The following is a 72,089-nucleotide window of genomic DNA, read 5'->3' on the forward strand; positions in this document are numbered from 1 at the left end:
GGTTCTCCGGCATGTTTGGCACCGAAGCGAGCCACGGACGTTTTCGCTGCCTCTTGATCTCGCGAGTCATATTACTGTCCTTCAATCGGAGAGGGGCGCTGAGCGGCGGGCTTGCGATCCGTTGATGAGAAGATCGTGCCGCGAGATGGGATTCAGCTTTGAATTATTCGCGCGCATTGTGCGACGGTCAGGTCCTGTTGCTGGTGTCACGCTTGGCATCGAACGAAGGCTGTGCGCCTTGATTCGTTACTCGATTCGTGCGTTCCGCATTCTACCGTGAAATAAGCTGCGCCGCACTCGTACCTACTTCTTTCACCTAACGGGGCGTTTGAACGACGTGACTTAGTGGTATGGCTGAGCCAGAGTGAGTGAGGTGAAGTAACGAATGTGTCACTGTCAAGAGTGACTAAATGAAGGGCTGGGGGGCGGGGCGTCACCTCGATTAAACCCACTGCAGCGGTAGCATTTTTCGAATTCGACATCGCCGAACGCCGAGCTGCCCCGTTTCCGCTGCTTCAGCATCCTTCCCCCTCCGATTTCTTCTGGCGCCTGAACTCTCCCTAATACCTCCGCTGTCAGTGTGCCGCGAGGTGCCTGGTTGCAAATACTAGGCGACTGAGGCGCGGGGAAAACTGTTGCTCGGCGCGCTTTCAACGCCTGACGAAAAGATGATTGTGTTATTCGGCGCGCGCGCACAGCGCTTGAAAGGCCGCCCGCTTCGCATTGGAAGCAGCGATTCTGCAGCCAACGCCTGCAGGAGGCACAACGCGTTCGCGCGCCGAGCGCCGGGTTTTTCGTCAGCCGCAGGGGTTGGGCCGGGGGACCCCGCGCGCACTCGAGCAATTACCGTTAGCCCGCTGCAGTGTATATATACCTGCGACGGCGCGAGGCCGAAAAATTTTAATTAAGTCGCTAATGAAGCCTTCCTCTCTCTCTCCCTGGCGTTTCATTTAGCCACTGAACGTTCAGGTGTGCGCAGTCTGTCGCACGCAGTGTTCGGAGCCTTCGCGCGCCTAACCGCCGTTTTTGGGGAAGCTCTCTCTCTCTCTCTCTCTCTCTCTCTCTCTCATGCTCCCAGCCTTTCCCTCGTCAAAAGTGTGCCATTCCCTCTGTACTATGCGCGATGCTGCCCGTATTGCTAATTGCTTCGAGACGCCTCCTGGGAATCGGCAGTTCGGGTGCCAGGAGCTTGCTCGCGCGCGGAACTTTAGCTCCGCAGTTGCAGTAGTAGTCCTCCGGGGACTCCCCGTACACCGCACGCGCCTACGTATGCAACTGTCGCGCGTGAAACGCGCGGGAGGACGCGCTTCAAAAGTTTGGCGCTATACCGCTGGTATAGAAGGCCTAAAATGTACGAGGCATTGGAGCTGACGTGAACGGGGACGGCTAATGACTGTTGCGTCGTTAAAATGCGGGGAAAGCACGTCATTCGCGGACACTCGAATCTTCCTTCCTTCCTTTTTTTTTTTTCTTTTAACCTTCACTTGGCAGGCTGATTTCCCGACAGTTAGGTTTATAAGGCTAAGTTACGCCATGCCGAATCGCTAAGTGTACTAGTTTTTCAGTTATGGTTGTGGAAATACCTCGCAATTAGATCATTTTCGCGATAGTAATGTAATCTTCACTTCGCATCAACTGTCTATAAGCTTGCTTATGTAAATGTTATGCAGATCGAACGCACACGTTGGAGTCTATGTGAAGCGATGCTTTCGAGAAGCGGTTAATTAAATGCTATACCAGTGAAATGCAATTGATACAATTGTCTTCATTTACATCCTCTCCAACTTGTAATATTTGCGTGTTTATGCACCGTACAGGTCGCTGCTTTATTATCGCGCTCAGTGTGAGCTACAACGCGCGGCCGTGTTGACATGTGCTTTTGTGTTGTAGCTCATAGTGTGCACTGCTACTAAGTAGCAGCTATATCGTGTTGTACATCATACGTATTAACATAGATATCGTATCTTTTTTATTGGAAGGGGGGTGGGGGGTGTTCGTCACCACGTTCCTATGCAGCTGAAGAAGCAACGGAGACACATACGTCGGCACAGCTAGTTCCAACCGACGCTTCACAGGTGCCATACGGCAAAGTTTCACATCAGGCTCGATTCAACGGCTGCGCAAATTTCACTCCTCGCCCCATTCCACGTTCAAGGGCCCCGAGTTCACGGATGATGGCGGAACGTGTACGTATTTCAGCGTGCGATCTTCGTTTACGGAATGAAAGTTATCGGACAGTCACGCGAGAGAACGCACTCATTCGATCTTGCACGAAGAACAGAAAGCGGTTGTGCGACGCGCTTGCAGGGTTACATGGGCGGGACGAAATACGCACTCGAGCTTCTGCGAAACGATGCAAACTCGGTTACAGCTAGGCCGGCCTCCCAAATTAAGTACGGCGTCCAAACAACGCACGCTCCCGAAAAAAAAAAAAAAAGAAAGAACGAAAAATGAAAAAAAGAGGAAGAAATGTGTAAAAATTTGGGGCAAACTCGGAGAATTGGGTTGGGTACGAGATTCTGTGGGGAAGCGGGGTGTACGAAGCGGGGAAGTGTTGTTACTCGCTAAGGAGGACGAGGAGGGGGTGAAGGGGGAGGGAGGGAAGCGCGAGCGCTCAATTAAATTACCGCATGCGGAGTGAACAATATTGCGGCCAGAGCTGACTCAGAAGATATATAAAAAAAGGAAAATCCGCAAACGCGCTGCAGAGGAACCGGAACGGTTCACACAGCGAGGAAGAGAGAGAGAGAGAGAGAGGGAGGGAAGGGGGTCGAGGGTGGTCCGCATTTCCAAAACGAACGACGACACTCATTTGTTTATACCAGTTGCTAGCAGCTGCGTGGCGTCCCTGCCACTATATACAGGACCAGCCTGCAGATAACCGCTCGCGCTTACCGCTCTTTCTCTCCTCAAATTGGGTGGTGCGCGCCGTCCCTTTAAGCTTCCTTCGTTTGCTTCGAACTCGCTGATTTGGTGTTTTCGCTGTTGTTGTTTTGCAAGTGGCGTCGCTTCTGCGCCGGCAGGACGCGTAAACAAGTTGCTTCTGCGCGGATGCGGCTGCTATTGCTGCCCCTGTTTGTTTTTCGTCCGCTTGCTTTTCGGCTGCTAACCTCGCTGTTCGTTTTCGCCGTTTCACTCTTCGTTCATTACGCGGGTTAACCGAGGATGAAATTAAAATGTCTGGTTTGGAAGGAGTTCCCTTATTAAATGACCTCCTTCGCCCTCGTAACCGCAACCGTCGCTTTTGTTGCTCACGATTTCTCTCTCTCTTGCAACCCTCACCCGGGATCTCTCTTGCATCTCCGTTGCTTGGACCGTACGTGTTTTTGCGCATTTCGCGCTCACCCTCGCAAGCAGAGCGTGCGGATACTTCGTGCATGCGCAAACACTGGAGAATCGTGTCGTGTGTTCTCGATATTAGACACAAGAAACAAAAAACAAAAAGCAGAATCAAGAGTTCTTGCTCCGTTTCGGAAATTACATTGAGTACCGAATCGTAAAGGGGGCTAGACAAGAAGGAAAAAAAGTTTTCTGTCGCAATTTTCACGGCGCACTTAATTTCCCATGCGTTACATGAAGCTGCGCCCTTTCGGATGAATCATGCCTTCGTTTGAGCCCAGAAATGTCCTCGTTCTGTTATAGTTACGTGCGTTGCAGCAACAGACGCAGGCGCTATCATAACTCGACTCGTATGCGCGCACTCGGATCGTTGCGGAAGCGCCTATATGAGAACTTTATTATTAGGTTATGTGGACACCTCAGGTAAATTTTCGTTGCCGTCGCCGTAATGTTTCACGTAAAGTCGAAGCGCAAAAAGTTGCTATGGCGCGCCGTGTACTGCGGATGCTATCAAGCGCGCGCAAGCAGGAGAGAGGGCGGGTTGGGAAGGGGGGGGGGCAAGTGAGCGGAGGTCTCATCATCTAGTCTGGCCCTGGCTGTGTATGGCTGTCCGCGAGGCTGAGCACGCACGCGGCCTATCTTTGGGCGAATCTGCGGCGGGTGCAAAGATTGGGCGAGCCGAGATGGCTACTGGCGTCTTGTGCGCTGTCTTCCCGCTTGCCCAGTGTTGGAGGTCGCGTAATCTCAAGTTTCGGAGACGCGCCGAATCGAAAGGCGGCACGAAGCACTCGCTCCCCGCCGCCAGCGCTCTTGGCAGTGAGCGTTCTCACTCATCGAGTGAGAGCTGTTCACGTTTGCCTATGTGCATGGCACCTTGCTTGTTAGTCTTATTAGTAAGCTACATGTAAAAGGCTTGCTGCACTTTGTTCAGCTTATAAAACTGTATTTCGTGTAGCATCGTCTAATACCTTCATATCGTTTTCAATTATTCGCCTTTCGGGCGAGGGTGCGACTTCTTTTTTTAACTGAAATTAAATTTGCTTTTCCACTCGTACATCGATCTTTGAGGCTAAAAGCTGTAGTAGAGATTCTATTTGTCTATTTTTTTTACTCCTTAGACATTTGCACAACGTCTTGTCGACTTCCTCAAGACATCAGCATTAGATTGTTCTGGCTTGTCCTAAGCTACTTACCATTTACGGATTACCGAGTTACTAGTGCAACGGATGACAGTATCAGCGCTGGTAGCGACATCTTGCGATGGCATATCCAACTGCAATGCGCTCGAAAGTTTTTCTTTCTTTTTTTTTTTTGTCGCGTGAGTGGCTCATAAAAAAAATTGCACTTTAACGATTATATCGCGGCCGACATTTTAAGCCACTAGTTAAGAAGAATATGCGGTGGGTCACTGTAGTATCAGCTTTGTCTGCTCTCTGGCTAATATCTACATCCCAATTTGTCGCTGTCTCCAGTACTTCTACTAACCTGGTATTCCCCAAACGCTGATACGTTTACGGGCTAACGTAGACTCTTCAGGTAAAATTTTTTAATAAAGTTTTATCCTGTCGCTATACGTCTTGCAGTCTTGGGAACAGTGGAACACCGGCGACGTAGATGGTAGCAGAAGGGCTGGTAGCGGCATCGTGTGCTAATTTGTTAAACCAGAAATCGTTAGAATCCTTTTTCTAATTAATAATTTTTTTCTCTTATTGCTGTTCTTCAATGAAAAGAAAATTTTGAGAAGCCCTTATACATTGATCATTAAGTTGTTGCCAGCGTTTTCACGTCAGCAGCTAAGTAGCACCCAGCCCGTTATTGCAATAATAATTTTGTACGCTTTGGGTGAAGCCAACGTCGCCGCATATCGTCACCGTTTCTGCTGCCCACGTCTACGTCCCCGATATTCCAATGTTCCCCGTATAGGAATAGCTTTGTCGAGAAACCATAAATCTCTGTATTGTCGACTATACAGCACACCAGCAGCTCATCATGCTGTCATCAACACTTCTGCATTTAAACGCGCTGAACCGCCGTGGTGTCTATGACAATAATGTGCCGAGCAGGAAGGTGCGGTTTCGATTGCCTCTCGCGGTGACCCACGTGGTCAAAGTTATTCTGAAACGCTCCACAGCAGCCTCTCTCTGCGTCTGTTGACTTTGGATCATTATATCAATCAACCAGCCAGCCGACAGGCTGCCCGAAATCAGTGGATGAAACACCCTGGATGTTGTCCGATTCCGCCGTACTGTGGAATGCGGCATGCAGATTGTCAGCTCTGATTGGCCCAGAGGGCTACTGTGGCCCCTCTGATTGGCTTATAAATTGCTACTATTCTAAAATTTTGCTATATGGCAGAATTTGACAGCGCCCAGAATACCACCAAGGGTGTACTAAGTGGCGACTAGGCCGGCGGATCAGCCGCTTATGATTTCACTGGAGTACAACCCTGACTCAGTGCATGTGCTGCAAGGGTGACGAAGTCACATTAAGCCAAGACATATGAATACTATATTTTTAGTATTCACGCAAATCTTCTGGGCTTTCGTGGTGGCTTCGGTGTTTCGCTGCCGAACGTAAGAATGCGGGCTCTATGTGCGTGCTTTGTGGCTGCATCGCGACAGGGGGCGCAACGTAAAGTACCCGTGCATTTAGATTTCGGCCTGGCTTTGGGAATTCCAGGTGAGAAAAATTGTTCGGCGACCATTTACTACTGCGCTCTCTCGTAGCTCATGTCTGGCCGTGCGGTTCAAAGCTCACCATTCAATAAGCAATGCGCGCGCAAAACTGCGCGAATAGGAAACCCGGCTCTTTCGTACATCGTCCGATCATTATCACATTGTCGCAAAATGGCCATAGCTGATGGCGAAGACATTGGGGAGCCGTTGCAGGAATTAACACCGTTGAAGATCGGCGAGGCGAGGAGCCGGAGCGGCAGACCCGATGCATTATGGGCTGCAATGACGTCGACGCGCACGACCGCTCTTCAGTTGCGTGAGTGCTGTTGTGGCATTAAAACAAACAAAGAAACAAACAAACAAACTGAATGTGAACGCTTATATGTCACTACATCGGCGCTTTCCAAAAGCACTTGATCAGAATACAGAATGTAACTGCATTTTCAGCTCTCTATTCGTTCTGGGTAAAGCTTGCGCCGTAAGATGGCGCGAGTTACGCGTCAACTCATGCAAACCTATCGGATAACACGGTATTCCGTAAAACACGTTTAGCAAACTAGCCAAAGTTATTGTCTCTCGTAACGGCGGCAGTCATCGGGAACGTTACACGCAGTACACGTCGGCTGGGCTGTGCACCGAATTTTGCAGCTTAGCTAATCGACAGTGCAATGACTCGGGCAAAGAAAACAAGAGATCAGGCTCCTCGCAGTGTGTGAAACTATATCGTCGAATACTCTAGTCGAATCTTTGTTCGACCTGGTTTTGTTTCATCTTTGAGAAAGCGCGCTATAGTTTTGACCTTGCTGCGTTCGAAGCATGCTTCGCGCAAACGTCGTGGCCCGGGAAGCTCCCGCACCGTGTTTACCTCGTCGTGCATTTTACCCGGAGAGTCAGCGTAAGTAGCGGCATCGGCATCATACGGCGCCCGCGTCAAATATGCATATTCATAGCCGCCGGCGACGTCACTGTAATTTACGAACTTCGTGGGCTGCTGTGCACGCTCGCGCGCTGCGCAAATTACGCGCTCCAGCGGTGCTTTCGCATTTTGTGGTGCGCCCCCTGTTGAGCACGCTGACATTTATTCACACTTTTTTTACATTGCGTGCATGCTTTTGTGCGTTTTGGGAATAATTTCTCGTTTCGCGTCCTGGCCGGCCTGCTTTAACAAGCGACTCGCTAACCTCGTTTTCGCGGAGCTTCCAACTTCGTTGCCTCTGCATCCGCCGGCTAATTAATTCAGATCGAAAGTGCTCAAGGTTGGGGAAGCATTCCGTCTGATTGAACGCGTTAGTTCGCTGTTTCCTAGAAGTTGCTGAACTTTCACTCGATTGTTTAGGCATAAAGTGTAGTTGGCAGCCCAATGGTACGGTCTAATGCAAATGTAATCTCAGCCCTTGGGTTGCAGCCCTGCTTCTGCTCATTTTAGTTATGTTAAAATAAACATAAACAGTGACGTATAATACTATTAAAAGGAGGCAAGAAGGCGCTCTATATGAGGCCCGAAACACTATATGCGTTATTTGTGACGCATAAAGGCTGTTTCAAATGGCGCGATTGACCGCTATTTTCGCTGGCAGCTTTCACACGCGTCTGCGGCAGCGCGATTTCCGTCGCAGCGATACGCAAGGTTGCCCCCTGCTCACGAAGTATTCATGCCTGCATCGTTAAATAAAAACAACATGGAAACTAGTCAAATATTCGAATTTTTCTATTATTATTCGATAATAGAATAAGTACACCATTTTTCAACGTTTAAAAGAGTTGAGACTTATCGACAGCTTACAGATGCGGTGGGTGAGACGCTGCTCAACACCGCAAGTCTGAGCGTGCGGCTTGTGCGGCGTCGGTGGGGTGGTTCCGTTTAGTATACTCCAGTTTCGTTGTTACTGTGGGAGCCACAACTTTTCTCCTGGATGAGTATTTGCTTTTGCAGTGTGCATGTATAAGCAGCTGGCACAGTGTGATGTGTAGCGATGAAGAGGCTGACGACGGGGGCGATCAATCAAGTGGGTGCGTGCCTTATGTTGAAGCGGCGTCCTTCTCCCGACCTGGATAGCGTGCAGCTTCTCGTTTTAAACGAATTGTGTAAGCGGAAGAAAAAAAAAAAACAGTGTTTAAGAAGCTCCTAAGCCGCAGGCGCTGGTGGGTACGCCCTATTCAAACATAACTAAACTGGCGCTCGACATTGCTCCGCAGAGCTACCAACGCGCGGTTGAACAGGAAAGCGCCTATTTTGACGGTGCTTTGTTTCCTTGCCCCTCCCACATCGCGCCGATCGCTGCGACTCAGCGACGGGGCGGTTAACTTGCTGGAATCGGGACTCGGAGAGCCCACGACGTCGCGGCGGTCGCTGAGCGACGAAATTTGCTGTGTCGCTGGCTGCGAATCGCGCCATGTGAAGTAGCCTTAAGCCGGGCGATCGTTGCGATAACGAGCAATGTAGGAACTGCGCCTACTAGTCCGCATAGTGGTATCTGCAAAAATTTTTAAATTCCATTCAGCTGAAGCTGTGTCGATTCCAGCGCTTTGGATGTGGCTAGTCTTCTCCATTTCCTTCGACATTTCCGAGCCTCGCATGCTCCGGCTGCAGGTTAGGTTTCAGATTATCGTCATCTATATTGTAATAGATGCTTTTTACTCTTCCTTAATTTCCCTATAACTTGTGCGCATCTGTCCTGTTTCTTCGCCATCTGCTGTTGTATCTTTATTCGCATCCTGTATTTCCGGTTTCACCTTGTCAGTCCATTTTGTCGCTCTAGGAAGGCGACTCCTTACTTTTATTTGTGACGGTCCAGAGTCTACCCTTTCTTTATTTAGAGGCAGGAACATTTCCATACCGGACAACGGACTTTCCCTATTTTTTTCCCAATAGGCGCACACAGCGCCCCACGTGCCGGCGTTGGGCTTTATACTTCGACATTAGAGGGCGCTCCTGTCGGTTTCGTTGAACCCACGCGGACCTGCTGTTTGGCAGTCGTGGTTTGCCCGCAAGAGCCAGGATCGGTCTGTGCTGCCCCCTGAATGCAACTTGAGAAACCAAGGGGGCAGGCACTCTTGTACACAGGTTTCGTCATTGTCTTTTTTTTTTTTTACTTTCCCGACGTCCTCTCAACGACCCGGCCTGCAGATGAACCCCAAGCCTCCCGCGTTGTTTATTTCCTTCCCCCACATCCTTTCTTCTTTTTTTTTCGGGATGTAAATAAAAACCAGGCGCGTACATAACGGGCTAGGGGTAACGGGGACCGTACACAGCCCGAGGTGAACGGGGAAAAAACAGGAAGCAAGGGAGGAGAAAGTGCGTATAAAAGGCGGCGCTGTTTGGGCTCTCGGACCATAAAGAACGCTCAAAAACGGGTCGGCCTATAGAAGGCGGGCCACCCTTATGCGCGCAGTGGCCGCCGGCTGGAGAGGGTGACCGGTGCGCGGAAATGAACAAAAATGGCCGATCTACCCCATCTGCACCCTGGCTTCCGTTCAGGCCGCCACCTTTCACTTTTTTTTTTCTTTCCATGCCCTTCGTTTGCTTTGCCCTATTTATTTACTACGTGCTCGCTGCTTTCGGTTTGGCTTTGCGCGCCTTGTTATCTAAGCTTCCTTACCTTACCCGTACACTCTTTCGCGTTGGCTTTGTATTTTTGTTTTTTCGCAACCTTCTGCTCCCCTTATTCCTTTCTCGTGCTTTTCAGATTCGTCGGGCGGCCTGCTGTCTCGGTCGCTTCGGTTCGTTCTCCTTTCTGGCGACCGCTGTATAGATTGCATAGACGTATCCGGGAGAGTGGAGTAAAAGCGAAGGACAAATAAAGCACGCCCTCGGCAGAAGACGCGAGGGGAGAGGGGGCTGCTCATAAGAAAGGGTGAAAAGGAATGAAGAAAGGAAAACGGGAACGGTGTATAGAAAGAAAATCCGAGAAAACAGGAAAAGACAAGCACGAATAGAGAACGAAGAGTGCGCGCGAAACGAGAGTTCTTACATATAGCTGCGTGTTTACTCCGCCAGGAGGCTTCGGAGGTGCGGAGCGGAGAGTGAGGGCGTTCTTACACAGCTATAGGCTCTCACTTCTTGCTGAAATAAGTAAGGACGGAACGAAACGGGAGAGAACGGGAACCCACCTAGTGAACGAAAAGGCTCAAAGATGGCGGCGGCAGCGGCGAATTTCTTTTTCCTTTCCCCCTCTCTCTCGGTTGGCTTGTTTGCCTCCTTTCAGAGCGCCACCACATTACCCTTCGTACTCCCTTGCTGCGTCCTCCCTCCTGTCTGTATATATACTCTCATCCGGTTTTTGCTGACGGCCGCCGGCGGCGCACTCGAAGAGATATATAAACGCGTATGGATAGATCCTTCCACGCGCCGCCGCGCGACGTCGTCTAGTTGGATATATCCGCGTATATCTCTTGCGCACGCAGTTCGCCTTCCCCTTTATTCTCCATTGCTGCCGCCTCGTCCCTCCGTCTTTCCCTTTCGTCCCTTTTTACTCCCCTTTTCGTTCCTTCTCTATGACTCCGATTCGTTCTCTCACTCCCCCTGCTCTTGTTTCTGGGATCCACCACCTCCCTTCTTGTTCCTTCGCTTTTCGTGTTTCCTTGTCATCTCCATCTTGCCTCTTATTGGCCTCCGCCGTAGCGGCTTCCTTTTTTGTGTTATCCCTTTTCTCCAGGGAGCGATTTCTTCGTATTTTGCTTCCCCCGTCTCCTCCCCACCTCTTTTTTTTTCTTTGCGGGAAGTTCCCGTCTTCGAACTCCGTCCCTCTCACCGTTCACCTCTCTATCGTTTACTTTGTTCATTTTACTTTATTTCTCTTTTCCGCGCTGGCGCTGAAGAAGCGGATCAATACGAGCGAGGCCACCCCTTTCGGAAAATTGATATGATGTATTACTGGACCTGCGGAGCGGGAGGAATGCTTCGGTTGCAGCTACGGGAAGAAGGGTTGGGGCTTACAGCGAATTGGGGAGGACGTCCGAAGGTGCTCGGATGGTCAGACACTCTTTCGTTTGAGCGGCCGAATAGGCGGTATTATTAATAATAAGGGATGCTATTTCCCCCGTGCTACCTTCTGGCCTGTGAGGAACGCCATATATAGCTTGCTGGCGTCTTGGTTGACTTTTGTCCTCCTGGTGCTCTTCAGGCACCGGTGTTTTGCCGTTTTGTTTGCTTACGTCGGGCCTTGTGATGCAGCGCTCGGTGCGTTCAGTTGGAGTTGGCCCTAAAATGTAGTTGGCACGACATTGGCTATACAGTGAAGAAAAGTGGTACCGCCATAGGAGAGAACATGAAAGGGGAAAAAAAGATGTTAAGCTAAAGTTTTTTTTTGTGTGTGAATTGCGGACTTTTGGTAGCATGGAACGCCGCAATACCTGACAGGTATTATTTTAGCCGTGTATACTCGTTATTCTTGTTCAATTCATTATGTGCATGAATGTTTAAGGCCTTAACTTGCTCCGAATTTCGGCACTGGGAACTGGCGTTCCATCAGCGGTGGCTGCTATAGACATTTTCCATTTCGGAGTCACGTTGCCGCGATACTTCACACCCTATAGTGATCGTCGCTATGTAGCCATTCAAGCGATGAAATGAAATAATTATACAGTAATGATGTCTTTCTGACGCCTTTTACGCCATTACTTAAGTGGGATTTCGCTGGTCTCCGCAATGTTACCTTTCGGTGTTCTGGCTGTAGTCAAACTCAGAAAATGACGTCACTGGTTCCACTTCTCACGTCTGCGTCACCGTGGTTAGGGAAAAGCGCTAATTACGCTTCGGCCATTTCATATTCGAGGACCGGTACATGAACATCTTAAATTTTTTACAAAATTCCACGCCACAGACCTGCAAGTTGGTCAAGTTCTTGCTAGTAGTTTGAAAAATGCTGGGTGGCAGTAGCGTGAAGTGCAAAAGCATCGTCATAGTCTCAGTGTAAAGAACGTCCGCCCCACTTGGGACAAGTGATATACACAGAAGGAGCGTCGAGTATGGTAAATGCACCTTTCTCACAGCGGGTGGTGTAGGAATGGAGCAGGAACCTTACAATTTGGGTGGCATCTGTCGAAGTTGTTCCTCATCCGTGTCAAGCACGTCGAGTTGTGACGCCAGAGCACTGACAGTGCTGATCCTCGTATTGCTACCGTGCAACAGTTTGCCCTGTTGCCACAGAATCGAAACGACTGACTTTTCGCAATGGGCCAGTTGATCCGATTTTTTTGTTCTGCGGGAATATTTGTCCGAATACGTGAACCGTAAGATCCACACCCTTCAAAATAAGTAAACGTGTAAATGTGTCTCTAACTCACAACCGCGGCGTCCACTATTTGCGCACGTCGGTGCGTGGGTGTCTCGGGGGCCACGGAGCGCCGCGCCCGGTTCCTTGCAATACCACCAGCTGGCGCTCGCCTCCGCCGCATCGCGGCCCACGCAAGAAGCCGTGTTTGTGCCACAAAGCCCGCCTTCGTGCATAGCGTTCGCGGCCAGCGTTTCCTGGTAAACGTTACCGTTACGTACGCTCCAGTTGCGGGGAAGCGTGAGAAGCAGTCAGGGATCTTTAAATGCTATCGGGCGTTCCACTCTTAAAGGCGAAGCTTAAGCGTCCTCCAATTTTTTTCGTCTGTGCACCCCGAACTGTTAACCAGTAACGGTTAGCCAAGATAGCGTGCGATGCACTCTGGTCTAGCGGCTACGGCATGGGATGATATGACATGTTCTGTTCGTCGCGGCGGCCCCGTCGAAGCACGCCGTGTGCCGTATGACACGCTGACGGCGCTGTATGGCTATAGACTGCATACCTGCCAACTTTTACGATTTCATTGTAAAATACCCGGAGGTAGAGGTTGCTATCGATTGTCATATTGACGCCAAGTAAGTTCACGGCCTTTCATTCGCGTCTTATTAGGCGCGAAACTAAACTGATCCTAACAGAAAACAAATATACTGACTAGGAAGCTTCAGAGGCTGACCTGTAAAACCAGCTCGGTTCTTTAGACCTATTGCCAGCAGTGCACACATAAAACGGCAGGTGACATTCTAGCCGCTTTTGCATATGAATAATTTACGAATAAATATGAGCATTTCTGTGATGAAGGTTCCTTTTGCGGCGAATATGGAGCAGCGTGCCTTTTCACACCGTCCGTGCAGAACAAAGTCGAGCGTTTCCTGTTTTTTTTTTTTTTCATGACAAGTGTACGTCCTGCACAAAAAACAATTTTCATTGTATCTCGCCTAATTGTAGTATTTTATTTTTTGTCTTTAGTGGTATCGCCGGCGTATCGTAAATGAGTCGCACATCACACCCATTGCGCGGACTGTATCGGTGCCTTTTTCTGTAGGTTTCACAACGTTGAGCCAAACACGGCTACGACGCACGACTTTGCCACGGCGACTGCGATCCGCAAACAGAACCGTTTCCCATGTCGCGGTTTCTCACGCGCGTCGTCGTGGCTGTTGTTGCAAATCTGCCGTCGCCCGTTTCATAGGTACGATATTTCGACGTTTTGAAGATTGAATTTTGGAGTAAAAAACATCGAAATGCTCTGATGTTCGGAAGTGCCGAAATCCCCTTTAGAGTCACGATTTCCCTACAGATCGACAGAGAGCTAAAAGTTCACTGATACCAAATGCGGAGAGATTGACGTGAAGCACATTCCTTTAGGCAGCTACTCCGCGCTGAGGGAATGGTAAGAGGAAAAGGAAGAGTGACATGGTGGATGACGATTACGACAGGAGGAGGATGCAAAGCATGTAACAAGCAATTAGGTCTACTCAAAACCTACAGTCAAGACCTGAATTCTATAAATCCAGACTGAGCATTGCCGTGGACATAGGGTTTTACACTACATGTGCTGTGCGACTGCACGGGGGGCGTGGAAAGGCGACGAAACTTGACTGGTGGTCTTGCTTCCTTCGGCAGCCCACCGTGGTCGGAGGATGCTACTTTAAGCCATTGGCGTGACGTTAAAGCTAGTGTTCAGGTTATCCAGGTCTGTCCCTTCTAGTTTCTTAAAAAAAAAAAAAAACGAATTGTAACGCCGATGGTAAGACACGTCAATGTGGGTAGCCTGGTTATATTTTTTATCATAAATGGGCTCGAAGCAATAACAATATACGCTAAAATATTGTTTTGTTTCCTTTGTTTTCAGCAGAAGCGACCTGATTAAGGTTACTCGAACAACAGTTCACTGTTGCACTAGGTGCTAGCAAATGCGAAAATGCGCTATTCGTGAATACCAAACGAAAGACGTAGATTTTGCATGAGTGGCTATCGCAGCTCAGTAAAACCGCATTGCAAAACGGCCTTGTGTGATACAGGTAATGCATACAGTAAACTGCTAAAAATGAAATGGAATGCATAAGCCAGCTTCCGGCAAAATAGGCGGCATCGCGGGATCATCAGAAGGCTGGCTTCGGCAGTCTTCAAAATGGCGCCGTTACCGTTAAAGCCCGGCAGGCGCTCAGCGGCGTCTACGACGCCGCGCCGCCGCGCTATGTAGGGAAGAGAGAGAGACGCCGAAGGGAGGAGAGGGAAGGAAAGGAGGCGACGACGACGGCCGCGACTCCTCGGGGAGGAAAATTGGGAGAGAGAGAGAGAGAGAAAATGGAGGGGGTGAAAACGCTCCCTAAACGGGAGAGAGGCGCGGAAAGGAACTCCCGGCAGAAACGGCAGCGCCTAGGGAGAGGTCTGCCAGACTACCGCGCATGGCGTAGGGAGGGCGAAAGCAATCGATTTAAAGAAGGAGAAACGGAGGAGAGTTCGAAAAATGAGGATGGGCCCGAGGAAAAATGGGGAGGACAGGCAAAAACGGAGGGGAGGATTTCTCTCTCTTTTTATTTCTTTCCTCCCGACGCGGCTCCACCATCCCGTGTTGCTGGCACTGCGGCTGCTGCTGCCTCGCAGGGAGACGCCTGTTTTATTGCGATCGCTGCTTATTCTTGTGTGTCTTTTTCGATATGGCGTACACCTCGCCCGCTTCCCCCGTTGGTAGGCTGTCCCTATATTTGTACCTAGCTCTTGTTTAGTTCTTCGTCTTCGCTGCGACTGCTTCCTTTGGTCGTTCTTGGAGAAATATCGAAGAAAAAACAAACGAGGTAGGAAAAATGGCGCGCGCGTAGGCTTTGGGGGTAAATGCTAAAACAAAAGAAAAAAGAGCGAAATATTGTCGCGACAAAAAATGACGCAGTAGAGACTGAGCGCACGCAACAACCTTTTGCCGTGTTGTTTTCCGTTTACTCCCTGCTCCGTCATCATTTTTGTGTGATCTGATACGGTCCTCTTTTTTTGTTGTCGTTTCGTCCTGTTCTTGCGTGTTCAGTACATCGCGCCCCTTTTCCTCTCACGTCTACAGCCTTCTGTTTTGCTTGCGTTTGTTTGGAAATTGCTTTCGGTCGATAAAGTTCACTCGCCGTCACTGCGTCTTGTTTATCGTTTTTTAGCTTCGCTAACTTGAACTTTACATTGGCCTTTTTCAAATCGACCTCAGCGTATGTGGAGCACGAAGTGCAAGGCCGTCCGAAGGACTTCTCTCTCTCTCTCTTTTTAATGTCTGTTAAGTTCAATTGTTTACTTTTATTTGACTTATGTCTGGAGAGTTCTTTTTTCTTTTTCGAAATGGGTTTGGGGCGTATCCCTGCTGCTCTGTGCCTTCGTTTTGTTTGTCGTGTCTCGTTGCTTGGAAATGATGTAAAGAAAGAAGCCGTAGAAGGGACTCGCGGTTGGTGGTGGAGGTCGCGAGGAACGCAGTTTGAGGTCTTATTCGGCATGAAAAAAAAAAAAAAAAAGGCTTTTCGAGCCAGCGTTTTCAATTTATATGGCCGGTGTTCTATGGACTTCATTCTTTTCGTTTTTTGAGACCGAAGTAGCAGTGTTCTCGCCGAGTTTCTTTTCACCCTCCGTGAGGCTTTTCCTTGTTTTTGAAAATGCTTCTTTTCGCCATCCTCTTGCCTTTTTGATGCTCCTTCTCGCGTCACGCGTCTTTATTTATTCTTTTACGTGTTCAGAGCCCCGTGTATTTTCACTTGCTACTTTGTTTTTACCGTTCACCTGGTTTCACGGGGATAAGAGTCGAAAGGAGTGTACTTCAAGGCCGTGCTGTCAATTCCAGCTTTGAGGGGATCAGCATTAACAGGTATAAAGGCCCAAAAGAAAACACGTAAAGGTAGGATGGCAGAGGTGAATGAACCTTGCTTTCCAATCCGTGCATGGAAATACATCTTACTGCTAAAGAAAAAAAAGGAAAACGACGTCAGTGGAAGTTAAGCGAAGCCGGAGCACAGGGACAGGTTCGTAAAGTAAAACGATATGAGCAGTGAAACGGAAGAACTCTGAAGGTTTTAAAATCAAAGATTCAGACACGAAGAAACACCCGCCAACAACAGAAAGAAGAGGTAAAAACTGAATTAAAAGCGAACGTGTTAGAAGACGGAAGCGCAGGCTGAGAGGGGTGGGGAAAAAGGGGAGGATCGGGGAGAGGGGTTTCCCGAGAGGGCTGTATCGATCGCTCGGAGAAAGGGCGCGTTTACTGAAAAATCGCGGCAGCGCCCGCGTCGCAGCAGGGCGCGCCGCCGTTTTGCGCAGAGTTCACATAAAGTGAAATTTTTTTACAAAAGCGTTTCGGGCGGCCTTCACGAGAGGGGGGGGGGGGGGAGAAAGCGGTGTCTGGGAATGCGGAAGCCGGGAAATCCCTCCCATCTGCTCCGCCAGACGGCGTCGTTGTCGCGGACATCTCCAGCAGTCTCGTGGGTGGCGGCTACTGTTGTGTGGATTTCTAGTTTTACGGCCTTTTTTTCCCGCGTGAACTGAAAAACGACGCATGCGGGTGCCAGACGCCTTCCCGCGCATTTGAAGAAAGGGGAGCTGGGGGGAAAGCGGAAAGGCCTTACCGTAACTGTTAGTGGGAAAGAAAGGGGACTGGGGAAATCCCCGTTTGATATTTTAGGGATGGTGTTTCCCCCGGTACCGTGCCGCTCAGGGCGCCGCGTATTGATTTTTTTTTGTATTGTAAACAGGTTTCTTTAAATTGGGGATTTTTTTCTCCCACTTTGATTTCTCTCTCTCTCTCTCTCCTGGTCGTCGTCTCGGCGGCGTCTTCCGGCTCGTCTGACGGCGGAAGTGGAAGGAAGGTCGAGGTCGTTTTAAATTTAGGTGAAGGCACTTTGTGACGTCACTTTTGAAAGGGAGGAGTGGGGCGCGCTATAGATTTGAGGGGCGGGGCGTTACGCGGCCCGGCGCCTTTTAAAGAAAAGGCTTTTCAGTGGCGGTGGCTCGCGTGCGGCGGTGTCGGTGGCTTCGACGACGTTTGAGCGGAGAGTTCTGGCGGGTGTAGAGAGGGTATTGTTGGCGCGCCCTGAGAGAGAAGCGCTGGCGCTCGCGTGCGCTACTTCGTGCTTATCGATGTGTGAGCTCGCGCAACGTAGGTGACGGTGGCCCGACGCAATTTGGAGTTCGAAGACGCGCCTCCCGTCTCCGCGTCGCGGTGTCAACGTTGATGCTTCCGCGTGTTTTTAGGAGTTTGAATTTTTATCTATGTGTATATATAATATATGTACTGAGGATGTGTGTGTGTCGGGAATGTTTGAATGGTTTGTAATTCCGCCAACTGCACTCATGATGATGTTAGTATTGATCCTAATTGACACAGTGACGATAATTACCTTTAATGAGGTGTTTACGATTAAGAGTGGCGCTGATTGTAGATGTCCCAATTCGACGAGTACAAGCTTTGTTTGGAACGCAAGGTTCTTTTTCATGAGTTTTGCAGGTTCTAAGTATTTATGACGCCAGAATAGCATATTTGGCATATTGGCTGCTGCCGCACGGTACAACCGGAATTTTCAGTCACTAATTAGCATTGACTGGCAGCACATTTGCTCGTATTTTTCATCAATTACTGATTCTATCCCACGCGGAAGGCGTACTTGTTGACTCAAGCTGACATTTTTAATTCACTCACGGTACGGTTTACCACTATTGCACTTGCGATCGATCACTAGGACAGGCAAAAATGAACTGACTTGTAATACTGTGATAACGGTCCCGTGGCTGCACTCGGCTAGCCGTCACGAATAAAGATAGCGTCAGCCATGCATTTGTCAGTTGTTTAAGATTGTCAGTGGGTTTCGTGCTCTTTTGCTTTGGCCCGTTCTACGTCAACGTGCAGGCGCTGAGAGGAGACAAACTGCTACATTGAGAAATCTCGCGGCATCCGCGTGCTCAGGCTTAACGAGCGGGCTTTCATCTTTTTCGGTCGTCCTGTATTGGTGGTGACAGCATAACGAGTCGGAAATGCTTAGTTTGCGATCACCGACGTCGCGTAACGACGATTACCCCGCACCTCTCTCGTCCGGCGTCAACGGTCTCCTCCTGCTCCTTCATGTCTACCATCGCGACTGCTGCTCCAAAACCGTGACCCACAGCACGTTCCTCCACCATGCGGCGCTGTGAGACACGCCAAAGCGGGGGCCTTTGCCGCGCGAAGAACGAACTGAACCGTTGTCGTCGTCTCAGTAATAACAAGCTGCGCGCGCGAGCGTACTGTCGGCCTTCGGCGGGACACACGCAGAAAGCGTGCGGCCGCCGTGGTGTCTCTGTCTGTCTAGTTGTTTCCTGCTTCCGCGCGATATGGCTTCCTGATTGGCGAGCACTGACGCTCGTGGAGACATCTCCTTCTGAAAGGAAAGAAATGATGAAAAGAAGAAAACAAGAAACACCGAAAACGTGAGTGAGGAGAAAATAGAGTACAGACAAGAAAGGGGGCACCCCGAATGTAAAAGAAAGCCAAAAAACAAAGAAACAAGCGAGAAGACAGACGTTCAGTCGAGACAGACGAACAACGAAGAGCAGACGCAGCCAGCGTGGAAGGAAGGAATATAACGAAAAGTGAGAGATAGTCCGTGCTCGAGATGAGAGATGTCCTCCTCTATTTTTGTTTTCCCTTCTTCTTTCCTTCTCTCGTTATCAAAGAGGGTAGAAACGGTGCAAAACCTAACGGGAGAATTGGGGGGGGCGAGGGTGTACTAGGGAGAATAGGGGAGAGAAAGGCGGCAGAAATGAAAAGGGAGCGGCGAACCGAGGCTTCTTCGGCATCGAAGAAGGTGGGGGGAGTAGGGGAAACGCGTCCAATCAAAAAGCTCGGGAGCGCCACCGGCGAAACGCGAGGAAAATACAGATGCAGAGGGCCGGCGCGATACGTCGAGACCTTTAGCGGACCAGACTCGGGAGCTGCAGGAAGAACATGCCAGGGAAAAAAGGACTGGGCTTTGGGGTACGAGTCGAGGAGTGGTGTATACCGCTAGTTGGAACAGGTTCTTCAGATCTGTTAGTTTCCTTTTTTTTTCTTTTTTTGCTCTGCCATGACTGCTTTTGACCGTCCGAGGATCCACGCATAACAATTTCACCGGGCACGTTATTTCGCAGGGATGACCTCGCCAGCTCGCAGTGCTTCGAATGAACGCTACCCCGGGCGTTCGCAAGCTAACGCCCCCAACGTTCGTGAACGCTGCTCGTGCTGTATATGATTCTCGGATTGGCTTTGCCGTCCAGTATTATAGAGGAGGGAGGCTTTCTTGTTGCTCCCTTTTGACTGCTTTTTTCCCTATCCACCCTGTTTCCCGTTTACCGCGCTATTTTTCTTTTGTGCCTGAACGCGTGCGCGGGGCACCGGTTCTCTGCGTTCTTTCATTTCTGCTTCGGCTCGGGCAGGACGGAGGCCGTTCTTCATTTCGTCGCTGCTTGGGTTTCTGGCCTTTGGCTTCGGATACGGCACACGCTGCTTTGATTTGGCTTGAGGCTGCGGCACTTTTCTTCTGCGTGCCTCCTTCCCGTGGAGCTGCTCCGGTTCGCGTCGTTGCTGGCTTTCCTCTACGTTTCCTTTTTTTCCCCCTTATTTTTTTCCTTCAAGCGCTGTCTGGTGCCGCTTGTTTCGCGTCAGCAGCAAGAGACTGCCGCTTGCTTCGTTGTTTTGTGCTAGCTGCTATGAACAGCCGACTTCTCATACGACTGGGTTTCCTGGGCTACCCGCTTTTGGGCGCTATCTCACGGGCAGCATCTGATTGCTTCATTGGTGGCGGACGTTTGTTTCAAGACCAGCCCAACCGAACTAACACGAGCAAAAGAAATAAGGAAATGCGACAAGATGGAATATGCTTTCTTTTTTCTTGGCCTTTCAGAGTGATATCTTGGAGAAGTTGTTGCTGCGCCTTGCTTTCGCGAGTGCTGCTTTTTCTCTCCCAGTTCTGTCCTCGTCGCCTACTTAGCGAGCAGGATCGGCTTTCTTCAATCACACTCTCTGAAAACGAGGTTCACCGGATCCGCCAGGGTTCATCAGTGAGATGAATACCAACCCCTCCAACCTTCCCGCTTTCCTGTCACTCGTCAGATTGAGATGGAAGCTGTGTCCTTTTGCATCGTGTTTCCTCGCTTCCCAATTTTTCTTTGAGTGCGACTTCCCTAAACTGTCTTTATTTTTTTGTCGTCGCGCCCATACGTGTTGGCTCGGCGTCTCTTTGCATCCCCTGTCGTGCTCATTTATTCGGGGGAACTTCTCTTTTCGTCACTCTGGTGAGGCTTTTCGAAGTGTATATCGGAAGTCTATTATATATCTTACAATCCCGGTCAACCCCGTCGTCTCATATTCACGTCATGGTGGCTGAATAAATGCGCGTGCCCACTGTAGTATAGACACCACGGAAAAAAAAAAGTTCAAATGCGACGCAGGTTGCATGCCTGCAGATTCAACTTAAACGTTTAAAATCAAGTTCATTTCCGGGAAACACTCTGGAAAGAAATGTGGACTGAGAGCTTAATCAACAGATTGGCCACTCCTATAAACCCCTATAATGGAGTAGCGCACAAACAGGAAAGAAGGCTTCGTGTGAAAAGCACGTCAACGACTTCTTATTTACTTGAGTCACGATTGCTGTAGTCGACGGCCTAAATTGAGTGCAATCAGGCAACACTATCCGTATTAAGTAAGTTTAAAGACATCGAAAAGGCAACAGTCGCCAAGTACACCATATCATCTCCAAAAGTACGCAGAAATGCTCAGCTGGGTTAGCAATAATAGGGTACATAATAAATAATAATCCAATCGAGATGACTGTGTCACAGGAAGGTGCAGTCTTGAAGTGTCCGATCGAGGGAAGCCTCAGCATGGAGCCCACATTTCCACGAGAGGATTGACATCACGTGCAAGAGACCAACCTCAAATAACCGCGTTCCTGAAATACAGGTCCTTTCACCGCGTGACTTATCGCGATGGTGCTTAAACTTTTGCAAGTCTGTCAGTCTAATGTCATCTCTTTCGCCGACTGCGCTTTGGTTTGTTTAATTTGGTGAAATGGCCTTAATTTATTTCCTCTTCTCTTTAAAATAAAAAAAAGTGGCTGCAGCAAACTGTTTTGTTTTCCAATGAACTACCGTAGTTAATATCCATTTGGGATTGCTTTTTGCATTACCTTCATCGTGAACAATTCCGTATCTAAAGTCGAGATATATTTTGTAAGTCTGACCAACTATGTATGTATGTGTGTATGTATGTATGTATGTATGTATGTATGTGCATACGCACTGACTGGCGGAAGTAGGGGCCGTTAAGAGAAGGAGCCATGAACTTTTTTTTGTCTGTATACCTGCACGGTCGTGGGCGTGTGTACGTCCTCTCTTTTCGGAACAGTTGTTCACCCTGGCTCTTTTATTCCTTCTTTATTCTTTCTTTCGCTCGAGTGCCCGTTATCCAACGACTGGCCCTGGACGCCTGTTCAACGCGCTGCCTTTTCCGAGCCGACTGACACACGACGCATGACAGGGAGCAACGGCCGTTGAGGAAAAAAAAATCATGCTTGTGTACGTTTGTCAACCAGGAAGCGGAAGTGCTTTGACCGCTCGGCCACGCTCTCCCTAATCGGGATTCGAGTGAGGGAGGAAAAAAAACTAAATATATACATAGGATGAGTATAGGGAAGAGTTGTGTAAACGCAAACGTCACCGAATGTAACGAAAGCTCTGCCAGCACCAGCTCGCCCTCTTTATTTTCTTTCTTTTTTTATGTGCACGTTACTGCAAACGCGCACGCGCACAAGGGCGTCTTTATATTTGCTTATGCTACTCGCACAGCGGCAGAATGGTGAAAGAGGTTGGTCGGGCGATAGGAACGCGTTTCCATGTCAAACGGGTTTCCTCGAAACGACGTCAGTGAGCGAAACGTCGTACGTCATGCCTCCTGCCAGGAGAGCCCGCTGGCGTTGGTATTAATTCATCACGCTGGATGGGGAGGTATGCAACGAAGCTAAAGCGACGTCGCTGTGGGGTTTCCCTGTGAGGGAAGCCACTGCACAAAGCGAGGTACATGTTTTGAAAGGTTGCTTGATGATACAAAGAACGGGGCATCGACGAATGTCTGTCGGGCTACAACAACAACAACAAAATGGAACCTGCATGATGGTTGTGCACAGTAGCGGTAAAAGGGAGACGAAATTAGGGAAAATGAGAGACCCCGCTAGAGCTTTCGGCGGGACCACTACGCTGGCGATGCTGTGTGTGTTGAGGAAACAGTGAAATAGAAGAAAAAGACCAAGAACCAAAGCGTACGGGAAGATTATTTTTAATATTTACGGAATTTAGAAAAAACAACAATGGTATGTTGCACGTGACATAATCATTGTGCTTAAGCTAGATTAATCAGAGAGGCGGACATTACTTGCACAAGAAATAATAATATATATTCAGCCAATTAATTAAAAAATGTTTAACTTTTTAATAATTAATTGAAGGCACGCTTTGCAATTCACGAATTGTAGCCGGTGAGATTGCAAGGCGGGTTCAATTGGCATGAATTCCCACAACTATAGCAGTTTGGTGATATGCGCCATCAAACTCACCGTAAAAATGCGCTGTTTCACTTACTTTTTCCACAAAAGGCTCGTTTAAGCATTGAAGCCCGAAAGTAACTGCAACGCCCATGTATTTCGTCCCACGCTTTGGGAAATACCTCGTAACTGGTGTCATTCTGGAAATTCATTTCAAGTAGATGCGACTTGCAAACTTACTGGGTGCAGTTCATAAATTGCGATATGCGCCGTAAATAATATAAGTTCAGTAACTGATTTTTGTTAATTAGTTGAATATGTGTTTCGATGTTTCATACTAGTAACGTCCTCCTCTTCGAATGAACCAGCTGATGGACAAGAAATACGAAATCTGCCACAGCTGATCTTCAAAAATTCCGTAAGACTTAAAAATGATCATCCCGTATAGGAGTACTAAGGTGGATAACATGAAAGCCATCAGCAGTGTCATGGTAAAGTAATCTTGCAATCCAGGCTAATATCCCCTAGTCGGCTTCGTCTTCTCTTGGCGAACCTTGAAGTAGAAAGTAGTAGGACGCGATGGGGGGGGGGGACGTCATTCCAGAACTCTCGTCTGGTGTAGATCGGACCATTTTCATGAAGGAGCTTTATTAGCGGTTATATTCATTCCCAAAAGGAACGCAACAGTAGTCACCAGGATTTGGCCCCATTTCCGCTAATCTCGAGCCAGGGCTCACAAGCTCAAGTGCGTGTATCAGTAAGAGTTGGTTGATTCACTCACTATCTATCAGTCAATCAATCGGGAAATTTGATCTCGCTACCACTCACATTCGTTCTACCACTCACTCCGTGAATCGCTCGCTCCCCTTAATTACCGTCAGGAGTGGGCAGTACCGCCGTAACTTCGTGACGTCATGCCCTGCAGCTGGTATACTGGTAGCGCTCAATAAAGCGGAGGTGGGATCACCAAGCCATAGCTCTATCGCTAGAGTACCGCATGCAATTTAAGTAGATTGTCCGCGTTGATACTGTTGTATTCCCTATTTCGTTATGATTTATTCATCGTGAAGGCTAAGAAAAACAGCATGGCGCCTTGTGCAGCGACAACCTTCCCTAACTGTAACGCTAGATACAGTTCGGAAAGCAGATGGAAGCTTATATTTAGCGCTGCCCTTCTGTTATTATTTTGTTGCGTGGAAGACGTACGTGGCTCTCGTGACCAAACCGCGTACTGCAGCCAATCGCAAGGCATCCGGGGTTAGCACTTCGTATTTATTTCAACACCGTTCTGGAGCCAATCTGCAAAGTGGTTTAGCGTACTTGCGAATTTGGGAAAAAAGGAAAAAAAAAAGATCTTCTATCACCGAGTTCTTTATTTGCATTAGACGACTCTTGGCGTTTCTTCACTAATACAAGCCCCTCGTTGCAGCCGATCATCTCGCTGACCTTTCGGTAAGCAGGTAGAGTAAGACGCTATGCTTGAGCGAAGTTTCCTTAACCACGGGCATTTTAGAAGTTGTCACCGCAGTCCGCGTTCTCGGAAATGACGTCACGGCCGACGCTGGCGTCCTCAGTGGTTCCGGTGCACCTCAGCAAGACGGAACGACACTCCGAGTGTATAGGGTGTCCCGACTACCTTACACTAAGATTTAAAAATATCCTAATGCCACGTAGTTGGACAGAGCCAAGGTAATCCTGTTTGCCGTCACTTGGATATACTCAGATTTTCTTTTTTTTTGCATTCTGCCCAAGTGAATCATTAGACCTAGATGATTAATGAACTTTTCAAATACTATAATTAGATGAAAAGTGTCAATTAGAACATTGTAGAGGGACATGACAAATTCCCGATACAGCTGTGTGTTTTTCAACACGTGCTACATAAAAGTGTTTTTCACAGCGTGAAAGAAGCCCGCGAATACGCGCAAAGTTCCTCGAGCGCGTACTCGCGTTATGCGCGTACTCGCGGGCTTTTTCCAATCTCGGAAAGACACTTTTATGTAGCACGTATTGAGCAGCATAAAGCTGTAACGGGAGTTTTTCATGTCACTCTACAATTTTCTCATTGACACTTTTCATCTAATTATACCATTAGAGAAGTTGATTAAATAATACTAATTATATAATTAGGTAGAAGGAAAGAAATATTCTGAGTATCTCCAAGCGACCGCAAACAACACTACCTTGGTTCTGTCCAGCTGTACGTGTCAGTCGCGTATATATTTTTTGAAAATCTTGGCGCGTGGTATAGTCGGGACAGCCCTGTATGCCGTAAGGTTGGGGTGCGTCCATGCGAGACTAATCGCAGGTACGACGGCGTTGTCGCGCGTGAGGATTGAAACGTCGCAGCAGACGCTCTCGCACACGACACTGCGTGCCTCCGGGACCAGCGCCGAGAAGAGCCCGAAGGCTCCTTTAATGCGACCCACTCCGTCATCATCGCGTGCATCTGGCATTCGTCTTTCGACCCGCGCCGGCTTTTGCCGTTTCCCTCTGCCGTACCGACCGCCAGACATTCGCAGCAGGCTTTTTCTTTTGCTTTGTTTTATTTTTCAGCAGGCCTCCCTTCTTATTTGTCCTCGCAGTTCTCGTTGCTCTCGCGAATTTACGTCTTCTTCGCCTCCTCCTTTTTTTCTTCTTTTTAGAGTGTGTAATAGAAGTGGTCTGGGCAATTTAACTTTTCAACCGCACCCACGTCTTGCCGTGCCCTCTTTAGCCTTTTCCGGTGATGAGAAGGAAGAAGGGAACAGGGGTAAAACAATAAAAAGAAAGGAAGAAAACAGAGGAACGTTGAATGAAGGAAAGTGGCAAGTTCGTGCACAGAAGTCTTTATCTGCTTCGGAATGTCAGAGCTTTTTAATGCGAAGCGTTTGGAGATTGTTCCCTGGAGTATATTTTTCTCTTTTTTTTTTTGGTATGTGGGTCCGGGAAGTTAGTCACTCTGCCTTATATATGGCGTGGTATTTTGATACGCAACATAGTTCCAGTGAGCGAAACCTTGGTTCTGCGTCGTGAAGCAACAAATCGCAACATAGTAGCCTACACGTATAATGCAGCTTCGTGGGTAGTACACAGATATCTGTATGAAACAGCGCGTGACATTCAACAGCATTTTTCTTACCTTTTTTTCATTAATTTTATATATGTTTGACCACTGGGTGTGTTTCACGTGGTATGTGTTCATTCACGCTCAATGCCCAGAATCGGTGTGTTCCACGGCGATTGTCCGTTTCTCCTTGTCTATACGCGCCGCCGATCTTGGAAGCCATTATTTGAATTCCCACAAAACTCGCTTTGAAAATAACGCACGCACGCACGCACGCACGCACGCACGCGCACACACACACACACACGCGCACACACACACACACGCGCACACACACACACACGCACACACACACGCACACGCACACGCACACGCACACACGCACACGCACACACACACCCCCGCGCGCGCGCGCGCACACGCACACAGCATAGAATTTAAATTTACTACGCGCGAGCGCTGCAATCCATAAACATTGTATGCCATTAGGCGTTGCATAGGATGAAAAAATGAAGAGAATTATACACGGGGCATTTACGTGTATATGATTTAGCTAGGCGCTTCGCAGAAGCTTTACGTCGCGTAGATTCCGCAATGCGCGTCTGATCTGCATAAGAACAAGAAGCGTGGCTTCACGAAACGTGAATGACGGGAGGAGCTCGACAGGTAAAACATGATATAATATGGTGTGGTCTGCCCCGTCTGCGACTGCGCAATCCGCCGCCATTTTAACCACGTCCATGTCAATCTTCCTGACACCGCTATGATTAGATTCAAAAATTTGTAATCTTGTTTTCAATTGCGTAATCAGTGGCGTAGAGCGCTCAAAACGACCAATCGGCGAAGTTGTCTAGCACGGTAATGACTAGCCCGCCGTCATGCTGCACCTGAGCGACTGTGATGCGGTAGCATGATCAGGATGCTCCTGACTCCTGAATCTTCGAGATTCTTGAAAGTCACAGAAACGAATTGAGAACGATAATACATCAGAATCCTTCTTCGACCTTCATTGAAAGACATCTGGGGAAAAAAAGAATTTCCCTGCAGTCTATGAAGCAATGTTGTGTCGTCTCTTCACGTGGAGATAACCTACTATTTGTTGACCATGGGACATAGAAACCTCTCGCCTGCCACCATGTTCTAACTGGGCAGGTTGCTTTGTGCAGATTGAAGAGAAAGGATTTAACGCCTGGTGGTCTTTGTAACACTGGTCTTTGCAACAGCTTAGAGGAAAGGGGAAGAAAGATAAGAAGCAGGCAGGAAACCATGATGTGTTAGGACTGCCCACACTCCTAACTTCCTACGATGTCGCTAACTGCGTTCCAAGCGCTGAATACCTCGTATAGTAGCTTATCTTGAAAAGGACATGGGAAACAACGCCAAGTTACGTCCCCTAAGCAAGCAATATCTCGCGGAATAATGAAAAGCGTAACTCGTAAGAACGAAGGTTCGGGCCCATTGTCATTCCATGACACGAATTGTGATGCTTCGTCCTTAGTATATTTGCGCTATAACACCTCGAATCTTGCGGTGACTGGCTTCCTCTAATATGTGACACTACGATATCCGAGAAAGGAAAAAAAAAAAAAAAGAAACTAGCTTGTCACTGTCGAGTACTGCGCCTTCGAAAAGCGGTAGCTTTGGGCTCTCTCTGGACTCCGTTCAAAAGTCCCAAAACGTGGCCATACCTATTAAATGCTCCTTTCGATTCGAACACTGAAATAATCGAAGCTGTTCTGCACCTCGCACGCCTCGACCATATCAACGGAAGTCGAATGTGTCGTCCAACGTACGTCTGTCTGATCTGCGGTCGGGTGGCGTAGACCGACAGGCTGACAGATGTCAGTGTCACCGTCTTTCACGGCGTCTTTCTTCGTTCTTTTTGCTCCGTGCTTTTTTTTTCTTTCGCGTAAGGCCGTATCCTTTCATGGCACGAAGTCGCATCAGCTCCGCACTCGAGTGGTTCAAGCCAGCGGCATGCCCTCAATGCTCGGCCATTATGCCTGACGCGAGCCACGCGAACGAGCAACTAACGTGTCTTCTTGCGCGGGTGGAACGCTGTGAATGGTTCACTTTATTTTGATTGAATCCACTGGCGGAGCACTTAGGGACACTGTGTAGCGTAAATCTGAAGCCTTGTACTGGCGCTCGCTCGTATTGCGCATGCCTGGTTCCGGCTCGACCATTTCTGCGAAGATTTGTTTTCTATTCGCGAGTGTAAGGTTGGGCAGACGATAGGCTGTAGTCGAGAAAGAATGATTCCAACTTCGAAGCAGTTTTAAATCTCAGAAGAAGGTGTCCTTGCTCCGGGGGTGGGGGGTGATGAAAATGACAATGAGACTCATATCGACGTACGGAGTAACTACTTCACTAAACGTGAACAAGTACGTATACGTTGTTAAAAGGAATCCACTTTAGGCTAACGTTAGTGAATATCTCTCACTAGAAAGTCTGGAAATGCACAGCTTTGCGGCAGATGAAATGCGGAAGATGGTTCTTCTCTCTGCAAACCTGCATAGTGCATTGACAGCAGTTGCTCATGCATCATTAACTACGGCAGCCTCAAGAATAGAGCCAAGAATACGTGTAGCTGTCTTCATGCCCCCTCTAAAAATTTACCTAACTGCACACGGCTCTCTTAGGAATGGCGCACCTAAAGGACGCTCTACATTGGTGTACAACGCCCTCTATGACACGCTTGGCATGTGTTGTGAAACATGGAGAGAAAAGCACATGTGGGCGGTCTTCTTGCTTTCATCGAGGATCAGTGGTTACTCTGCGACTGCGTCGTAAATAACACGCGTTGGATAATGGCAATCTTTAACACACAGCCCTGCAGAAGCCATGCCCCTGGGGTGATGAAGTGTTAATGACGAGTGAGGCGCACGGTTTCCATAAAATACACCGGCACAAGCCTACTGCGCGTATATGTGCGGCGGGATACTCTCGGGAAAAGGGTGTAGTTCTTACTTTAAAAAAAAAAAATCTGAAAAGAAAAATGCAGCTTTGAAACGTCTTACGAGTTGCGTCGGCGAAGTCATTCTGTACGTATTTTGCCGTAAACCTTGATGGTGACCTTTACGCTGCGAAGTCTTCCCCCCCTGAGTCTGTCGTTTGCTTTAAAGTTTGTCGGTTGTCACGGGAGTCGAACGTGCGACCTTGATGTCGACGGTAGGACAGCGACGCGGACTTACGGCGACATCGCACTTTGAGTTCGCGGCCACGACTGCGGTGACGGAAGGAGAGAGGCAGAAGAAAGGAAGCCGAGGCAAAAAAAAGGAAAAGACGCGCGCAGGAAACATCGCGCTGCGTGGCTGCGCAGTGTCACTTAGTTGGAGGAAGCGACAGCCAAGGAAGACGGATGGCCTCTTCGAAACGCCGCGCGCGGTGGAATATGACGAGAACCAAACGCGAGTGTAAAGGAGCGGGCCAAAGTGAAAGAAAGTAAGAAAGAATTCCGTCGCCGATGTTACTTAAAGTCGACCGCACTGTGTTCCTCGTAACCTTGCGCTCGAGTGGCGTGCGTTATGTTCTCGCTATCTGCGCTCTTTGGATGATCGCAGTCTGTCGAGAGACGGGTGGTATACCAGAGTGCGTATAGCATGCGCGCCGTGAGATTCTTGTTTTGAAAGTTTCGACCCCCTCGTCCTTAATGGAGGGGACGACGAGATCGTATGGGCGTACCGGCGTGGAGGAGGGTGGGGAAATGCGGGAAAGGGAACAGTGAAACAAAAGGAGCAGTTCCGCTTAAAAAAAAGAAAGCGAGCGCGCAAGAACGCTCGCTTCTGGATGCCATGCGCGACGTCCATTTTTGAGACATGAGTACAGTGACCCGCGCTTCGTGACAGAGTGGTGGTTCCTTGGGCAGGCTTTCTTTCGTCTGCCGTTTGTTTCCTTGGTCTTCTTCCGTATGCAGGTTCTGCAGTTCTTTACCGGATGAAGTAAGGAGGCAACGCGATAGTCGCGATCGGTGACTGTGTGCTGCTGTACGGTGCAGGCTGCGCCATTTTATTTCGCGGTCTTTTTTCTCCTCGAGTTGTTTCACCATTATCCTCGTTATCTCAGAAATAAACGAAAAGACAAAGAACGGTGTGCTTGACTTCCAAACCGCTTTATAGACACAATTAATTATCATCACCATTTATTTTAATGCTGTCGTATCTTCGTGTTCCTGTCATTCGTACGGCAGTAACTATTGTAATAAGTTTTCTTGAACTGCAGGCGTGCCTATATACGATTCCTCGGGCAGTTGGTTGCTCAGCAGCAGTGGGAAAGTGCCAGACGTCCAAGTCCTGAGGCGTAAGTAATTTTTTAGTATTCTTTTCTATACGTTCCTCGAATTGTGTTTACGGAGGGGAAGGCTCTTCGCTGAACCTAGAACCCAAAATGTATATCCTGAAATTCGCCAGTGCCAGAGTCTGTTTCACGCGCACTCCAAAGGGCACTGACAGTGCCGCCTTTTGTCCGAGCTAATATGGTAACGTGTTCATCAGAGCGGCAAAACGACCGTGACCTTGTTGCTATCGAAACAATGAAGCGTACGATCTTTCCGCGATGGGCTCCCGAACGTACGCCCGAACACGTGTCGACAACGCTAAATCACACCGCTGCCAGCCGCGCAAGCAGCGTTCAGTTCTATAAGTTCCCAAGCTCCTCGCTGGGCGCGAACTGTTCCTTGGCTGATAAACGGGCTCCAACGGCGTAGCCGCTAAAGAAAACGAGAAACAAAGAAACGTCGTAGTGCAGCGTAGGGGAAAGCGTGGGAGCAAGCTTCCCTCATATCGGCGCGCCTTTAATTCCAGACACAGCGATTAAGGTCGAAGGGAGAAGAGGAACATGGTCGTGAGAGACCTCTGGCGCTGAGCCCCTCTCGTAACGCGTCAGTGTATCTGTGCTGTGCTCGAATGAGCACCGTCGTGTGAGTGGTCCGCACACGCAGTCACTAGACTTTAGCAGCGTGCAGTTTACGGACGCATGCGGTCTTGAGCGTACATATCGCTGCAGCGCCACCACGCGACAGCGGACGTCATAAGGGTGCCCCCCCCTCACCCTTATACAGGGTGCATATAATACAGAGTGCACTAGCAAACCAGCGCGTTGTGTGCTTACCACCGCTCCGGCACAAACGAAAGGTGTACGGGAAGAGAAAGAAAAAGGAAGGGGGATGAATGGGCGGGGGGGTGGGGGGTGGAACTGGACTAGTGGGAGGTGGTCGGTACTCTACGGGCGGACTCGCCCGTTGAATAATGACTGACCGTTCGCGGAGGCGATATTTCAAACCACTTTCGCGGCGCCCACTCTCTCTCCGTTCGCATCCGGACGTCATACGCGCTCGCGCGCGCGCGTTATCTTTTGTGCCACTGGCTACTACTGCTCCCTAATACTCCGGGCACTTTTTTATCATCACGCTATGTGCCGTTCCCTTTTATTTTATCTTTATCTTTCTTTCCGTTCTTTTCCCCCTGTAGATTTCGGGAGCCGTGTTGGTGCGGTAAGCAAACTGCTACAGAGCTGAGGGTACGCTAGAAGGTGCAGTCGAGGGGAGTGGGGAAGCGTAGAGAGGGAGAGCGCTAGCTGGATGCTCTTTGGACGCTGTCTGTACCTAGCGCAGCGCAGTTGTAGAGCAGAACGCCGGTTACCACTGCTGCTGCTGCTGTTCCTTACTGAACAGGGACAGCAGCGCAACTTCTGGCGCGCTCCAACAGCCTTTCCTCCCCACCGAAGTCCCGGTCGCAGGAGAAGCAATAATTTGGCCGCTTAGCGCCATAAATTTCCCGCCGTCGACTTCCTCCCCATCACCTCCTCTTCCCTTCTTTTCCCGGTCGCTCTTTCTTTTTCGAGCTTTTCGTGTGTAGTTCTGGTTTCTCCGCGAGTTTCTTTTGGCTTGCTTGCGGTGTTTGCGTCTTTATTTTTTACGCCTCCCCGCTCGGTCTCCATCGTTCACTCCTTTATGGTCGCTTACGTGTTCTTCCGTTGAGAGATAGCCGAGCCTCGTCGCGCCGAGTTGCGTCGTTGGTCATTGCCTTCTTCTTCGGCGCTTGTGAGCGGGACGAGTGTCCAGGCGTGCTGCTGCTGACGCCGCTGCTTCTCCGCCTCTTCGTCGCTGATTTGTAGCGCTTGTTTTGTAACGAACTCGTGCTTTGTTCGGGCGCGCCTCTTTTGCCGGTAAGACAGTGCGAATTAGTGGTATTGGAAACGCTCAAGAGGTTTAACGTATTATTTCTGAGAATCCGCAAAAGCCATACTTCAGGTGGCGTCCTTGTTTTCCTCAAAATTTGTATTTTTTCGCTCTTAACGCCGCATTCACAAACGAGGGAACCAAGGAAGAGCTTCGAGTGTAGCTGACGACGGCGGTTATTTCTAATGACATTCTCTTTAAGACAGGGCGGGAACAAATATTCATCTAGCCTTCTTGACCTAGTCAGGTTTTACGAAATCTATTGAAGTGCAGTTTTTTGCCCGCCTCTCCTTTATATGCTGTCTCTTCGTTCACAGCTCTATCGGTATTGTGCACGACCCCTGATCCTTGTCTCCCCTGCTACTTTCTTCTTTTTTTTCCAAATGGAGCGCAGCGCTACCCGTCGGTGGAAGGAGACATCTCGCTTCAACGCTTCTCAGCGTTTGTTCAAACGGCGAGGAGTTGCTTGAGAAACAAAGCTTCATTTGCAGTGCACTCGCGCGGGCGTCGAATCGCCTGGTCACAAAATACTTGCTCAGCCGTATCGACGTTGAAATGTCACTGAAACGCAGCGACTACAAAATTAAGAGGGCTGCCGTCCACTTTCCTTCGATTTCGAAGGGGCTCTGCTTTTCTTCCAGAGCCATGTATACTGAGAGTCTAGCAAGTTGGCGTGGTCAGGAGCCGGCGGCGTGGCGGTGAGGTGAGGAATCCTTCCTCGCTTCGACGCCGACTGCCATGTTTACGCCCCCCCCTCCCCCCCGTGCGGTGTGCGAACAGATAGGTGAGCGTATAAGCACGTGCGAACTCAAGCATCGCGCTTTGAAGGCGAAATAGCGGAGGAAGACGGTCAAACAAATAAAGTGAACGAGGTGCACGCGTTCGATAATAAACGCATGATAGGAAAATGATATCGTTTAAAGGCATACATAGGGTGCCCCACGTAACTTGAGGTAAACTTCGAAAATATGCAAATTCCACGTAGCTCGACAGAACCAACGTAATATTGTTTGCCGTCGCTTCGAGATACTCAGGTTATATTTGGAGTTCCGCCGAATTAAATAATTAGTATTCATTAATTAATCAACTTCTCAAATGTTATAGTTTGATGAAAAGTGTCAATGAGAAAATTGTGGAGCAACATGAAGAACTCCCAAAATAGCTTTCTGTTGTTCAATACGGGCTATAAAAAAGTGTTTGTCCAAGCATGAGAAAAGGCCAGGAATACAGGCACAATTGCTCCGCGACTGTCGGCTCGAGGCAGTTTGAAAAAAAATTGCCCTTTTAGCTGTAACTTAAGTAGAATGAGGTTAGGAGTGTGTAGGATAGTGTATACACGCAAGGCGATGCGAATGTACCGTGACAAAATAAGCGGTATCAAAACGGAGAAATAGGAGAGAAGCACTGCAGCGCTTAGCCGAAAGGGAAGCACGCGGCGCTGCGAGCTCTTTCCCTTCGAATCAGGGGAAAAGCGTTTCTCGGCTATGATGGGGGACAGACGGGAAGGAGAAAATGCCTCCACGTCGGTGCTGATGAGTGCTCCGGCGCCCCGCGCGAAAGGGTTTGTCCAGCGGTGGCGGCTGCTGCCGCATGCTACTCGCACGAACGGGGCCGGTCGGCAGCGGCTCATCCTTTATACAGGAAGCACGGACATTTGCTCGTTTGGCTCTAATAATGCTGTAGCGCGCTCTCGCCCTAGGCGCGGCCGTGAGCGCGACTGGTCGCTTTGACGCGATCTCCGAGCGCCACGCAACATAAAAGCGCACACAACACGCACACGTACGCGAGCAAGCACGTTTCCAAAGCGGACCCATCCTTTCCTTCCCGACCGTCCGCACCCCAATTTTCCCCATTTCCCCTCGATACGTTCGTGCTATACTTTTCGACCGTCTCCCCCTTTCCCGCTTTCTTTTCGTCTTCCTGTTTAGCCTTTCCCAGTTTTTCGTGACAACGGCTGCGACACAACACGCTCGCACTTTGCTATTTCTCCTCGAGTCCACGGTGTTCCCCGTTTCCCCCACCGTGGCACAGTCGCTAGTATTCCCCCAATGTTCTCTCTTTCTCACTTTTCACCAAGCTGTTGTTTCCATCTGCAACAGTGTGCGCACACAACCCCATCTCTGGTGTCTGTGTACCCTCTATTCTCTCAATTTCTCTCTCACACCCCTTCTCTCTCTGTCTCGTAGACTAATGCCCTTTCCCTTTAACCTTTATTTCTCTTTCCCTACTCCGCGTACAACTAGGCTTAGCTTGACTATCGCGTGACGCTCTTGCTTCCCGTGTTGTACCGCCTTCGCTTCCCTATTTTTCCTTTTACATCTTTCGCTCTCCCGACGCGTGGCTTTCCCCATTTTCTCTGCACCCCTCCCTTCCTCGCGCTCGCTAGCGCTGCCTCCTGACGCCTCTGCCCATTTGAGTCTTATAGCTCATGTAAGCGCGCCCGTGTCTGCCGGCTGTGGACCCCATTAGGACACGCTTTCCTGGCTGCGACTTCTTTGCTTCGATTTTTGCTCTTCCGTTTACTTTCTTTCCCCTCTTTCCTTATACATTTTCCCTACCCGCACCACTGCGCGTCCGGCGCGCTTCTCCTCGTTTATCTTCCTTCCAGCAGTCCTCCCTCTCCTCCCCACTTCCCACTTTCTCCTTCCCGATGCGAAGGAAAATCGTTCTCCTTGTCCTCGTATAATGAACACACGGTCTCGCTTAGAATATTGCCCTTCCTCGTTTTCTTCTTGGCGCAGCGGCTCCTCTTCGCTCTGTTCGCCTGTGCGCGCTTGTCGAATTGACGCGGACGTGGTAAGGGGCAATGCAACGGCGTCCTTGGGGAGCTGGAGTCAGTCCTGAGTCAGTCCTACCGTGATTGTTCCTTAAGGAGACACTGAAGAGCGGAATAGCTTGAACTGTATCAGCGAATTAGGCTTCTGAAATACCCAAAACGGACCACGCTTACCGTGAAAGTAGGCTCGATGATCCTGTCAAGACGCTGGAACGAAAGACGTATGACGTATTGGCGCCTTGAAGTGCGCGTATGCGTCATCCTGTGGTGGCGTCGCATTTCATGCCTCGCGCTTCGGCCTGGGCAATTATTGTTGGTGAAGGTGGGGTAGTTTTTATTCTAAAGGAACGAGAAAGTGAAGCCAGACAGTGTAGAAAGCTTTTGCGGCACCACAACGCGGCCAAAATACAAGAAGCTCTAATTTTGTAAGTACGGGCGCACAATTTCACTTCTTTGAAATATGTAACATTGTTGTCTGAGTTTCTGTTGCGTAACTTTACCGAACACTTGATGTATTCGCAGTTTTGCTTATTTTCAAGTGTTTTTGCCGTCGCTCTAAATTGGAACAAGATACGTAGACTATAGGTACACCGAAAAGGCTTCTTATACTGCTCTTATACATACATATCGCTCTCTGTCTTATTTACCCATGGTCAAGATCACTCGAAAACGATAACTATAACAAGGTAGCCTAGGCTGAGACAATTGCCATGTCAGTGTGCACTTGGGGGTCATCGCCACGAGACGGGCGGCGAATAGCGCGCAGGTGAAATCGGACCCAGCCACGTGCCTCAGGCGGCGTTAATCCATGGATTAGCCGTCATTAAACGTCCCGCGTTGCTCCGCCTGACTTGGCCAGAAAACACGTGGCCTGCTGGATAAGTACTTCGAACGCGCACATGCCCTGAAATAAAAGAAAAAGAAAGATTACGAACGAACCAATGTTCTTCTGCTCATTCTCTATAGTTTCCTCCAACTTATGACCTCCTTTCTTGTGCACTTCCTTTTCCTAGCTGTTGTTTCCCTCCGCTTCACAGTAGACTCCGCACCGCCAGGGGGCGCGCGCGGATGAACCGAGGCGACATCTGGTGCACGTCGTGCAAACTAATGCCGGCCCGCTTTTGAGAGTCATCCTGCCTCGTAAGAAAGGTATATAAAGAAAACGAGGCAAGCAGCAGTGGCAAAGCTCCGAGTCTACAGCCCTATATATATATATATATATATATATATATATATATATATATATATATATATATATTGGCCGCAGAGAAGAACGAGGGGCGGAGGTGGTCCAGAAGGCGGCGCATTTCCTGATGACCGGGCGGACTCAATTAGGTCTCGTTAGACTTAAGCCCAGGACCAGACGCGCGCGCGTACGTGTACACTGTCCATTCTCTAAGCTCGCTTTTGTTTTTGTGCGCGTATGCGGCGCCGTACGGGGGTGGGTTCTATGAGCATGGCATTCGCGTTCCCTCGGAACGCCCGTTTCGATTGTTGTCGTGGCGCGTTTCGTTGCTCGCAAGGTGGCCGCTGAAGTACAGCACACAAAAGGAACAAACCGCGCATCGCTTCAAAGCGGAAGCCGCGGGCCCCCTAAGTGTTGCCGCTGGCCGTGTGTGTAGTGTAGGAAGAAGGGCTGGCATAGGGGCTGTGTAACGTGCGGCGAGGCGTGCGGTAGCCCACGCTATTTTAATTGCAAACTACGCGCATGCTCTCCGAGGCCAAGATGGATCGCGCGTCAAAGGCGGAATACGCAAGAGGAGAGAAACGAATGGGTGGAAGGAACAGAGACGTTAAGGGCGTGGCTAGAACGATAGAGACGCTTCTTTGGGACGAGAGGACGGCTTGTTCGGGCAAGAAGTGTTATGTACTTACAGGCCTTTTCATCTAGGTTTAAAACATACAGGCGTCGGGTTATAGCGCTTGCAGTGAACCAGCTGCCCGAAGCCCGTAATTTTCTCGTATTCTAGGAATTGGCGCCTTGGTGGTATTCGGCGTATAATCTGTCTGGTTATTCTTAGCTCAACGTTTTGCTTCTTTCTTCTTGTGCGGCTTACTTCAAGTAGTTGTAGCTCGCCCAGTCAGCCTAGTGTGGCCGAGTTTTCGCTGTTGGATGAGCGTGCACGTAAGTGGCAAAGTTTGAAAGCCAGCGACGAAGACCCCCGAAAACTACGCCGAAGGGCAGTCGTCCGGAGTGTTATTACGTCGTGCATAAAAAAAAGTGATTTTTGGAGGCTGCCAACCAGACAACTAGACGTGTTACGCGTGGACGGCACTTTTCGGCACTTTCATGGCGGCTTTGGGAGCGTGGGTAGAACGTTGCATCAACATTTTCAGCTTGCCCGCCGTGTTTGTCTAGTGGCTTTGGTGTTGCGCTGCTAACCATGATGTCGCGGGATCGAATCCCGGCCACGACGGCCACATTTCGATGGGGAGAAATGCAGAAAACACCCGTATACTTCAATTTAGGTTCACGTTGAAGAAACCCAGCTGGTCGAAATTAATCCGGAGTCTGCCGCTACGGCGTGTCCCACAATGAGATCGGGATTTTGGCAAATAAAACGTCATAATTTAACATTTCGATCTTCTTGTTTAATCATGGTCAAGAAAAGGGAGTGCAAAAGATCAACACGCCCACTCTAGTTACGTACGCACGCTCTCACCCACAATCACATCCTAAACACTGGAGAAAGGGTACTAAGACACGCATACTTGTCGGAACCTCGCGTTTTTCATTCATTCATTCATTCATTCATTCATTCATTCATTCATTTTCCAGCACATGGAAAAATGTTGGCAGCCTCCTTGGAAAGACAGCTTCATACCTCCTATAGGAGTCGCTGGAGGCACACGGAACATTCACAGCCATGCATATGGGGTGTTTGTTTTTAGCTGCACCAATTAAAGAAAAATTGGCTGTAGCAGATAGCGCAATTCTAACCCTTGATCTAAATTACTGGACAAGGCGGCCACCACTTGTAATAGAAATGAAAATGCTTAATCATGTTTAGCTTAATTGCACTAACTGCCATTTTAATTATTTAATTTTAATTAATTAGGCCTGTGTGAACGACTTTAACTGGAACGCCTTTTGTGTGTGTCTCCATGTGTGCGCGTTCCTTTTTTTCTATTATTTTTCTTTAACTTTTTATTATTTTTTTCGTTTTCCTCTCTGTCATCTTTCTAACCCCTATCCCCCATCCCCAGTGTAGGGTAGCAAACCGGAGACTCATATCTGGTTAACCTCCCTGCCTTTCCTCTTCATTCTCTCTCTCTCTCTCTCTTAATTAGTTACTGTACAGCAGTTATTTCAATCTACGAGTTGTAGCTAGTGTGCTTTGAAGGTATATCAACTTAGAACGAATTATGAGGATCGCATCAGTTTCCAAATATTGGCCGTCGAACTTGCGGTAAAATTGTACTGTTCTTCCCCTTAGCTTCTTACGCTGTTTTATCGACTGAAGCTCAAAAGTAACTGGAACGCCTGTGTATTTCTTCGGACCCTTTGAAAATTAGTATATAGAAGCTGGTGTAGTTCTGGGAATTCGTTTCAGGTGGATAAGCCCTGCGAACCCATCGGCTGCAACTTAAAAATTGAAATAATGCAATCAAATAATTAATTAAGAGGTTAATAATATAATTCTTCAAATATAAATAATCATGTTGATTTGTCGTAGAAGTAATGGCCGCCTCCTAGCCGATAGCTAATTTAGAAAAACTTCGTGCTTTTAAAGGAAAAATAAATAAAAAAGAACACCTGGTGTGTAAGACTGGAAGTTCTGTTCATAAAATACTAGCTGAATCATCACATGTATATCCGCAAATCATAGACTATAACCACGATATTTCACAGGTGCACTAAACCGGTTACCACAATAGTAGTTCACACGAGGATACGACGGTCTGCGTGTGAGTTCGTCGCCAATTGCTAATGAATCTCCATTTTTTTAAATGGATGAATACTGACCCTTAGTTCCATTTTACCCTTCTGTAGTATGTAGTGTTGAACGCCGTCCACCCAGCTCTCGACTATACGAAGTAGCCTACGAAGTAGTTTTTTTCTTCGCCCGAAAGTCGTCAATTTCGCTCGCTGCTAAAACGCCTGTTCGACGCTAGGGCGGGCTAGGCGTCTCCTTTAACCTTTAATTATTGCCCCGCCGTATTGACGGAGAACACGCGCTCGCATTACAGCCGCCGCCGCCGTCGTTTATGGTTGCGCAAGCACGCGACGACGGCGGAGGCCGGATCCGCACCTCACCGAGGGATAAGGTCGCGTGGTCGTTCCTGAGCGTTGCACCTTTCCAGGATTTGTGGATTAGCCTTCTTTCTTTCTTTCTTGCTTGCTGGCTTGCTTGCAGGCTTGCTTGCTTGCTTGCTTGCTTGCTTGCTTGTTTGCTTGCTTGCTTTCATTTCTCTTAAGCACGCCGCTGTCAACGGGCGTTCGTTATGAGCCGCCGTTGGCTCGTGCGGCTCGAGAGTGGCACGAGCAGGGGATAGTGTTTGGCCAGCTGCGGCCGCCTCGAAAATTGGCACCGGTGGCCGTTTTGTTTCCTTTGTCGCCCCCGAAACCCGTAATTACTGACCTCTTGGCTGGCCGCATGCGCACCCTGCCTACGGCTGACCCCCTCGTTCTTTTTTGGAAGAAGGATATACTTGCCTCTTTTGTTTTTGTTTTACTTCCTGTTATACCTGTCGAAGCATCCAGCGAAATCATTTCGTTGTTTGGGCGTTATTCATTGAAGCGTTCCTCTATTTTTTTTCTGTCTTCATTTTTCCTCGCCTTGGCCTGCGCTTCCTGTGGTCAGACTCGCGAATCCTGTCAAGCTGTAACTCTCGCGCCAGCTTTTCGTTAAGTCTACAGCTCATACAGCCTGCCATGCCAGGCGCCATACTACCGTAAAATACCGTAAGTAATACCCCTGTCCTGCTTCTCCTCTTTCTCTTGTTTTGACACGTAAACTTTCCGTCTAGTATTATGTTCAGGTCCTCGAATGCTTTAGGTGTTTCTGTGCATTAGTTGATTCTTTTTTATTATGCGGCACAAAACGATACGTTTTGAGAGACGTACTGTAGGAGAACATTCTTATCACTTCTTTGGCTTGCGGCCCCAAGGTTATACTTATATTTGTGCATTCGGGTTAGCATTACACGCGAAATCCTACGGTATTCTGTTTCCCGTGTGTACTCGCTGTCTGCGTGTACGACCATCCAGCTTCTCTCTCCTGTTCTACGTTGAGTACGATCGCTGTGATTCGCTTTCTCGCGTTCCAGGTTGTTTCCTTTATTGCCCGTACGTTGCTCTTTGTAGTTGCAGTACTTGATCTTGCATCTGCGGCCACGAAGGTGGACACAAACAGCCGGCTCACCGTTCATTCATTTTGCACCGGATAACTAGCTGCGGCTTTGACTGGACCTCGAGTCTCCTGTCTTCACGTAACCACTCCCCTGGACACACCTTCCTTCACCGCCTCTCCCTAACTCGAGCTCCAGCCGCCCACCCTTCCCCAGTGTTTACCTCATGCCTCCACCGTTCACCTGTGTTTCTTATTCCTCCCCCCACCCATACCTGTATTATGTCTGTCGGATCTCATGTCTCCCGATGTCCTGTTTCAACAAGCCCACCTCCAGCGTCTGGTATAGGCGAGACTCTCGGCTTAGCTATTACGTCTGCTTTGATCCTCTGAGAGAACGTAGCAGCGAATTGGGAAGTACGTTCGCATATACGTCGGCGCACGTGGTCGAGGCAGTTTGGACTCCGTAGTTTCTGGCTGCGACGACAGCAGCGATCCAACTAGCCGCGGAGTTGACCACTTCCGACCCCCCGCTGGTGTGATGATGGGTCGGGGCGCAAGCATCTGGCTGAGAGATGGCGTACTATACACTCAGTTCGTGTCATTTGGCAGAGCGGCGGGTCTTAGTCGTTTGCCGACTGGAATCGATCTGGGGATCAAGAAACGTTCGGGAAACATCTGCGGGGAGTTCATATTACATATTGTTATTTTTGGTATCGCTCTGTTTTCATCTGTGTGGCTTGTGAACGCATAGAGGCTTGGGCGAGTTGCTAAGTCGTACCGAAAGTGAGCACGGCGGAAGACAAGGACGAGAGCAGGAAACCGAATCACAGCGATCCCCCCCCCCCCCCTTTTTTTTTTTTTTGCTGTATAGACCTTCTCCAGGTGATGACGTCGTGCAGATAGCTCTCTACCTCGAGTCTGCTGGTTTGGCATATGCGCGTGTTTCAATTGGTCGTCAGCCTTTTTTTCGTCGTCCCACGAAAACTAGCTAAGTTTTCTAAGCTAAACTAATTGTGGCCATGAATTGAGGTGACTCGAGGAGAAATAACAAGAATTAGGTTTCGATTTTTATTGTGCCCATATGCGCCTCTTTTATACCGACATCATTGGTTTGTTGTTTACAAACGGGAAGTGTGTTTGCGAGTTCGGCACCATTGGTTGCTGCTATCACCCTTTCATCGCGGGGCTCACCCACCATGGGTTAGGAGCCCCCCTCTTAAGCAGAATGTTCGGTCAGAATGTTCGGTCTTTCGTAATAATAGATGACAATGTGGCAAGAGTCATCTTCTCCTGGTCCTGGTCCGAAACGAATTTTTCCTCAACTGCGAGGCGTTCTTCCTGAGAAACACGTATGGGTTTCCTTTGTACTTTCGTGCTACAATTCGGGTGGATGACCATTTTTACCCTTTCATGATGCTTCCTCCACCTGGCGGGATTCCGCAGAACTGATTTACCGTTAAATGTCACATGTTGAGCCTTTGGCCCTATTGGAATGCAATATAGTTGTTCTTTAAACATATCTTTCATCTTTATCCGTTAACATCGTATACTTTCTTTGTACTCCACCGCCCCCCCCCCCCTCCTTTTTTTTGTAATTCCCTGTATCCTCCCCTCAATCAATACTCCTTTGGAAGCCTGTGAGATAAGTTAACAAATAAAAATAACTTAACGAGATCCGTGTATGGACACTGCCAACGTTAATGACGTTACAGCCAACTAGTGCAGAAACCTCGGTGTGGCGTCATGCCCTTTCTTTTGTATTTTCTGGTTTACAAATCTTGTTATCAAGGTAACAGTACCTGCTTTGCTGTTTAGGAACCGTAATTTACCAATACAACCTAACGTTAATTTGAAATAAACAACTAAGTGGCAGTGCATGTGTCCTGTTTATTTGTTTGATTTATTTATTCATTATGACTATACTTTAAAGAAGAGGTTGGTGCCTTTAGGTGGCACCGGCTAAGCCTCGCCCCATGAGAAAATAAATAAATAAATAAATAAATAAATAAATAAATAAATAAATAAATAAATGCGGAAAACGCCGAAAAATACTGAACGCAGTCAAAGAGCACGAGCACAGACAAAGTTCTGCACACACAAACTTGTCCAAGCACTTTAGAAACATGCGCAGTTCTATATATACACAAAATTACTCTGAGTCATCCGAGAACACGCACAGAAGTTCGGTTTAGCAGCGGAGCGGATCAACGCAAGTGCACGTAATTACGCATAACATACCTCATAACTCCGCTTCCTTTGCCGCGTCGATGGCCGCCATGTCGGTTGACATCCGCGTCCTCGTCCCGAGGTCAATGGTCTTCGCACCTGGCCCGTCAGAAGGGCCCGTCAAGTTGCGTTCCCGCCGCGCTGTGGACGTGTCACGGTCCCGCCCCCGCTGTTCGACCTGCCGTAACCACCGGTTCTTGACGTCGACCACGCGCCACCGCCTTGACAAGCAACACCTGGATGCACGAAAATCTAGCGTTACTTTGTAGCCTCTTAAGTGGGCGGAATATCTTTTTGTTTGGTCTCGTGCGCATGCGCGGCGCGCGAGAAAGCACGAGGTTTTCGGCACTCGCTTCGGCTCACTTTGACGGATACGCCCGAGTTTTCGGTAAACTTAGTTCGTGAAATAGCCTACAACGGGCAGTGAGTGCATCGCACTCAGGACTGCTCAGCACACGAGTCGATAATTTGCTCGTTGTTTCATTACTGCCGCAAGGCATCGTGACATAGAGAAGCATTCACGGGAAAAGCAGAAAGTTCGTACCACTAAACATGGCACAAACAATACGTAAATTAGGTGTCAGAACAGAATGTAATTATTAGGTTACGTTTGGAGCGTTCCACATTCATTTTCAACAAACGTCTTGAGAACACAAAACTAGGCATGTGCGAATATTCGGAACTTTTGAATAACGAATCGAATAGTGCCCTATTGGATTCGCTCGTCTAACCGAATAAACACAATTCGTAAATGCGAATATCTTTCGAATAGTTTTCGAATATTGCTGAACGTCAACTGTGCGCGATCGAATATTAAATTCGAACGAAAATACGCTAAATTGCATCCGCGCCAACATAGCATCGACGAAAAGCAAGATACTTTACGAGCAGGATGAATCGGTCAAGGAGAGCGACTTTAACTGCCACATCTGGATCTCTAACGTCATTGCAGCGCTCATCGAAGAATCCTGTGCACTCAAACAAACAGCTTGATTGCTCCTAATGCTACATTTGCACGTTTAATAAAGAACGCTTCATAAAGTGCTATGTAATGGCAGAAACCATATAGCGTTATGGATATCAGAATGTGAACGTCGTTTTATTGAAGTGTAAAAACGGCAGTTCGTTATTCGAGAACTATGTGAAGTGTATTCGATTCGCATTATATTGGTCTCAAAAATCACTATTTCCACGCCCCTAAGCAAAACCGGGTAACTCAATCCGACAAAGCCTTAACGATTGTTCAACGTCAGACATGGGGCGTGTGTGCGAGTACCAAGGAACGTACGCGCAGAATAAATAGGCCTGTAAAGTTGGAAATTTCCGGTTGGCTCGGTTTAGGGTCAGGGCCACGTGACCAGTGAATTCTGCGCGGATCAGCGGGGCAGCGCGAGCGGCATCGAGACGCTAATCCGCATGAGTCATCAATCAGGCCACGCCGCGATGCTTAATCCCGGTCGAGAGATTATCCAGGACGCGCGGAATCAAGGATAAATGACCAGTGGCGAACCACCGCTGGCATTTTGTTGCCAACAGCAGCGCTCTGCTTCACTCGTTGTACGGCGAAGCGCGAGGAGAAGCGAAGTCGGCGTATAGTGCATGTCGCGCGTGCTAAATCCACGTTGAAATCCTCGTTGCCTTCCCTCAGAAATGACGTGGGCGCTGGAAACTCATATAAAGCACGGCTCCGGGCGTGCGCCTTTGCAGCCCGATCGGGGCAAATTAATTGGCAGCGAGGATTCAGTCTGCGGGTTCTGCTACGTAAGCCGCAAAAACGCGATGTTCGAGGAACGGAAATTGATTGTTCGATCGGAGGTATTTGTATTCATTTGCAGTAGCATCGCTTGCCACTAGCCGCCATCTGAGTTGACCCAGTGTAGCCTTTTGTACCGAGTTGGTATGCGCACGTTTTCCGTGGCTTGCTTGTAAGAAGACTACGGCACGTTGAGCAAAATAGGCGATACGTACAACACGTATACCCGGCAGTGAGACGTAAAGCGAGGCATCAGCAAATAGCCTGAGTACGTGTGGATGGAAAAGGATGGAGAAGTACAGTGAACATGGAGACAGCGGGACCTGGGAGGGACGCAGGGTGGTAAAAGAATCTCAAGTTAGTTCATAAACCATTCCACCTGAGACAACGCTCTGTTATGTGTGCTCTGCAGCTCTACACCGGGCGTGTCTCGCGTACTTCCGCTACTTGTCAGCTGTCACTTCTAAAGAATAAGGAATCCCACTGGTATACGGCAGAGTACAGACATGGTTTTTGCTTTCGCCAGCAATAGTTCGTCGGTGATGTCCGATACAGTGTAAGGTGCCTCATGGTGCGATAAATACGATATGTCGCTTAATGTCGAAAAGAGTGTTCATGTCACTTTGCCAGGAATCGCTCGCACGGTAGCAATTGCTACACTATAAGCAATGTTCTTTTTGAGAACGCGGTGGAATGTATATATCCGGGTACATTGTTTAGTGGTGATTTAAGAGGGAGCAAACATGTAGACCACAATATAAACAAAGCAATTTGGGCTATGGGTGCTTAAGACGTAACTTTAGCCTATTACCAAGGAAGCTTAAAGAACCATTATATTTCATCCATGTGAGGGGTGTTTAGAAAAATGTTAAGGAAAGCAAATTCCCCTGGGTTCGCGTCTGGTTCCTGTTTTCTACAGGTGCAGTGTACTCTATTATCGGAGCGTTTGCTGGGATCCACGGGCTGCTGAGCTCGCAGGCAAAAAAAAACTCAAAAAAGTGCAGAATGGTTATTTCCTGGTAATTATGATAAGACGCTCAGTATGGCGGAGAGTAGAGAAGTGCTAAATTGGAAGACCGCCGTCGAAATCTTCTATTAAAATTTGCCATTATCTCAATTGCTCTAAAAGTGGCATCGATATAAAGTTGTATTTTAATTTAATTTAATTATGGGGTTTTACGTGCCAAAAGCACTTTCTGATTATGAGGCACGCCGTAGTGGAGGACTCCGGAAATTTCGACCACCTGGGGTTCTTTAACGTGTGCCTAAATCTACGGACACGGGTGTTTTCGCATTTCGCCCCCATCGAAATGCGGCCGCCGTGGCCGGGATTCGATCCCGCGACCTCTTGCTCAGCAGCCCAACACCATAGCCACTGAGCAACCACGGCGGGTTAAAGTTGTATTTTGAGCCGCCCACTTACGTCTTCTGAGGACGAGATCATGGTCTTAAAATACGCGAGATAGCTTTTAGAGATGACGCCTCTCGTCGGATTTTTTTTCTTCTTTTTTGTACAGTCAATAAGATATTCGAACGTTCTATCACCCAATATTATTGACATTACTGATAATGATAATTTTTTCCACGTTTTAAAAGAATGATGTATATAATTTTCTTTAATTGTACACTTCACCCCCCCCCCCCCTTCTGCTAAAATTCCTGCAGTGGTGAAGCAGTTGCCAAATAAATAAATAGGAAGCGTCATATTCAGAGGTTACTGAAAAAAAAAAAAAAAAAAAAACGTTGAACCACTCTTGAATGTTCCAGCATACGATTGATTGCTCGGTGGCAACAGCTACGACATCAACCACCCTAAATGTACTTTTTTTATGTTGTAAGAATAGCGTTAATAGTTATTCGCTTAGAAAATGAAGACGAGTCCTTTCGGATTTCGCGCTCGAACCGCGACACTTTTATGTATGTACGCTTCTTCTTTCAACTACCGCACTCAATTTGTGAAAACAACTCTGAGTGGGGAAGCCATGCGCGAGAGAAGGCAAATTTTTCTCCGATTTACGTATTCCGAAAGAGGGTTCTATCGTACGTAGATAACAACGAAATTATGAAGTCGTCGTACGTATTCGCTTCACATTTGTAGGGCGCCTTACTGCCTTTCGTGCGTTGCGTGCTGTTGCCGCATTCTGATAAGGATGATGATCCTTCAAAACGTGGCACGCACCCACAATTGGCGATGGGCCGCGGATCGGGTAGTTGTGCGCGCATATAATAACATCAGGAACGAATGAACCGTTGGAAAAGACAAATCTGGGAACAAAAGGCTAGCGTGTAATTTACACTGACGTCATCTTTTTTCCTCATGGCGGCTGCCATTGGTGCTACGGCAAAACTTATGCACACGGCACGCTGTAACTTCACTCACTGGCGCCACAATGTGGCCTGCAGAAAGTTTCGCGTATGATCGCTAACTCAATTTGAAAGGAAGGCAAGACAAGATAAAAGCGCGCATGACAGGCAGCCAGACAAGCCGCAAAAGGACAGAGGGATCGAGGCGCATGGAAACAAGCGCGCTCGGAAACAAGCACAGTCCGTACGGGGCCAGTAACGTCCCGGACCAAAAGATCACGTCAGCCGACTGTCAAAACATTTGGCATTCGCGAACTCGGCGAAGATCAGTTCCGCTGACGAAAGAACCTTCGCCGGGATTTGCCTTCTTTTTCTCTCTCTTTATCTCTTCGTGTATAGCGCGGACGCGGGGTCTCTCACGCGAGCTCCAGTTTGCTGAGCATCGTAGATCGGGCCTTGTTGTTTGCCCAGTGCAGCTTTATTCAGACTCGTCGCCTTCGGAGTTCTTCCTTCGTCTCGTTCCCTGTTTTCCTTTTTTTCCCTTTGACTTCTCGGGCGTCGCTCGCTTGCTGCTGATTCATTCGGGTCGAGTCGTCTCTTGCTTTATGCCGCTGAGCCCCAGCGCTTTCCTCAGGACTTCTAGGCTGCTTTTCGTGCTCAGATATACGTCGTGCCCTGGCAGGTCTCGATCTTTCGCTCATTCGGCTTGTTTCGAATAAAGCTTCAATTTATGGTTCGTTCTGGTTCCGGTTCGTTCGGTAAGTTGCAATTACCCTCCGGGAAAGCCCAGTGGCTATGGTGTGGCGCTGATGAGCTCGAGTTGGCGGTTCGATCCTCCACTACCGTGCTCGAGCTAACGCTGAGAAGCAACTGATGCTGCGTTCGAGCACGGTACAGCCTGTACTGATGCCGGAGGGGGGCGAGAACTCGCTTGTGCGCAGTTTCGCTCCATTCGACGTGTCATTCGCGTGATTAGCATACATCTGTGAAATACTTCTTTTTTTTAGGCCAGTCATGTTGAAGCTATTCGCTCCACCATATTGGTGGAGTCAGCTCGTCAGAGTCGCTGGCGGTGGCGAAAAGAGCGATTCGCCCGAGCAGGAACACGTTCTGACACTGAAGGATAGCTACTGGTGTATGTGTTTTTGTGATGGAAGACTGAATACAACGCTAAGCCACGGGAACAAAAGCGCGGTGCCTGCACATTAGGAAAAGGGCACGTGGGGAAGAGGCCAATGTTTGGGATCCAGATCCATTTGACAGTGTTTATTCGGCACGGGGGGACGTTTACCAAGTCGCAGGACAGCCGGGCAGTCAGTCCACGGTTCGGACCAGAGAGAGGAGCCAGTTTCGGCCTGGATCGGCGAGCATGTCGCCCCCTTTGTGTTCGGTTTTGGCTGTGCCGCGGTGGGCAGGGATCGTATTTTCCCCCTTCAATCCGGTTCTCCGCTTCGTTCTTTTTTTTCTTTTGTTTTCTTCTGACGTCTTCGACTCGCGGTAGTTCCTTGGCTTTGACTTCGTCTCCTTGGCTGTGTGTCCCGAACCGGCCTTCGTTCTTCCCAGTGTCAACACCATGATGAAACGTCGGGACTGGCCTGCGCGAGAAAGTCTCCGAGATCGAACGAAAACATGAGCCGTCGAGCGGACCGCGCTATAGCAGGAGCCGGTTGGGCACTAAAGCAAAAGCCTAGGAAACAATCGGAGACAGAAGAATGGTACATAAAAGAAATACAGCGTTATGATCGGTCCTCCTACGGGCGTTATTGCCGAAGCTATTAAGTCTCGGTGAACGCGGAATCAACTTATCGTGTATTTTATGTTCTTGGTGCTCTTTCCTGTGTGTGTATGAGTTCACGTGGACATCACTACGGACATTAGGATATTGGTCCTCTCCTGATAAGTACTTTAGCCTTCATAATGGACCGGCATCTCTATTCTCTGCAGATACTGACCTATGCAAACATCGCGCGATTTCGGGTATTTTGACTTTTGTGACAGCCGCCCAACTTCAGCTCGACTTTTGCACATGTTGTTCGCCGTTGCCCGAAGCTGCCTTTAAGTTTGGTTTTCAGTCGCGCCTTTACAATTGAGTATATTATTCAAGAAAGTCTAAGAGCTCAAAACCACGTCCGGAAGGTTTCGCTGCTATAGGGATGCCGATTCGAGTGCACGTTTTTCTTTCTGCATAACGCCAAATCAAATGCTACCGTCACTGGGTCACCTATTGTTATTTATTTATTTTTCTTGCTCTGCGCGATTATGCTTCCCGGCGTGGCTAATGCTGTTGGGGTGTGCGAGTCCTATTTTGAGGTCGCAGCAAACGCCTCGACGGCAACGCCCTAAGCAGTGGCGTCATTTCGCCCCCTTTGTGTTGGTTCTATTCGCGGCAGTGTACTTGAAGTTTGAATACCATCACGCCGGAAACACATGAGTAACGCTAGTCTTGTTTGGCTCGATCGAGGAAAACAGAGGGACTCGACATAAGCCGACTACATAAATCCAGCAAGATCTGTATGTTCGGCTTAGATGTTTGGTTTCACAGCCGTAGGTTTGCTGATGACATTGTCCATTTCAACAACACTGGGGATGACTTGCAACAAATGATCGAGGACCTTAAACGGGAAAGTGCAAGAGGGGGGCTGAATATTGATATGCAGCAGACAAAGGTAACGTTCAATATCCTGGCAATTAAACAAGGATTCATCATTGCCAATCAGCCTTTGAGTCTCTACAGGAATACGTTTATCTGGGTCAATTACTCACAGGGGACCCTGACCATGAGAGGGAAATTTACAGAAGAATAAAAATGAATTCGATTGCATACGGCAGGCATTACCAAATGCTGACAGGGAGCTTACAATTGTGTAAAAGAAAAGTGTACACCATTGCATTCTACCGCTGCTAACATATGAGTAGAAACTTGGAGGTTAACAAAGAAGCTCAAACACAAGTTAAGGACTGCGCAATGAGCGATGGAACTAAAAATGTTAAGCTTAATTCAAGAAACAGGAAGGGAGCTGTGTGGATCAAAGAACATTCAGGGATAGCCGGTATTCGAGCTGACAAATAGAAAAAGAAATGGTCTTGGGCAGGCCATGTAATGCGTAGGACGGATGACCGGTGGACCATTAGTGTTACAGAATGGGTACCAAGAGAAGCGCTGTCGATGACGGCAGAAAACTAGGTAGGATGACGAAATTAGAAAATTTGCTGGCGCAAGTTGGAATCAGCTAGCGCAAGAAAGAGGCAATTAAAGATCGCTGGGGGAGTGCTTTGTCCTGCAGTGGACATAAATATGACAAAGCCAACATGATTTGTATGCTTAGATTATATATTCGGCTTGACATACAAGCTCGTTGCGTTTCCTGGCGTCAACAACTTAGACCTACTACCCTTCGGAAAAGCGTTATCAGTCTCGAGAATTATGCGGCGCAATGACTGCGCGAGGCTGTATAAAATGTAACTACAACACTCTGCGTCCACCATCGAGCCATGCTTATGGAGAAGATTGAACTCCTTGCTACTGCTTATCTTTTAGAGGTACTCCTCAGCGTCGAACTTGTCTTTTTCCGCGCATCGCACCTTCATTTCTAATTTATACATTGCACTGAACTTTGCTCTACATAATGTATTGCATTCTCAGGTCTATATTTGTCCCCACCGTAATAGCTGGCCTCTTTTCTTGCTCTCCAGTGCTGAATAGCCGTTCAGAACTTTGCTATACAGAGGGACCTCTCGGCTCTTCCTTCGTAATTACTTCTTCCCGCGTTCCTCTTTTCGCTGTGCATCAAGAAGCTTAAAGCCAAACAATCAAGAGCGTAGCACCTCATTTCGCCTGCATATACGGAATAAACCCGAATGTTTACAATGATTATTCTCCGCCCTCAACAGACAAGATTGCCACACACTGTTTCAACGTGTCTGTTCCTGCCGTCGTTTCCCCATTCAGCCAAGCACCGTCCTCGTTTTTTCCCACTTCCTGTAGCGCGGACGTGGGACGGCTTTTTCGTTGGAGCGCCCTGGGCCTGCCGCTGGCGCATGTGCCAAGAAAGCAGCACTTAGTGACACCTCCCATGATGACCACGAGAAACGAGGAAAAAAGGGGAGATATTTAGGCGAGTGGTGGAAAGTAGGGAGCGCCCTCCCTATTCTTATTTTTTCCTTCCTTAATCGCATCAACGTTTTTCTTGGACGCCTAGAACAGGGTGTGTCCTGCGAGCCGACGTTTGCACACATTTTCTCCCTTTCTCCTCACGCTTTATCTTTCTGCCGTGTTACGACCCGCCTCTGTCGCCGACTAAACCCCTCCGACCCTAAAAGAGGAAGAAGACGCTTGCTGGAGAAACGTGGAGGAGCATGTTTTGCTGCGAAAGTCTCCCGTTTCGCCTTATATCTTTTTCCCCAGCTTTTCTTCCTTGTCATTCTCGGTCGCGAGAGTTGCCTACAGGCGCGTCCGGCGGCGTGCTGGGGGACGTTAGCCGCCCGCGCCGCCTCGTCTACGTCTTTCACTCTGCGTAGTCGTTCCTTTCGACGCATCCCGTGTTTCGCAAGTCCCTAAATGACTCCCTTACGCGCGCCCTATTTTTCACCCTCCCCATTTCTCCCTTCTTTATCCCTCTTCCCACCTCCCCCCTCACAACTTCCTGTCCTTTTGACTCGGTCGCGCTTTTCGTGACAGTTTTGCCTGTCACGGTTAGGGTCTCTTTACGTTATTCTCCCCTTCTTTTTTTTTTCCTTCTTCGCAGCGTGTCTTGGCCAGCATTTACCTGCCTTTTCCTCTGCCACCGTCTCCTATCTTTTCTTTGTCATCTGGGTGGTCTAAGCTGACCTCTTTACGTGCCTGCCGTGCCAAGCTCAGAGGCCTTGTGGAAGCCAGGTTTGGCTGCTTGTCGGTGGTTGCGCCCTTTGCTGGTAATCTCTTCCTCGCGCGGCCCTGTCCCCTTGCTCCATCACTTCCCGAAAGAGATGAAGCATGCGGGAGGTTCGCACAACACAACCTGCGGCGCTACTCCACTATCGAGCCACTTCGAAGCATCCTGCGGAGACACTATGTAGACGTTTTATTATGTGGTCCACTGATTGTTTTAAGACAATCTAGTCTCTCTCTCTCTCTCTCTCTCTCTCTCTATATATATATATATATATATATATATATATATATATATATATATATGCGTGCTTGTGTTTGTGTAATTGTGTGTTCAATATCAATAAACGCATAAATGTTGTTAATCCTTGCCGTTCAGTTTGCTTCTAGGTGTTTTCGATAACCCTGCGTTCACGCTGTGTGTTCCTTTTGGCTCACGTTTGAAAATACTAAAATTCGTTTCCGTTTGCTCGGATCAAATGCAGCTTATCAAATTCATATGTTTACTCTAATTAGTTTCTATATCTAATAAATACATGAGAAAATGAAATTATGGCGTTTTGTGCAACAAAACCACGATCTGATTGAGGTACGGCGTAGTGTGCGTTTGTTTGGGGAGGCGGGGGGGGGGGGGGGGGGTTCCGGAATAATTTTGATCTCCTGGGGTTATTTAACGTGCACCTGAGTCTAACTACAGGGGCGTTTACGCATTTTTCGTCCCCATCGTAATGTGGCCACCGTGGCCGGGATTTTATCCCACGACCTCGTGCTTAGCGGCGCAACACCATAGTCACTAAGCAACCATAGTGGGTGATACACTAGAAAATACGCGATAAATTGGAACTTGTTGGCCGTCCTTCTCAAACATGCAGCGTAGTTTGTTATATGTGTCCTATACGTAATCTGTGTAGCGCACGCACTCAGCAAGAACTCTTAATTTTATCGTGCCAGTATTTTATAAATTAGTATTTCGTAAGATTAGGTGTGAAATCGCTAGTCATTTCACGTTGTTACAGTTCAGACCGTGATGATACGATCGTAATGCATTTACGAGAGAAAGTAACGTAAGAAAACTTGTATTAAGTAATAATAAGTTTATATATATGTATATATATATGCACATATATACACTGGTACACTCTTTCTGGGGACCTTAGCAGAGTGGTTTACAAAATATACAATACTAAACCGAAATCGCATTGGTGCAAATTATCAATAGACCTCGGAGGTTATTCCTCCTCTGAGCTCGTCTAATACGACGGCAGCTGGCTATTTCACTGTGGACGCCACCATCTTCCCAACAACTTCTTTGCATGGATGAAGGAGATCAACTAGGAGGGACGTATTGCGTCATGGACCCAGCCTTGGCAAGCCAACTCTTCGTGAAGCCCTTCCCTTTGCTTTTTTTCCCTCGAAATTTATGTCGCGACACGTGAATTACGTGACCTCTGAGACTCCGCACATAGACGATGGCTCGCACTGACGCCATTCTGAAGAACGATCGCGGGAAGAACCTGGCTCCGTTTACCTTCTCGCGTCGTGGTTATGCAGGTTCTTTCGTGGTTCTGGCGCCAGCAGCGTTCCGAGCGTGTTAAGATAACATTGATGAAGGTTAACCGCGACCATGAACATGACACCTTGATGTTCGAGCCGCCACGTTGGTGAACCAGCACTGTGATAGTCTGCGTACGTGGACATCACGTGCAAGCTATCTTGGCCATGTATGTTTGGTTCCCTGTGGTTTCTAATCGAGAGGCACTTGTTCGGCTGTCGTGCCCCTACTCAGCCTGCCATAGAGTTTCATACAGTTACGAGAAGGAACTGTGGCGCTGATCTCCACGGCAGCTGCAAGCAGGGCGCAGTTCAGCCAGCATGGGAATGATGGGTAGAACACGGATTTGCCGAAACTTTGTCTTCTGACTTTCAAACGGCTTCGTGACGTTGCAAGGTGATCGTACTTAAGAAAGTACTGCGTTATAAATGATTGAACAAACATTTTTGAAGTTGTCCCACGGCCAGATTCGAGCACAGGACCTCCAGCTCAGAAGCCCGATAATAGGCAATTTTAGTGCGCCCGGTATTCCGGCAAGCGCGGGTGGTTTGCCGGATGAGCGGGGGCGTAAACGTGAGTGGCCAGATAGGTGGCGCCAGCTGGTGGGGCAAAGCTCAACCACATAAACACAGAGCCAATCACTATATTCTTCTTAGCTGTGAACACAATTACGCCGCTGCCGAAATTTACACCAGCAGCTAAGCAATACATAGTAGGTTACTGCAATTTTAGCACTGTGTTTTCCTGGTTGAGCTCAACGCCACCAGGCGGCTGCACCGCTCCGGCCGTTCACGTTCACTCCGGCAATCCGCCAAAACCACCCCCGTTTGCCGGAATACCGGACACGCTAAAGGTCTCTATTGAAACCATTACGCCACGTACGCATGGACAAGCGGAACCACTACAATTAGCAGCGGTTATGCGTGCTTGTAGAGTCTTATTACCTTCTGCATTAGGAAAAAGAAAAGTGTAGATTGCTTATAAATTTAGGCCAATTTAGGCCCAGGTAAAGCGTAACAAACGAAGCCGCAGGAACGTGTGACGCCCCAGGCACGAATATCAGAAAAATTCGTGCATTACCCATCATTCCCGTGGTGACTGAACGATCGCATCACCGGAGCTCCAGTAATTGTAGGGAACTCTATGCTGCTGGCACAACGGGGCTGCTAAAACCTACGCACGCACTTTGACGTGGCGATACCGTGTTGGCCCTACTGGTTTGGCATGGAGGAATGTAGTTTGGCTTCAGTCGTGTTGCGCGAGCTCCCTCCGTGCTTCTTTTGAGACGAAACGCATTGTCTTTCTCGTCCGCAACAATGTTTGCTAGTGTCGCTGCCTCCAAAATACGATTCACGCTCGGATCTCGCGGCACTCTTTATCTGTGGCGCTTGAAACTTGCATCTACGCTACCCTCTTAATTTTGATTTATGCATGTGTAATTTCAGAAATAATGATCGTCGACTTGAAGGAACGCCGCTGCATCCGGTGGGTGCGACCAGGCCCACATGAACAGTCGAACTTGAAACTGCGCGCAAGGTCAGTGAGTGAGTGAGTGAGTGAGTGAGTGAGTGAGTGAGTGAGTGAGTGAGTGAGTGAGTGAGTGAGTGAGTGAGTGAGTGAGTGAGCAAGTGAGTGAGAGAGTGAGAATGCAATGGCGGCGTCCCATAGCATGTGGTCTAGCGTGGATCTGGTGCCACACAATTTGCAACTATCTGTTGTGTATATGTCTAGATAAATAGCGTGCATTAGTATTGGAGTCTTGTATGACTGCGCGCAAGGTTTCGTTCCTTCATTGTGTATTTATTTATTTATTTATTTATTTAATGAAAACAGTTTCGGAACATTCGGCTGAAGATCCTACGCTGTTCTTTGGTAAAACAAGCGCCTCGGTTCAACCCAAGCCATGCCAAGTCGTGGCAGGGCGATCGCGAGTTTTCTGACCAGAAGAGCCGGCTTGCCACCACGTTTACTTCAAACAGCCCTGTCGTCCCGGCGACGCCAGGGCTTCGGGTATACGTGCCAACTCCCGAAATTTCCGTTAAGTTAACGAATTTGGACTGGTGTTACGATTTTTCTAACGTTGCTTCAGGTGTTGCGAAAATAAACCCTTTTCGCGAGAACGTTTTGCTCCTCAGTCTCCGAACATTCCGTTAGGAGCTTTCTGATGCTGGAATGACGCCTGAGGGCTGCTTCAGTGGAGAAAGCTTATGCTAATAAGTTTCGTGAAAGTAAATGGGATCTGAACCCCATCGGTTGCTGGTCAGTCTACGCTGCTCAAAGATTGCTGCTGTTTGTATTTTCCGTCTAAAAGTGAATCATTGTTAAGTATGCAAATATCCCTCAAAACGCGTGTACCCAGGGCAAGCTTACAAAAAGAAAGCACTCAGCCCCATCGCCTCGGTGTCGTGTCTGCAGAATTGCTACGAATTTTGAAATTTGAAGTTTGCCGGGTTACAGGGATATGTTCGAGTCCAACAGCGACAACCGTGCTCCAGGTGTCACCACAAGCCCTTCGCCTCCAGACCTTGCAAATTGAGAAGCTGACCTGTGTTCATTTAGTTGCTATATACCATTCGTTACTGTAGCTTCGTTTCTGTAAATCATCAGTGTCATGCGTGCTGAGTGCTTAACGTAACTTCTTAGTCGTAAATCCGAGCCTAAAAGTTCTTCCCTCTTGCCACGGCAGCACCGCTTACAAACGAGTCTTAGCGTAAAAGTATAGTTTAATCATGCGCTCTTCCGATATGTAGTATATATATATATATATATATATATATATATATATATATATATATATTCCTTCGTGCGAAATGAACGGGACTCACGTTTTGTCCCCAAAATGTGCGGATTGTAATTTTGTCGCACATTGGGGCAGCCAGCGCTCACACTTCACGCTCCAACAGCAGCGTCATAGTTGGGGAGCGCATGTCTTTTTTTTTTTTTTAAATTAGCTGCCGCGATTGCCGTTGGCAAATCAACTGCCTCGTCCCGATGCCCATGTTCCCAGTTCCCAGCTTCCGAGCTGACTGAACACCGGTGTTCTAGAGTGCGGGAGCTCTAAGGAGGTTTTGAACCTGCTTGGGCAGGGCACTCACTCCTATCAACGTATACGTGGCCATGAGCTGCGCGCGTGACCGGACGCATCGGTGTAAAGCGAGCGTCGGCACAGGCGTGCACCTGAGAACGTGCCGATTTCGAGGCATCGATATATACCGAAAGGCGCCAGAGAAAATGTTAGTCACACACAACCAGCCGTATAGCGGCTTTATGGACACCACCGGTTCCTCGCAGCATACCAAAAAATGTTACACCATTACTCCCTTTGGGCGTAATTAAGAGTGTGAGTTATAGACCGATTGGCACGCTTATTCACTTTTAAGGGTTTGAATGATTTTACAGTACAGCTAGCAACGTTTTTCTGCAACTTCGGGATGCGTAACGATGCAACGCCTGCACAGAGACGTAGCGGAGGCCGAGGAACAGCGTTGAAAAATATCCGTGCCCTGCACGTGAGAGCGCTGCTTGTCGGCTGCCAGCGCGCTGCCCAGTTCAGCCGGCCGCCTGCGCGATCTATACGTGTCAGCACTGCTTGGCTTTCACCGTCGCTGTTCCTTGCCCTCCTCGGCATGATGTGTAACCCGATAACCTGAGTAGCCGGCTACGGCGGTGGCGCTATCTGCAAGCGCGATTGGCGGTACAATCTCGCACAAACCGATGTAGTTGTTGGAGCGGTGTAGCGAACGCCCAATGTATGACGTTCTTTTTTCTTTGTGTGTGTGCCTTTGCGAGTTCCATGAGTATTTATTCCTCGAGCGCTTTCCTTTGTGCAGGAAGCGCGCTTTGGTGAAGTGGAAGCGATGAAAAAAGACTTGTATCCTGCTGGTTTGCGACGGTTTGGGGAAGTGCGTGCTATATATAAAGCTACTGCGCGGACCTACCCCGAACATGAGGAGGCGCTTTTTCAGTCATCGGCCCCAGCACCTCGCGGGTAAGTTGTAAGTGGGGCACGTTCTAATTTCTCGTTGATTAGCTTTGAGCTAACGATTTAATAACGATAATTAAGGCGAGGGGCAGTACGCTGCGCGCAACGTTTCGTGAAGCTATAGGCGACGGCAACGGCACGCAGGCCTCGAAAGGCTTGTTGCAGGACCAGCATTCAGATGTGAGGTGTACATAAACTTACGTGCAAGCTGTTCACTTCTGCTTTGAACCTGAGGTGGGTATTTTTTCATCATTCCGTTAGTGAACCCATTGCAATGCACTATCTATAGTATCAGATTTTATACGAGCGTCACAGACGGAGGCTGTGCTTCAGAATTTCGACGTTGTCTGCGTTCTTGCTGATTTTGTCGAAGACGCTCCGAAAAGACCGGAATGTGTTACGTGTGTATATAGTAACGGTGAGATGAGAGCCCAGCTGTATCCGAACACGGCGTTTAAATAGAGAAAGTAAGGACACGCTAGGGCAGGGAGGTCAACCAGACGAGCACCCGGTTTGCTACCCCACACTGTGAGTGGGGTGAGGGTAATAGAAAGAGGGAGAGAGGTAGCAATGAGTGCGTATTGAAGGATGCACAGGGACACTATAAACGGTATCTTAAGCCGGTGCACTTCAAGTTAATGTAACACTTCCCTTCTGTCGCTAGCAGTATATGCCTGCGCTTCAGATGAATTATCCGCGTTCTTTGGGATGTGCTGTGCTCATGGGAAGGCGGAAAATTGAAATTAAATGACAGACTAGCTTTTATGACACTGTTTTCCAAGCGCTTGCTACAAAACGAAAGCAGAGAAAGTGCAGTACAGTGCGCACCAAAACATACATGGTGCCGTAAGGTGGGAAAGGACTTAAACTTGGATATTTGCAACAAGGCAGCTAGGTAACAACTACGCCATGAGGCAATTCTCATAAATTATCTTAACGGCTCTTAAGGTCTTTTACGGTCCATGAAACTCTCACTGAGGTGCATATCTTGTAATATATGCCTTTTCTGCTTTCTGTTGGTGGTGGTGGGGCCGCATTACGTGTTCCGTATCAAGTGGTAGCTACTAAACACTTCTGTATACACTATAAATTCTTTGCGTTCCTTCAGCATAGCGCTCTCGCGTCTGATACTGATCAACCATGTAGTTTTAATGCACAGATTACAATTGTCTACAAAAGCCAAATGGATGTTTTTTTTTTCTTTTTTTTTATCCGAAAGCATCAAATGGCCCATTAAGTGAAAAAGCCTCACGTCTCTCGTCTGTAGCACCGAAATGGCACCTAAGCTCCCATCGCCAGTGGCTGCGAAGCCACATCACGCGCGCAGCTCCACGGAGTTGCCATTGGCTGCGACACCATCACACGAGCGCGCCTGGACGAAGCAGAGCGTGTGAAAGGGCACACCTGCTGGGGCGTTAGCATGAGGGGAGGGGGCATCGCCGCGACGCCACGTCACACTCGCTCAGGGAAGCCTGTGTTATCCGCACGTTCCTTGACCGCGCAACCTCTCGCCTGCCTTCTAACTGCGCCTCCGTAAGGCCAAATCAAAACACGCCAAGCGTCTGAACGCGCTCGCTTGCCTGCAAGGAATCCATAACTCGGGCCGCTCAGCGGCGTCGGTCGTTAATGCTTTCGCATTCACAACTCGTGCTTAGGTGAACTCGCATTTATTTTTCCTATTCTTCGTCTTGGTCCTCCTATGTGAACGGCCGCCTCAAGAGACTAGCGCGACGGCGCTGTCCAACCCTGGATTGGCTTGGAGCCTGGCTGGGGACTTGGCTTTGCCCATAGCCGGCTGCATGGCAATCCAGCCGCCGCAATAGTGCGCCGTGTTAGCGCCCCGTGTATTTTGATTGATGAAGCGCAGCTGGCGTGATTGCACCGCCGACGCCGAGTTGGGGGCGAAGCGGCACAGCGTGCGCAAACGACGCAGTCTTCTCTCAAGTGGCCCCCCGTGCCTTGACTTCTGCGGCAGGCGATGGGGGGAGAGGCATATCCGAGAATTCCGATGACATATTGTCTCCGAGCATAAGTGAAGGAGTGCCGCGTTGTTTGTTTATTCGGTCCTCACTGTTCTGTCCGTCGTCTGCTTCGTTACCCTTCGTTTCTGTGACCCAAGTTTTGCTATGCGACTATAAATTTATGTTAGAGCGATCTGCTAGACGATTCTAGCAGCCCAAATTTATAGTTGCTTACGAAGCCGCTCTGAATTGCGCACGTAAATCAGACAGAGATACAGATGATGTCTTTAAAGCGCTCCTAAAGAGAAAACGTTTTTTTTTTTTTCAGCTGTGTTGTAAGTTTAGCACAAGAGGGTGGGTTTGATCCCGGCCGCTTTGGCAGCATTGCAATGGGGGTGGAATGCAATAAAAGCTCGTGTACCGTGCACTGAGTGTGCGTTAGGGAACCCTAGATGGTCAAAATTAATTTGGAGCTCTCTACCATACGGTGTCCTTCGTAACCTCATGTACAGTTTTGGGATGGTAGAGCCCACAATTTAATGAAGTGTCTCGTTCAGTGTCTAATGTGATGTCTAATGCCTAATGTGAAGACCAGTGTCTCGTAGAACAGCAGGCCGTATTCACATGGAATCGGCGCCAACACGGTTTAGAATGACGTCGTCGATCCGCATACTGACTCATTTTCGTCATTATTCCGTCGCAAGCATTCGAACAGTGCCGCCAGCAGTTTCACGTCGCTAACACGAAAGCGCCTCTCCAAATGCGACGAGCAGCAACGGTTATCAGCAGCTGCGGCTTTGAGTCACGCGTGGCGATGATTGTTTGCCGCGACGCAGCGCTTCTTCGTGCACGAAGGCCGAACAGTTGCGCTGCCTGCAGTGCCGGACATCGGACAAGAAGCTGACGTCGAGCATTGTAGAACCCAAAAAGTTTGTGGTGTCCTGCTACGCCACCAGCAGTCGGGTCTCTCTTTTGAAAGGCTGAAAGCTACGATGTCTGGCCCACATGGCACGTTACTTCAGCCGTTCTCTTCTTTACGAAGCCTCAAGTCGCAGCGGTAGCGCCTTTGTTTTGCGATTGTCTGTGACCGTTGTTTGCAACTGTCGGTCCTCCCATAGTCGTTCGGTGAAGACGTCTCAGGTCGACGTCGCACTTGAGTCTGCCAGAGGACTGGCCGGAAATCAACTACGGAGTTTCGACACAGCGACAAGGTAAATGTGAGTGGAAGCTATGTGCCTCGATGTGGGGTCGAATTGTTTCGACGGTAAAGCGGCTACTCACAATTGGCAAATTGGGCGTATAATTGGCAAACCAGGTACGTTTCGTTTCGTTGCCTTTCAACACTAGGTCGACATATCGCGTGTATGTTCTCAGTATGTTTGTGTGTGTAAAGAAATTGCTTATATAGAGGTTAGTTTATTCGACTGTTCTTGCGTCATGCTACGCGATTATGTGTTCCGCGACGATTCGTGCAAAATACGAAAGTACACCCGTGGACAACATTATCTGACAATGAAGCGCCACCTATACGGGGCGGAGTTTCTGCACATACGTTAGCGCGCCAAATAGTCCGGGGGCGTTTAGGCAGCGCTTTTGGTTTCTCGAATCTGACGCTGGATCGACACAGCGGCCGCGTTCGACGGTTAGGTTTTGCCCGAACTGCTTCAACGCTCAGTGGTGTGTTTTGTCTTTTTAGCTGTTGTGAATAGGGGTTTCTGTGTTCTCATTCCCAGCTTAAACTAATGCGGATGAAAATGTGGAACTCTCTTCTCGCACGCAAGAGGTTTTTTTGAATAAGGTTATGGCCAACGCTGCATACACACCCCACATGCTTGAGAAATGGCACCAACCCTGACAAGCTACGATTCCGAACAACTATACCCGATGCACACATTGCCAGGAGTCATGCAGAGCAGACTTGCAACACCTCATATGGAGCTGGGCAGCTTTTTCACAAGGGACATCTAACATTCAACATTTACTACACGGAGACATTAAAACACTAGGAATTGGAATACAAACTAACCCTGAAACACAGAAAGCCATTGCGACATATGGCCGACAAAGGGGCTTGTTTCGAATAGTGTAGAAGAGGTCGACCAGCCCATGCGAGAGCGGCGGAACTGAACATGCACCTGAGTCTGCATAAAGTGGAATATCATAGACTGAGATGAAGATGTGCTTCAGCCAACAATCCGGGAGCCCACATTCCTTTGCTACCTAATCCCCAACAGTGGCCTAAAGCCGTCATCTTCCTTAAAATAAAGGCTTTATTCATTCATTCTTCAAAAGAACTCTCTCTCTCTCTCTTTTGTGCGCGCTCTGCCCCTGTAGCTCTCCCTTCATTGCCTCGGAAAGCTGTCCGCGAGTGAAGTGCGCACGGGCACATCTTGAAAATTTTCAACAAGTACTAAACGAATACTGGTGAAAATCATTTCAAGATGACTGTTGACGTTACTGGGATTACCATTGTAACGATGTAGCGGCACATCGCATTGTCACCACTGAAAGGCGTCTTGTAGGAGGCGTGTGCTACAGCCGGTCTCCTACATCGCGTTGCCGTCTAGACACGCTGCGCCACCTAACGACGCCGCCGCGCAGTTCGCGCGTGGCGCCTGAGTATATACCACGCTGGCTCGATTGAACCCGGAACCGGTGACACTTTAACCCCTTTATGCCCGATTTACTTAAATGCGAGCAAAAGATCTCACTCTGTGTTTTATTTGACTGTCGCCTTTATAATAATAAAAGAACTACATTGGAAAACCTAATTGTTGAGCTGTATTTCTCAAAATCGGTTGGTCGCTAATTCGCAAAATTGGGCATTTTGTTCATCTGCGGCGAATAAAAATTCATGCAGGCGGCCACACTTTTTGGTCTTTCTGGCTCAAGTGCTGATATAAATTGGCGGATGAGTCAGTTTTTTTTTTTTTCATGGCACAGGCAGGACATTGCCACTTGGAGAATATGGAAACCGTCTGTTGTTTACGTTTGGGTTGTTGGCACGGCTGACGCGTGTCTTCTACAAGTGGCCAGGGCCACGAGCTATCATCCTGACGCTCGGAGTTCAAACACGAACATTTCCGTGAATGAGGACAGCTTGCGGCCTTGCTTTGCAACACTGTGTTTTTCCTCTTTTACGGAATGTTGCTTCAGAGAAAATTCTGAAACACTTAGCTGCTGTCTCCACATTCTCACCCTCTGGCAGATCCTTGGCACGGCAGCATTTCACATTTTTCAATGCTGGATATCTTCGTACACGCTCGGAGCGACTGTACTTTCTTGTCTTCCTCGTCCTCGATGGTTGTCTCTATTATCGGAGAAGTCGTGTCTTGAAGTCCTTACGTATAGTTGTCATCATCGTCGTCGTTGAGGCTCCTATCATAACTTTCGCCTTCGGATGGAAGACGTCTCCTCAGTCAAATTGACCCACAAAAGAAAAGGTGCAACATTGTGCATTCACTATACGAAGCAAGAGCACCACCCCGCAGTTCGATCCTTTCAGCCAGGGCTGGCACGCACGCTGAAAAAATAGACAAATTGTGTGCGAGCGTGACGCACAACCACGCACTTAAGAGCTGCACTGCGGCGGAATGCGTGATATTGACGATTGAGAGGACCGCGAGCGTCACAACAGGTGTCGTTAGTCTGCCTGCTGACCTCACTTCACCCGTGCTACTAAATCGCGTTCGTATTGTATTTATTTATCTGGCGGTACGTTGCCTCCTAACCGCGACTGTACCTAGGAATGCGCGCACGCGCGTTCGTGACATCGATAAATTGCGCGCACTGTACGGCTAAAGCCACATTCTATTGGGTTTGTAGTGGTACTATATGTTTAGGTGAACGAGACTAGCAATCTCTTTTATGATCCGTCTCACCTCCTTCATCAGTGGACAGACACAGAAACATGAAATTGCGCGTGCTCTATTGCAGCATAGTTGTCTCAATGCACACTCGCTCCTCAATCGGATAATTGTCCTAAAGTGGCGACAGAAATAGTTAAACGAAGGCGCCGTTCTATGGACAATACACACACCAAAAGCAGCTTATAATTTCTGTGCGTTAATGTGGAGTCGACGATGTCGCGAATTCGCGGCACTGGGCTTAAAGAAGTTAAATTATTATTATTATTATTCATATTATTACTAATATTATTATTATTATTATTATTAGTAGTAGTAGTAGTAGTAGTAGTAGTAGTAGTAGTAGTAGTAGTAGTAGTAGTAGTAGTAGTAGTTAGTAGTTAGTATTGAAGAGCTGCACATACCCAGTGATCAAGGTTGGTCTGACTGTTCGTTTCAAACCCGCTTCCTTCAGCACCGCATCTTGATGCTCTGCCTATCAGACCATGAACAATCCTGTATCCAGGTTGGCGTGAAATGAAAATGGTTGGATGTGGGCACGGAGAGAGACAGGAAAGTCCGGCGACTATCGTAAGAATGCCAACCGCGTTAAACGTCGCAGCATTGACAGCGATGGCCAGGTTTAGCGTTGCGCTAGGTCTTCTCGAGTGGTGTTCATAACTATACGCCGTTGCGACATGTCGCCGCGACGCAGCATGCAACTGAGGAGGAGGAGCAGCGCGGTGGCCAGCTACCAGGTGTCTCACAACGGCTGGCATGAGGAGTGTCACCAGTGGCGTAGAATGCGCCGCACCCGGATGGTGCACGAGGTGACGCCGACTAGAGTGAGCGCCCAGTGATGTGTTAGCTAACGTTAGCTTGACGTTTAGTGCTCGTTCCGCTGAGACAAATGCACGCACAGGGCAGCTAGGCAGTAACATAGTGTGCTTATATAGTGTGCGCGCGCTCAATGATCATGCCAGCAGCGGAAGGCAGAACGCTGCCCAGGCCTGCGATACCACCGAGGCGATTGAGCGTAGCGTCCACCACGCATTGTACATTCCCGTGGAAGCTGAATGGTATTAGCCAGAGTTACCTGTAGCAACATTAGTGGGAAACTGTACGGTTAGCCAGTGACGTGGTCCAAACGCCGCGCTGCCTCCGTGTACGTCTTCGGATTTGTCTTCGACTCGCGCGCCTTCGGCCTTTCTCGTCTACCGTCCGGCGTAATACTTTGGCCTCTCCTCCTCGCCCTCTACCGCTTTTGATCCGCGCTCGTGTTTTCGGGGGGCCTGTACGTGAACGATGACCCAGATAGCGCGGGGAACCTCGGCATGAGGCCGAGAAGACGAATGCGACGCAGTTTTGTTTCTGCGGTCCGCAGCTCCGCTTTTCCATCACGTCGGCCGACGGCAAGCTTCTTTCTTTTTCTTCTCTCTCTATCTCTTTCTATGGTTCCTGTCTTCTGATAGAATCCGGCCTGGGTGACATGAATCTTCGCGGTGGCTGACAAAATTGTCTCTCGCGCTAGCGTCAGCGAGAAAGAAATTACCCGGTCCTTCTCTCGGCTCCTTCGAATGACGGAAAGGTCACAATGGAGATCCAGAGGTGCGTGCCCTCTTTCAATCTCGTTCCTCACTAAGTGGAACGCGTTTGCGAAAAATGTGTACCTATGTGGTCTACATGACTCTATGTGGAACGAATGTGTTTGATCGTCTGCTCTTAATTCCGTCGAGGTCCTTCCCGCTTTTGCTGTATGTCACTCTTAACATCGTTGCAGTTCAGTTTCGCAAGTGCAGCACCTCAATCTTGTTCCAGATGTTCATCAGCCTGTTGTTATGTCAACTGCAGGACGAAGGTCTCTTCCAGCGATCACCAATTTCCCCTGCGTTGGGCAAGCTGGTTCCAAGTGCTGCCTACGAATTTCCTCATTTCGTCGCATGGTCCAATTCTCGGCCGTTCTGGACTGCGCTTCCTTCATTCCAGATAGATTCCACGAATGAAATAAAACGTATTTTCAAACATATTCAACTCATCTTGGAAAACTTGCGTAGGATAAAATTAAATGTAAACGCGTTCCTAACAAAAGTCCAGCAGACGTAAAAATGGTTTGCACGTGATTGCGCGTACTATCGCTACCAAGTATCCGGTGATCCGCCGTGGTGCCTTTGGCTACGGAGTTCTGCGGCTGAGCACGAAGTCTAGATTCGATTGCCAGCTGCGGTAGCCGCATTCTTATGGGGGTGGAATGCAAAAACGAAAAAAGAACAGACAGAGATAAACCGCTCGCGTGCGTATGTTTAGGCACACTATAACACCAGGTGGCCAAATCACTTCGGATCCTGGCTGTTGTCTTTGGCTTTATGACAGAAAAGCAGGGAGGCCACAAACGGAGGCGTGCAACAATAAGGTCCCCGATTGTGGTTCATAAAGTCACATTAGGCAAAAAATTGGCAGTGGCTTAGCCCGGTTATGCCAGGAAATACGTAGCGAAAGCTAAGGCATAGCATGGTTAGCCTTGGTTAATCTTGATTGCAGGTTAGTCTGGTTGTCTAGCTGTGTTGCGGCGTTTAGCCAGTCGTTCGTCGCGCTGTTCCTCTGTTTCCTGGGCGATTCGTTTCCTCTTCATCTCGTTTCGATGTCGATTCCAGGCCTCCTCCTGCTTATCAGAATTGTCGCCGTCCATACTGCCGCCTCAACTGTGGTTGCGGCGCACGCGAGCTCTCCTTTTCAATCCTCCGACTTGTTATCAGGCATGCGACGCAGCTGGCGAAGCGAGCGGAGGCGAGCGTAACGACTAGGAACGCGGTGTGACGTCATACCAACCGGTGGGGGCGGAAAGGCGCGGCGCAGCGGCGGAACACCTGTGGCACCGATGCTACTAGTGGCGCATGCGCAGTAGTGACTAGGGAGCGAGAGAGAGAGAGAGAGAAATATCCGCGGCGAGGCGCGCGTTGTGACGTCATGTGCCTCCTCGGAGCACCGCCACGGCGAAATCGCAAGTTCGCGGCCAGTAAAGCTTTCGCTTTAAAAGACAGCTTGGTGGTGCAACCCACCGCCAATTTTCAAAGGGCACGCTCGTACCATCTATGCAGCCATCCGTCCCTCCACGCACTGCGTCCCTCATGACACATTGTGAAGTTTTGGGATGGTAAAGGCACATTAAAGTGAGGAATAAGTTAAACTGCGTTAGTTTACCATCTACAGCATCTAACAATAGCCAATTCTTACCGCGAGAGCAGGGCTGGTAATCCAGCAATGACGAGTGGCGAGGCCACTTTGAAGTTCCCGCACCATCTCGCCATGACGTCATGAGATTCTGTCGGCGTCTGCGCAGGCCCAGTTATCGGAAGTGTTTATCGGTAAAGGTTACCCTAGGTCGTATTCAAAAAGAAACAAAGACTGAACTTTGCAAGTTTTTAGAACACCACGACGACGCAAGTACGATAAAATGCGTGATCCCTAACGCCACACTGATGTAACGGGACGTGGCGTTTCCGAACGAAATTAGAGAAACGGAAGTATGATCTCAATCTTCTCTACGAGTAATCAACCTCATAGCGCGAAATTAACAAAAACAGGCTTTCCAAGAATGAGCTTAGCAGTCTAAACTAATAAAGTGTCTCTTGAATCCTTACAGTGTAAATAAATGTGTGGTCTCTAGAACTTGAATATCCGCTCTATAAGTTCACGACAAACTTTACTAGTTGGAAATGTGGTGCTTGCCCCTGCAGGAGCTGTAAGCGAGCTTGGGATTGGTAGGTAGGACTTTAGTACTCCTGGCTTCAAACGACATTGTGCCTCTGAAAATTCATCGTATTAAATAAAATATCGAGTTTTAGATCCCAAGAGTTTGCAATCATTTTACATGTGTGCAAAGTCTTATATACGGGTGGTGTTCAAAACATGACGACCGCGACGTGTTTCCGGCCTCTGATATCTGTTCCGGTTCTTGCAGTACACCGATGCATGGCCTTCGAGATTGGCTTCAGTTACTCCGAGGAAGCCATTGCCGGGAGTGCAATTTGCACACTACATATTGCCGTTTGTCCTTAAAAAAAAAAAAAGCAGTCGCAAAGCGTTCGAAGCCAGGCGCACGAATACTAGACAATATCATGTCATCCTCATCATCATCACGATGACACGATATTGTCTATTATTCGTTTAGACAATATGTCCTACTCATCGTTCCCTTAGCAGCTCACAATCACAGCGTCAGAGTTCCATCTAGCAATTTTACGAGGAAAGTGTTACCAACAAGCCCGGGATTGGTTACGTGTGGGTTTCGCGGGCGCCTGGTTTTAAATTCCAACAGTCGATGTTTCTTCTCCAGGGGCTTATGAATCAAGCTCCGGCGTTGGGTGTGGTTTCATTCTTAAAAGGACCCCGACCTTCTTTTCAAGTCGCCCTCTCAAGGAGGCTACTTCGTTTTTCCGGCCCAATCTCTACATTGGACGTTCAGCGAGGCAGTCCGAAGAATAACGATCGCAACGGGTCCATCAGCGGGTCAGTTCACGGACCGGGGGGAGAGAGAGAGAGGCGGGGATCGTTTCAGCATTCGGGGTGATTTGTCGACGAACTTCACTTGAGAAGTAACGTGCGAGACTCGCGGAGTGATCAATGGAGTCTGCGCCTTTCTTTCACCTCTTTACGTGGCTGCTGATTCTGCTGTTTTCCTTTCGGAATCGTTCTTTCCGTGCCCCGTGTTCTTGCCTGAACACAAAGGGGACTCTTCTGGAACCCACCGTCGGGCGAAGATAAAGAGAGAAAAATACGCACCGAAAACTGCATAAGAAGAAATAACGAAAGGAGAATGATTTCGCGGTATCGATGTCGAGTCCGCGCGGGCCTGTCAGGAGCAGAGTCGTGTTCATATTTCATTGGGAACTTCTCGGGCGGGTGTCGGGCGTGGTGAACTCCTCCGCACTCCAAGGAGGCAGTCCTCTTCTTCGGTCGTCACCGCTAGTTGATGATGAAGGAAGGGGGAAGAAAAAAAGATGGCCGTCATAGAGATGCTAGCTTGTTTTATCTTCATCCGCGTGGCCAATGACGGCTTCTCCTTTTTACGGGTTTCTGCCCCGCCAGCAAGCTCGGAGGCGACGACAGAAAGGGCTCGAGGGAGCTCGCTGACGAAGCATTCTCCTTGTTTTTGCCAATAACTGCGCAGATAGAAAGACATGGTGACGAACAGTAGGCTGCCAGCGCAACGTGGCCACTTCGCAGACAGCATCAACGAGAACAAGAACAACGATGCTATAAAGACTTCGCATACAACGAAATCTCAAAGGACGAGCGATACAAGCTCGGGTCACCCTCGCACACTGGATGGTTGACGTACAGCCGCCGTCAAACTTAACCCGAACAAAGCAGTATAAGGTGGCTTAACATTAACAAATGCGCTTTGTAAGGAACAAACATGACGCACTTTGGCAAGAAGTCCCTCTCGGATAGCACATTCAAGACACCGCAAACCAGAAATCTGCAGTGCCCTTAGCAGGAGTAGCGGGAAGGCGCAAAACGTGTTCGGTTTTGAGAACGACGGTAGCTGTGCGTGCGTTTGCTAATAAATGGCCGCTTCGAGTTGAACGTGTCGAAGAACTCGCGCTCTCAAGGCGCACATAATAAGCGCTTGTTGCGACTTAGGCGCCTGTCTGACTTAACCGCCTGACTTAACCGCCATAAGCGCCTGTGGCGGTTGCCAGCGCAGCGTTCTGCCTTCCGCTGCTGGCATGAGCGTTGTTGCGCACGCCACGTGCTTACAAGCACACTAGCGTCAAAGATGCTGATGGGCTAGTTGGTGAGCCATGATAGCGAACCAACGCACTTACATCTGACACGTATGCACGTGCATAGAAAGCGTGTGTGTACGTCCTTTTTATGAGTGCGTGTATGTGTCAGATTAAGTGCGCTGATTCAATACCACCTAGCATGCCTGCTGAGCTGCTGTATGTGTTGTGCGCTCTGCGTGGTGCGGGCAGAAGACGTCAAGCCAACGTTTATCTAATATTTTCACGCGGCGCTAGCTAACGCGGTTGGTTTCCCGTCGGTCACATGTCGTTCACCATCGACGGGTATCACCTACAACGCGCTCTGGTGACGCTCCTCATATTGTCTACAAAGACTATTTTATTGCTTTACCAATGATCTAGACACTCCAAGCGAATTTCCACCGCCGGCGTCGCCATGGGGGTTCCGAATATGTTTAGGTATATGCATGCTACTTGCTTATCCATCCTCTATGTGCGGGTGGTGCTTCTACAGTATTTGATCACTAACATACCAGGTCTTACGTGTTTCAATGTATTGAAGTGTTTGAAGTAAAGCCTTGTGCAGCCCGTGAAACGTTCTCTAACTGCTTTTCAGCGCCAAAATACGTATCGTAGTTTGGAGTAGTACTTTTGGAAAAGTTGAAAGACCTTGGGCTGCAGTTCTTGTGGAAACGAAAAAGCTCTTTATGAGTGTCAATCACGCTACCGTGGTACCTATTACTTCGACTCCGTTACAAGCAATCGTAAGTGGTGATCAATGAGGATTGAAAAGATTGGCTAGTTAATGTTAAGGGAAAAAAAAATTAGAGCCATTCCACATTGTGAAGGGGGATGACCAGCGGAGATGTATATATAGCGTTAAATATTTTAATAATAAATATGTTCAATGGAAATAAAATACACATACCGCAATGGATTCTCTTTTTTCACGATTTTTTGTTGTTTTGTTAAATTGCGCACTTAATGCTTTTTTTTTAAATTTTTAACCTTCTTTTGTTTGCCTTTTTAGATTTATTATTTGGTCACGAAGCTGGCTATCACTTTGTGATCGCTATGACGTAGGGCCAGTATCTCTGTGGCGACACTGGAAGGGTTCTTGACCAATGTGAGGTCTATACACGAAGGATGACGCGTCGTGGGTGCAATGATGTTTGTGTAACATTGCATGCCGAACCCTTGCATGCCGAACTGGAAAGACAAAGCTGTAACTAATTTACGCTAGAAAGCAGTGCAAAGCTAACGGAGTGCGACTTTACGCGTTAGGTAGCAGCGTGTATAGCACTATTTCCAAGTGGTTCTAACATCGTGGTTTCGAACAGCGCGGAAAGAGGCGACCATGAAAGCGGCTAGGTCCAATAGACACTTTCGACAAGATTGAACAGCACTTAAAACGAGTAGGGAAGGAAAGTATGGCGGTACGGTTCGCCTCGTTCACTCGAGAACCATGAGCCACGTACGCATGGGGACACATCCACCTGCTTATGGATGTGTCCATAAGTAGAGTGTCGACTGAAAAGATGACCTTTATAATGAAGCCGAATAAAGCATTAAAAACGGCATATTACGTGAGAAAATATGATTGCACATAAGCGTTAACATTGCGGATCGCCAATTTCTGTTTAGTGAAGAGAGGCTTCTAGTGGCCGTGTATTATGGTATTCCTAAAAGCCAACAGGACAGCGTATTAAAATTTTCATTCGCGGCAAATCTAATGGCTCGAGTTCAATCACTGTACATCTGAATGATTATGTGATATTCAAAAGTGAGATGAAATGACTGGCGGCGTGTGTTTCACCTATGTTTTCGCATTAGTATGTGGTCGCAAAACCATTACATTGGTAGTATGGCCGTTCATGTCACACTTGAAATAAGCATAAATCATAGGCGCATGAAACTGAGTCGGAAGAAAATCGACGAATACAAATAGTCGCGCCATCACGCTCGGTTCGATCGGTTGCGCAACGGAGCTAGCGGAGTGTACCGCCTGCCGCTCCTGACATAAGCGATGTGCACACAAACACTGGGTCGCTCCTACTGCGCAGCTGTGTGTATACAGTGGTCTGAGCAGAACACAGTAAACTTCAAGCTACAGAAGCCGACGGCTGTCCTTCAGTCTCATTTCGCGCACCTTCCAGGTGCGGTGCGTGTAACGCCTCTGGTCACGCCAGCGTAAGGTACCTATACTCTGTCTCAGTAGTTTCGCGCCGCACTGTGGAAGCTAGAGGACATTTTAGCCAATAGGAAGGCCGAAGGCCCTTCGCAATGTTATCCAGGCCGCGTCGTCTGCTCGGCGTCTGCTCTGCCATCCTCCGCGGTTGGTGGATCGACGCAACGAATGCTTTGGCAGTGTAACCATGTCCGTGTTTACTTGAAGGCGTCAGCGGGGCTCCGCTTCATCTACACGCTTTCTCGGCAGTTCATTGCTGCCTCTTTAGCCAGTAGTAATGGCGAACGCCCTTATAAATGCCGCGTCGTACGTTAGTCGTCTATTTGGCGTTTGTCATGGTCATGGCGATGACGCAAACGTTTTACGTTTGCCACTGTCATCATGTACCGTACTAAACCGGAGCAGTAAATTAATGTTGCAGTGAACCAATACGCCTTTATAGAGTACGGCATCGTAATCGCATTACTAGTGCTGATGCTGTTGCGCCATTTGCTGGCTAAAAATGAAACCGCTTTCATGGCTTAGCATTATCTCTTGTCCTAACTGCGTCAAAACAGCTTATCTTAATTATAACAACCAAACATGCCTGATGCTTTGCACTCATTGAGAGATTACACTAAGTGATGGCTTATTCTACCATTTATTTCTTGCTTTCAGGGCAGAAAGACAGTAACAAGCGCAAATTAGCATCGATTAATCATATCATTATAATAAGAACTTCGAGCGCTAAAAACACAAAGGACGTAGAAGAAGAAACACACCACACGCGCTCGATTTCTTCTCCTACGTCCTTTGTGTTTTTAGCGCTCTAAGTTTTTACAGAACGCACTACCAACTAGCCCACCTATCTATCCTTTTGTAATCATATGACACACAGAAGGCTCCATACATGACAGGAACCGGTGTGAGCGCTACCGGCTATCGGAAGTAAAATTTTACATGAATACGCATCTCGGACGGTAAGCAAAACGAGAAAGACAAGTCCACTCGTCGAAACGTTGGCTCCTGCTTTAATCTTGTTCTAGTTTTGCTGATCGTCTTAAATTTCCATATCCCGCATTCCCCTGTTTTTCCTCCACATCTCGGAGACATGACTCGTACAGGGCCTCAGGCAAGTCTTGACGAATAAGTGCGAACACAGAGTTTAACTTGTCGCAATTCCGTGGCATGTATTCAGGTTCAGTGACCTGACCAAAGCAAAAGTCACCGTGTAACGCAAGGTGTCTCTTATATGCAAAAACTTCTTTCACCATAATTTTATCGTAAGCACTTTCTTGATCGTGAGAACCACTTTCAATGAATGAAAGGGATTATTGAAAGGTCTGCATATTTTTTTATTACTGCCAGACCATGTCGATCACATTTACCCGGGCGTAGGTTTGGCGTGCCATAAAAGATAACGCGAGACCTGTGGCGGCGCCGCCTTGAAATTTCTGCCCAAGCTGTCCTTGACGTCATATACTACAAAGCTCAGCCGAGCCTATAACAATTGTTCTCTGACAAAAGTCTGTCGCCATTGAAATAAAATATCACCCTGGTTTCCTCCGTTAATCTGCTATCTTTTTTAACGGAG

Source organism: Dermacentor andersoni, chromosome 11 (assembly GCF_023375885.2).
Source record: "Dermacentor andersoni chromosome 11, qqDerAnde1_hic_scaffold, whole genome shotgun sequence".
Classification (NCBI taxonomy): domain Eukaryota; kingdom Metazoa; phylum Arthropoda; class Arachnida; order Ixodida; family Ixodidae; genus Dermacentor; species Dermacentor andersoni.